Source organism: Saimiri boliviensis, chromosome 9 (assembly GCF_048565385.1).
Source record: "Saimiri boliviensis isolate mSaiBol1 chromosome 9, mSaiBol1.pri, whole genome shotgun sequence".
NCBI classification, from domain to species: Eukaryota; Metazoa; Chordata; class Mammalia; order Primates; family Cebidae; genus Saimiri; species Saimiri boliviensis.
Genome location: NC_133457.1, coordinates 95,518,941 through 95,590,647, shown reverse-complemented (window position 1 = coordinate 95,590,647; position 71,707 = coordinate 95,518,941). Strand labels below are relative to the sequence as shown.

Below are 71,707 nucleotides of genomic sequence, written 5' to 3'. Positions count from 1 at the left end.
CTAGGAATGCATTATGGCAAAAGCCTAAGCCAGAAGAGTAACTATTGGTTTTGGAAAAGAAAGGAGAAGCATTGAGATTTGTTTCAGAATACAGGAATCATCCAGCTATTTGAAATAATGAGCAATGGGTAGGGGCAGGAAAAGTGAAAGAGTCAAAGTTTCTAATGTTTTTGTCTTGGAACCCTAGGTAAAGGGTAGTACTATAAGTAAGTATGGCTGTATCATCTTGGGTAAAGTCACTTAACCACTTTGAACTTCAATTTCCACATGAGTATAATGGGGTTAATCAATGCAGCTGCTTCCCATATAATAATTTTTCTGTTTTGTATTTGATGAGAAAACAATGTGGAAATGTATGCAAACATGCTTCAAAAATTAGCAGATGCTACATAAATCTCTTGTAATTTATGGAAAAATCATTAAGTTATTAAGAGGAACAAGGGAGAAAGGTTTCTTGATTCAGAAAAAAAAAAAATGAGATGTTGGGATGGAAAAGTCATTCAGCAGATAAAGAACTAAGCTGAGCAGGGAATTTAGAATTATAGATAACCACACAGAAGTGACCTTGGTAGAGATGAGGTTAAGGCTATGATAACGAACAAGACTTCTGAGGGATAGTGTGTCCAAAAAGGCTAGAAGAGATGGAAGAACACCATGCTTCAGGAATCACAGATCTGGCATTGTTGAGAAGAGAGAAGTCATGGACTACTGGGTTTGGCGAACAGCTAGGACTCCTGAAAATTCTATTGATTCCTGAAAATTCTATTGATTCTCTTTTGAACTTCTTTCTTAGTTTTATGATAGACTTTGCTCTCATTGGTATTTCCCAAGACTATGGAGATGGGATAGTGATGTCCTACAGGTATCTAAGATGCTAAGTTGAAGGTCTAAAATTCTATCCTAAAAGCAAATAATTATTCTATCCGCTATATGTCCTTTGCTTCTTAAAGTTATTCAAGAGAGGCAGACTAAATAGGAAAGTTATTTTGAATTCAAGAGGGGCATAGAGCCTCTCTTGGCCTGCCCATTTGCCTTGAACAACATTCCTAAACACCGGGCTTTCAATTTAGTATAAATAAACTCTTAGTCTGTCCATCTCCCACTAGCAGTTTTAATATCATCTCTAGTTATTAACCTTGACCCAATGTTTTTCTCTTTTTTATGCAGAATTTATTGGCTTGAGAAGGTGTTTAATGGGTTTTGGGAGATGCAGGGATCACTGCAATGTGGATGAAAGAGAGGTACAGAAATGCAAGATGAAAAAATGTTGTATTGGACCAAAAGTGATTACGTTGATTAAAAACTACCTGCTATATGAAACACCCAGTATACTTGGTGAAGACGTCCGAGAAATGCTAAAACATGCCAAGAATTCTAGTGCTGTGATACCAAGAAAACACATTTTATCTGTTCTCCCCCAAATCAAGAGCACTAGCTTTTTTGCTAATACCAACTTTGTCGTCATTCCAAATGCCACCCCTGTGAACTCTGCCACCACCAGCACCATGACCCCAGGACAGATCACGTACACTGCTACTTCTAACAAGAGTGACACCAAAGAAAGCAGAGATTCTGCCACTGCCTCCCCCCAACCAGCACCACCTCCAGCAAACATACTGCCAATACCATCACCGGAGCTGGAGGAAGCAGAAGAGCAGTAATGCGGAACTTTCCCTTAAAACTCCAAGTTCCTCCTACTGTTGCTATCTATAAAATGACATAGAACTGTTTCTTCTGTCATCAGTCATTCAATAAATACTGTTTGAGCACCTATAGTTTATGTAATGTTATCATTCTCACAAGAGCCTCACAGAGGAGGCAGAGATAGGGAAGGATGGAATTTTTTAAGTTTAGATGCCCAGGAAAAAGTGAGCATCAGGAATTGACTACAGCATCGAGTTTGTCCCATGGACGGCCTAGATTAGGCCTCTGTAACAAGCATTTATGGTGTTTTTTTCCTGGAGCAATAGTAAGGAAAGCATCAGGAGATGTATTTTCTTTTCTCATATATTTAGGAGGAAAGGCCCACATGCAAAGTAGAATGTGGAGAAATCAGAAAAAGATTAAATTAATTGTAATAATATATTTTATTGAATGCAATATATCCAAGATATTATGTTGACATGTACTCAATGTAAAAATTATTTATGAGAGAGTTTTTTTTTTGGATTACATCTTTGAAATCTCCTATGTGTAATTACACTTAGAGTACATTTCTATTGATGTTAGCCACATCTCAAGTGCTTATAGTCACATATGGATAGAGGATTCTATAGCATATGGAACAGCACAAGTCTAGAGAGTTTTAGGGCACAAGTAGCTATAGGACTGTTAGGCAAAGGGGATGCCACTAATCCAGAGAAGAGAAGACAGGCATATTTCTGAGGGCTGTGGCATATAATTTAAGAGTAAAAAATTCAGGTCTGATATGACTGGGCTAGCATCCTGATACTAGCACTTTTCAGCTCTGTGGTTTTGAACAAATCATTTATCCACATGTAAGCATCAGTGTATTTATTCATAAAATGGAGAGGTGAACATTATATCCCAGAAGTCAGCAATCTCAGATCACACTTCCTTCTATTGCCCAAATGACAGTGGCACAGACACCTACTCCCGTTTAACAGCTTTACTGAAGCATAATTGATATACAGAGAACTGAACATATGTAATGTGAATAATGGCGTGAGTTTGGGCGTATGCAAATTCCTGTGATACTATCACCACAATCAAGGTGGTAGACATATATATCACCTCCCAAAGTTTACTTGTGTGCATTTGGTTTTGGTTTTGGGAGGAGGTAGGGTATTTGTGTGTTTATTTGTTCGGTAAACATTTAACATGAGATCTTTCTTAACAAACTTTGAAGTATACAATACCATATTGTTAATTACAGGCATTGTGTTGTACAGCAGATTTTTAAAACTTATTTATGTAGTGTAACTGAAATTTAATATCCATTAAACAACTCCCTATTTCCCCCACCCCAAAACCCCTGGCAATTATTATTGAATTCTCTGCTTTTACAAGTTTGGCTTTTTAAGATACCACATATAAGAGAGGTCATGCAGCATTTGTCTTTCTGTGCATGGCTTATTTTGTTTAGCATAAGGTCTTCTGAGTTCATGCATGTTTTTGCAAATGTAGAATTTTCTTCCTAAAACCAAATTATGATTCTGGTGAGTGCGTGTGTGTGTGTGTGTGTGTGTGTGTGTGTGTGTGTGTGTGTTTATTCATCTGTTAATGGATACTTGGATCATTTCCACATTTTGGCTATTGTGAATAATGTGGCAATAAACATGAAAGTGCAGATATCTCTTTGAGAGCCTAATTTGACTTTCTTTGGATGTACACCCAGAGTGGGATTGGTGGGTCATACGGTAGTTCTACTTTTATTTTTTGAGGAACCTCCATACTGTTTTCCATAATGGTTGCATCATTTTACAATCTTATCTACAGTACACAATGGTTTGACTTCTCCACATTCTCTCCAATACTTGTTCTCTTTTGGGCTTTTGAAAGTAGTAGCCATCCTAATACGTTTGAGGTAATATTTCACTGTAGTTTTCATTTGCATTTCTCTGATAATTAATGATGTCGAGCATCTTTTTATATGCTTGTTGGTCATTTGTAGTTCTTCTTTGGGGAAATGTCTGTTTAAGTCCTTCACCCATTTTTAAATCAGGTTATTTGTTTTTCCACTACTGAGTAGAAGTTTTTGGTTGTTTTCTGAGACAGAGTCTTGCTCTGTCACCCAGAGCTGGAGTGCCATGGCATGATCTCGGCTCACCGCAACCTCTGCCTCCTGGGTTCAAGCAATTTTCCTGCCTCAGCCTCCCAAGTAGCTGGGATTACAGGTATGTGCCACTACACCTGGCTAATTTTTTGTATTTTTTGTAGAGATGAGGTTTCTCCATGATGGTCAGGCTGGTCTCGAACTCCTGACCTCGTAATCCACCCACCTCAGCCTCCCAAAGTGCTGGAATTACAGGTGTGAGCCTCCGCACCCAGCCTGAGTAGAAGTTTTTCATGTAAGCTAGGGATTAACCCCATATCAGGCATATGATTTTCAAATATTTTTTCCTATGTTGTTCTCTATGTTGTCTTTTTATTCTGTCAGTTGCTTCCTCTGCTGTGCAGAACAGGAGGAAATACTTCCAAACTCACATTATGAAGCTGACATTACCCATATACCAAAAGCCAGACAAAGACACTGTAAGAAAAGGAAATTACAGGCCTATACACCTGGTGCACATAGGTGTAAAAATTCTCAACAAAATACAAGCAAACCAAATTCAACAGCACATTAAAAGAGAATCTTTCACCATGATCAAATGGAATTTATCCCTGGGTTGCAAGGATGGGTCAACATATGCAAATCAATAAATGTGATATGCCACAGTAACAGAATGAAGGGTGAAAATCACATAATCATCTTGATGGATGCGCAAAAAGTATTTGACAAAATTCAAAACCCTTTCATGATAAAAACGCTCAACAAACTAGGTATAGAATGAATATACCTCAACATAACAAAGGCCATATTGACAAGCTTGCAGCTAACATTATCCTCAATGTTGACAAATTGAAAGATTTTCCCCTAAGATTGGGAAGGAGACAAGAATACCCATTGACTTTCATCTTATCTTTTCTTTATTTACTGGAGCCAGCATCTCACAATGTTGTCCATACCGGTCTTGAACTTCTGGCTTCTAATAATACTCCTGCCTCAGCCTCCCAAAGCTCTGGGTTTACAGGTGTGAGCCACTGCACCCAAACCATGACTATTTAACATAGTACTGCAAGTCCTAGCCAGAGCAATTAGGCAAGAATAAGAAATAAAGGGCATTAAATTTGGAAAGTAAGAAGTAAAAGTATCTCTGTTTGCAGGTAACATGATCATATATGCAGAAAACCTTAAAAAGTCACAAACACACACAAATGTGGAAGAAATAAATTTTTAAAAGTCAACATGCAAAAATCAGTGGCATTTCTATACACTTAAAAATGAACCATTCAGAAAGAAAATCAAGAAAACAATTCTATTTACAAAAGCATCGAAAAGAATAAAATAAGAATAAACTTAACCAAAAAAGTGAAAGATGTACATTGAAAACTTAAAAACACCAATTTTAAAAAAAATCAAAGGAAACACAAATAAATGAAAAGATATTCCATGTTTTGGTATTGAAAGACTTAATATTGTTAAACTGTTCATTCTATTTAAAGTGATCTACAGATATAATACATCTCCCTCTTCCACATCACAATGGCATTTTTTAATGAAATGGAAAAAAAAAATCTAAAATTCACAGGGTACCACAAAAGACCCAGAACAGCAAAATCAATCATGAGGAAAAAGAACAAAGCTGAAGGCATCACACTTTCTGATTTCAAAATATATTACGAAGGTATAGAATTAAAGTAGCATAGTACTCACTTAAAAACAGACACATTGACCAATAGAATAGGACAGAGAGCCCAGAAATAAACCCACATATTTATGGTCAATCGACTTTCCACAGAGGTTCTAAGAACATGCAGTGGGGAGAGGATGGTCTCTTCAATAAACGATGTTGGGAAAACTGGCCACCTACATGCAGAAGAATAAAATTGGATCCTTATCTCACCTCATATACAAGAAATTAACTCAAAATGGATTAATCACTTAAACATATGACCTAAAACTGTAAAACTACTGGAAGAAAACATGGTCGTTTTCTATGTTTAATTAAGCTCCATGACATTGCTCTGGGCAATGACTTCTTACATATGACCCCAAAGCACAGGCAACAAACGCAAGAACAGATAACTGCATCCAGATTTTTTAACATATTCTTCTCTGCTACATATCACCTACCTCCATTTAGAGACCACCTTCCCTCAACTATTTATTTTTTAATACAGTGTTACTCTAAGAAAGAAAGATTTTTTGTGATGCCCCACAGTGATTCTAGAATATAACCTTAAAAAATATTTTCCTGGAAGTTTTCGCATAACAGAAAAGAGTTGCAAAACAAAGCATAAATTTAACTCCTGCTAGATATGTGCTCTCAGAGGAGCCCCAAGCCTACCTGATGGGTATTACATTTTCTCTCTGCCACTGCTATTTGTCAAACTCTTGCAAGTCTGTCTTTCCTCCCCACAGAAGGAAAATTCCCATGGAATGCTCTCTTCCATGTTTACCCACAGAAAGGAGAGAAAGGTTTTTTCTTACACAAATTTAAGGACTTCCTCTAAGTCCTCTTCCCTATCACAAAACTCACCCATCTCTTCTCGGGATAAATTACATTGGAGAATATCAGTTTGCTTTAGGGAAATCCCGTACCCACTGTGAAAAGTGTGGTAACTCTCCCATATCAGGTCTCCCCTTTTGCTATGTAATAGAATCCTCCAAATATTAGATTAGCACAAAGCCAATCAGTGTAAAGGCTGCATTTCCCAGCTAGAACTGGTTATTTTTCAATTCAGAACAGCCATAACTGGCCACTTGTGCAATTATTCATGAATATTCTTGGCAAAAACCTGAGTTTCCATTTTGCCAAAGTTTTCAAAGGAAAAGAGGGCCTTTTTCTAAGCCCTGAGAGCCCCACAGTGATAGTAATTTAGCTGGGCATGATGGTGGGCACCTGTAATCCTAGCTACTCAGGAAACTGAGGCAGGAGAATTGCTTGAACCCAGGAGGTGGAGGTTGCAGTGAGCCAAGATTGTGCCACTGCACTCCAGCCTGGGTGACAAGAGCAAAACTCCATCTCAGAAAAATAAAATGAAATGAAATGAAAAAATAAAAATTAAAAAAGTGAGACGAGGACTCAACCTGGCCATCGCAGGTCCTGCCACTCCAGGTCCTTTCACTCAGGGACTGTGTGACTCTAAAGTTTTTTTAACTTCTCAGAGCCAATATTAGAACCGAACCTGATCAAATTAGAAAGCTACGAACATTCCACTTTTAGCAGTGCATTTATGGAGCACTTCACAGGGAGTCACCAACGTATCAATCAATAAATAAACTACTACCCTACCTTGAACTATTAGGTTGGTGCAAACATAATTGCAGTTTTTGCAGTGTTGGGATTTTCTGTGTGATATTGGAATACATTCTTAAATAAATATGGTTATCTTATATATCATTTTAATAGACATTTCTCACTATTTTTTGCTAATGACTTACTACTTGCTATTTATTTTATGTTGATTTTAGACTACGGAAGTGATGTTAGACAAAAAGAACATTCAAGTGATTTTCTTATTCAAGTTCAAAATGGGTCGCAAAGCAGCAGGGACAACTCACAACATCGACTACCCAGCTGGTCCAGGAACTGCTAACAAACGTACAGTGCAGTCGTGGCTCAAAAAGTTTTGCAAAGGAGACGAAAACCTTGAAGATGAGGAATGTAGTGACCGGCCATCGGAAGTTGACAACAACCAATTGAGAGCAATCATCGAAGCTGATCCTCTTACAGCTACATGAGAAGTTGCCAAAGAATTCAAGGCTGATCGTTCTGTGGTCGTTTGGCATTTGAAGCAAATTGGAAAGGTGAAAAAGCTTGATAAGTGGGTGCCTCATGAGCTGAACAAAAATCAAACCATCGTTTTCAAGTGTCCTCACCTCTTATTCCTTATTCTACGTAACATTTACGAAGCATTTCCAGATTGGATTGTGACATGCGATGAAAAGCAGATTTTATGTGACAACCAGCGACAACCAGCTCAGTGGATGGATGGAGAAGCTGCTGCAAAGCACTTCCCAAAGCCAGCTTTGCACCGAAAAGAAGGTCATGGTCGCTGCTTGGCGGTCGGATCCACTCTGGCTTTCTGAATCCCAGGGAAACCATTACCTCTCACAAGTATGCTCAGAAAATTGATGAGATGCACCGAAAACTGCAATGCCTGCAGCCGGCACTGGTCGGCAGAAAGGGCCCAATTCTTCACGACAAGCCTGACCTCATGTCGCACAACCAGCACTTCAAAAGTTGAATGAATTGGGCTACGAAGTTTTGCCTCATCTGCCTAATTCACCTGACTTCCCTCCAACCGACTGCCACTTCTTCCAACTTTTTGCAGGGAAAAAACTTCCCCAAGCAGCAGGATGCTGAAAATACTTCCAAGGGTTTGTCGAACTCCAAAGCACGGATTTATACACTACAGGAATAAACAAATTTATTCCTCGTTGGCAAAAATGTGTTGATCATAATGGTTTCTATTTTGATTAATCAAGATGTATTTGAGCCTAGTTATACTGATTTAAAATTCACGTTCTGAAACTGTCATTACTTTTGCACCAACAGAATATCGATGCAGGTGAAAGGTGAATTCTCTCTGCTTTTGTCACCAGTGAGGTCCTTGATGTTGCTGCTGCAAGCGTGCCAGCAGATAGGAGGGGGAAGGGCCAGTGATGAAGAGAACTATTAGAGGGGGGTCCTAATTGATTAGAAGACCCTCCCTCTACAACTCACATCACTTCTAAAGGCCCGATTTCCAGTGCAGAACTACTTTGAAAATGTTGTTTATGAACGCAAATTGTTACTTAGAAAAATCATAAAATGAGAGACTGTTAAGAGCATATATAAAATAAGTTGGCCTGTAAATGACCTAAGGTGGTGAAGAGAAGAGCACTAAATAAAACCATAAATTAAAAGTTGGAAGCTTGGTAATGTCCAGGAAAAAGTATTTATTTTAACAAAGCAAAAGCCTTCTGTTATACACGAGACTCAGAATGCAGTAAGGAATACGCTGGGCTCTAGAGAGGGTAGGGCAGGCACACAGCAGCTGACATTGCTTGTCTAGGAATTAGAAAAATCCAAGCAAGAAGCAGCATTGTTACTGGCTTCCCTGCTCTCTCCTTGTCTCTCGGAGAGCTGGTACTAGCCTGGCCTGGCCCGCACCCATAGAAGACAATGGGTTATCCACTTCCTTTACCACTCAGTGAGGCAAGAAGCTGAACTGTGTTCCCCTCAAAATTCATATGCTAAAGTCTTAACCCACAATGTCACTATATTTGAAGGTAAAGCCTTTAAAGAGGTACTTAAGGTTAAATGAAGTCGTATGAGTAGGATCCCATCCAACATAACTGGCGTTCTTAAGAGAAGAAGAGGAGATACCAAGGATATACATACACAAAGAAAAGGCCATGTTAGGGCACAGCAAGAAGTCAGCCATTTGCAAGCCAAGGAGGGAGGCCTCAGGAGAAACCAAACCTGCCAGCACCTTGATCTTGGACTTCCAGTCTTCAGAACTGAGAGAAAATGAATGTCTGCTGTTCTGGGCTAGCAGCCCTAGACTAATACAGGCCATAAAAGAGATAATGTCCTTTTCTTCCTTCTTTCTGAGCTCTGGGTAAAGAGGTTGGATAAAGCAGGGTGTGGTGGCTCATGCCTGTAATTTCAGCACCTTTGGGAGGCTGAGGTGGGTGGATCACCTGAGGTCAGGAGTTCAAGACCAGCCTGGCCAACATGGTGAAACCCTGTCTCTAAAAAATACAAAAATTAGCTGGACATGGTGGTGGGTGCTTGTAATCCCAGCTACTCGAGAGGCTGAGGCAGGAGAATCACTTGAACCTGGGAGGTAGAGGTTGCAGTGAGTTGAGATCATGCCATTACACTCCAGTCTGGGCGAAAAGAGTGAAACTCCTTCTCAATAAAAATTAAAAAAAAAAAAAAAAAAAAAGGCATCTGTTGTCCCTACCTCATTCCTCCCCCTCCTCTTTTTTTTTTTTTTTTTTTTTTTAAATTTAGACAGGGTCTCACTATGTTGTCCAGGCTGGAGAGCAATGGCTATTCACAGGTATGACTATAGTGTACTACAACTTAGAACTACTGGGCTCAAGCAATCCTCCTGTCCCAGCCTCCTGATTAGCAAAGAATATAGGCATGTGTTAACTGGAAATGAAAGCAAATGTTTCTGTGTGAATATACTCATCTCAAAACATTTTCAAGATAAAATGTTTTACAAACTATGCTTCTGAGTCAATAGCGCTGAGCTGTTTACTTTTAATTTCAGCAACTTAGAGGAAGTTTCTCTTCAGAAAAACTTGCTATAAGACACTTCCTAACAGCCAGCCCTGTGCCAAATTATGTGCATGGGTCGCCTTCTCTAGTCTTTAAACAGCCCTCTTATGAATGGACAATTAATTATCTCAATTTGACAGATGATGAAACTGAGGCTTGAAGAGATTAAGTTACCTAAGATCATGCAATACGCCTCCAAAATTCAAAGAGGGCTGAAGAGTTGTGCCCTCTTTGGGCACAATAATTGTGCAAGAAGAAGCAAATTATCTATCTCTTTGGACCATATCTATCTCTGTGGATCCACAGTCTGAAGTAGAAGCTGAAACAGAAGCCTTTGTCGTTACAAGCTGCATCTTCTGGCTTGTAGCAAAAAACTACTTTCTCTTCACCAGATCTTATCAGCACATTGTGGACGTGTGTGATATTCTATGCACTGATAAGATTATCGAGCTTCCTGTGGGTTCACATTATGGCAAAAATGTAAAACAGAATGATAAAAGAGTACTGAAGTCTCTACTAGATGTGAAAAAACTGCTTAAAAACCACACGACTAGTTATTAAGGATACCGTTGGCTACTGTTTTCTTTCTCTTGAGTGGGTCTGAGCAAAGAGAGAATAGGATGCACTGTGCTTTCTTTTCTTTTCTTTTCTTTTTTTTTTTTTTTTTGAGATGGAGTCTCTCTCTGTCACCCAGGCTGGTGTGCAATGGCATGATCTCAGCTCACTGCAATCTCCACCTCCCGGGTTCAAGCAATTCTCTTGCCTCAGCCTCCTGAGTAGGTGGGATTACAGGAGCACATCACCATGCCCAGCTAATTTTTGTATTTTTAGTACAGACAGGGTTTCACCATGTGTTGGTCAGGCTGGTCTCGAACTCCTGACTTTGTGATCTGCCTGCCTCGGGCTCCCAAAGTGCTTGGATCACAGGCGTGAGCCACCATGCCTGGCTGTGCTTTCAGCTCTCTATAGTCTGTTCTGGATTTCAGTGTTTCAGCACAGTCCTAAACACTAACACAGGATCTTGTCCAATGTAGTAGTCAGATCTCACCTTGTCTCTAGAGACACCATGCATTCATAACAAAGAACCTCATAACTGTGGGCTCCACATCTTCACGGGTTAATTACTGATGCTCTCAGGGAACCTGAGAACTGAAAATTGATCCTGCTGAACAAGATCAATAAACAGTTTTGATTCAAAGGCAACCCAATGAGTTAATAAGTGCCCCATGACAATGCCAAAGAGGATTAAAGAAATAATAGCAGCCTGGAGGAAGATGTCTAGAAAAACAATACTAATAATGCAAATATTTAAGAGTTACAGGGCATTTTTAAGAGCCACAGACAGTACTGAGAATCTTGAATATGTTATCTCATGTAGTCCTTAAAACCCTATACACATTATATAAATAATACAACTGAAGTTTAACTTAAGTTGCTGAATCTCACAAACAGTAGAACCAGGACTGGAACCCATGTCTCATCATATCAGAGCTCCTATGCTGAAGTGCTATTCTTCCTTGACTGCCACTGGCAACAGCTTTGGTGCCTGCACCTAATGCCAGTTATATCATAAGGGATCTACATGGATAAGCTCATTTTATACTCTTAGAAATGGTTTGGAAGAAGCTATAGAAGTCTTGATATTACATTTGCTGCTCACCCAGTATAAGGAGGAGTGGTGAACATCCCTATCCTAAAGGATTACCTAATTCTGAAGGACTTGGACAGCTCCTGCAATTGCCAAATTTAAGTGGCCCGAAAAGCTCACACTTAGATTATTGCCTTTATTTTTGGTTCCTACACTATAAAAGAAATTTGGAGGAAATGGAATTAGAGCACAGAACAAAAGCTACAATAATGAAAGTCCTAAAAAATTCCAGTAAGAAACACACACATATAAGTCAGAAATTCAGAGGCAATACCTCTGGACCTTGCATTTTAAGAGATGGGAAGGAAACAGTTAACAGTAGTTCTGAAATCAATTATCTCTCTTTAACAGGAGATAATTCTGGAAGGAAAGAAAAAAAAGTTGACTCTGTCAGATCTCCTTATAACATGCTAATAAGAGACCTTCTGGCAAACACATTAATGATATTCACTAGCAGAGGGGTCTTTATCCAGCAGATTTGCATCTGCTCAGTCCTCAATTGCCTCTGGCAAACGAACTTAGAGTCTAAGAATTTACAGGGCATGGCTCCTTGAAAAATGTCACATATTTGTAATGCTAAGCAATTACCAGTTTTCTAACTGAAATAGCCCCTTTGAGTAGGTGTTGGGAAACCCATGCATCCACAGACATCACTTAAGAGATCTCTTATGTTAAACCGATCCCATGGCTTATTCTCATAAGGCAAGAAACGACCTGGGAAGTGGTCTGGACGTCCCAGACGTCTGCATTCTTAGCTGTGCTTCATAATTACCTGCATCCTTGAAATCATTACTAAAGCTTAATGCTGGCAAAGATCTCTCATTCCCTGAATCTGATTTGACAAGCTAATTAATCTTTGTATTAACCAGGAAAGAAACCAAATATTTATATATGAATATACTCATCTCAAAACTTTTCAAAAAGAAGTTCTCCATACATGGAAATGGCTTAATTGAGGTTTTCTGATTATGAAGTTATATATAGTCATTTTGTAACACTCAGACAAAACAAAAAACTTCATGGAAGATAAAATAAGAATCACAAAATCCTTCCCAAGGAGAAAGATCATTAAATTTATGTATATATCTTTCCAGAGAGTACACAATTCATACATATATATGTTATACATGTATACATATATCACAAAGACTACCTTATACCACCCATACTTTCCTACAATTTTTATTTTCTACCTAAGATATCATTGCCACCCTTTATATCATAAGGATAGTCCTCAATTATCATCATTGTTTAGGTGGAATTCTAATGTGTTAGGTACCATAAATTAGCAAATTCTTTATTGATAGACATTTAGCCTTTCATGTTCTCATTATGAGTAATGCTAAGAAGGCTACATAGTTCTTGCACCTTCATGAACATATTCTTTTATTCTATGTGCATTATTCCTGGGTCAAAGGGCAAGCATAGTTTTGTTTAATTTTGTTTTAGACGTGGACTATATATTGACAAATTGCCCTCCCTGAAACAGTACACAGTTGTCCCTATGTTGTCTCACCCATGACAGTATTAGCTAGAAAACGCATTTCCAAAGACTCATGCTAGTTTTTTATGTATTCCATGAGTGCTCAGTCAATTTAAGCAATAGCCACTTAGTCTGACAAAATCTATTCACCCTAATAGCAGAGATTTCTACTTCATCCCTGACTCACTGCCCAACTTTTGATCTCATCCAAGTCCAATAAATGTTGGAGCTCCAGGCAAATGACACAGGTAGCTAGCTCTGTCCCCATCCACTCTACCTGGCTACATTCTCTTAAGGCATGTTCTCATCCCTCAAGCATGAAGTTCTTGCCTCTGGCTTTTGTTACTCTCTTGTTCCTGGCTTCAGTGACCTTGAGTACCCTGGAATCTTCCATATTGAGAAAGAAATGATGGAGGGGAAGGGAGATGGAAAAAAGAATTAAATATACCTATTTTTAAAAAGAAAGACAATTTTAGAATGGACATTCTAGAAGGAGGAGGAAACAGAGGAGGCGGACAGGTATAAAGGCTGGACTTCTTTGAATTTGAACGTATGATTTTGGAGCCATCTAAATATTTTATCTAATACGAAAATATTGAAACTTAAATGGCAATCCCAAAAATCTAAAAGGAATAGAAATCAAATTAGCCCGTGTAATGAATGGGCTGTACAACCACACAAAAAACGACTATTTGAAATGACTTTCAGAGAGTAATTTGAGAATACTTCTTAATTGGAATATAGCCTAAAATCAGAGGAATTGCAAAATGTTTTCAGTAATCATATTGAGACTTTAATACATATGTTCTAGGATAAAGGAAATGAATGTTGGTGTCACTGATAGAGATACGAAATAAAAGTTTATTTAAAAATCCCGTAATCCTAAATTTGAATTGGAATTTTTAGTATAATCTCATGTTATATTTTATTTTCAAAATATCTTTTTCTACCTCTGCCCACTGAAAAGCCCTGGAAATATTGACCAACCAAGCAGAAATGATTTTCCTCTCACCCTGGATATTATCTCGAAATATAATTTCCCGAAGTCTTATTGAAGAAATTGCCGTTTCTGAGTTTGAAACAACTATACAAATGTACCTGGAATATTTTATCATATTGGAAAAAAGCAACCTGTTAAAGACTACTGAAGTCATGTCAAAAAAACAAAGAAGTCAACTTGAAGAGGCTTTCTCGTGGCAAAGATGGGAAACATGAGCCTTGATAAAAAAAAAAAAACAAAAAACACTGCATGGATTATCCACAGTATCCAAAATATGTAATCAACCTAGGTGCTATGGATGGATAAACGTATAAAGAAAATGTGATCAACATAATGACATATTATTCAGCCTTTAAAAAGAAGGAAATCCCGCCATTTGTGACAACATGGATGAACCTGGAGGACGTTATGCTAACTGAAATATGCCAGACACAGGCAGGCAAATACATGATCTCACTTATATGAGGAATCTTAAAATATCAAACTCATGGACACACAGAGTAGAACGGTGGTTGCCAAGGGAGTTGGAGGACGTAAAGAAGTACTAGTCAAAGGGTGCAGAGTTTCAGTTATGCAGGGTGCATGAGTTCAGGAGTCTGATGCATAGCATGGTGACTACAGTTAATAATACTGTGTTGTAGGGAGGTGCAGTGGCTCACGCCTGTAATCCCAGCACTTCGTGCACCAAGGTGGGTGGGTCACCCGAGGTCAGGCATTCGAGACCAGCCTGGCCAACATGGCAAAACTCCATCTCTCCTTAAAAAAAAGAAAAAATTAGCCAGGCATGGTGGTGCATGCCTGTAATCCCAGCTATAGACCGGCTGAGGCAGGAGGATCACTTGAACCCAGGAGGCAGAGGTTGCAGTAAGCCAAGATTGTGCCACTGCACTCCAGCCTGGGCAACAGAGCAAGACTCCATCTCAAAAAAATAAATAGATACTGTGTTGTATACTTGAAATTTGCTAAGAGTAGGTCTTAAATGTTCTCACCACACACACACACACACAAATTGGTGATTATGAGAGGTGATGAATATGTTAATTAGCTTGATAGTGGTCATAATGTCACAATGTATATGTCCATCAAAACATCACATTGTACATCTTAAATATGTACAATTATTATTTGTCAATTATACCTCAATAAAGCTGTAAATACTAAAATAACTACAACTAATTGAAACATATCAAACATATTCAAAACTGATAAAGGTAAAGAATTTGGCCTGGCATGGTGGCTCACACCTGCAGTCTCAGCACTTTGGGATGCCAAGGTGGGTAGATCACCTGAGGTCAGGAGTTTGAGACCAGCCTGGCCAATACAGCAAAACCCCATCTCTACTAAAAATACAAAAATCAGCCAGGAGTGGTGGCAAATACCTGTAGTCCCAGTTACCACTACTCAGGAGGCTAGACAGAGAATCACTTGAACCAGGATGTGGAATTTGCAATGAGCCAAGGTCATGCCACTGCACTCCAGCCAGGGTGACAAAGTAAGACTCTGATGGAGAGAAAAAAAAAAAAAAAAGAGAGAGAGAGAAAGAAAGAAAAAAAAAAAAGAGAGAGAGAGAAAGAAAGAAAAGTGAAGAATTTATTCTGGCTTTTCTGTAAAAACTGCACCTTAGAAGAACCAAATTGTTAATGAGGAATCTTACCCTTTAGAAATATTTCCAGCGAATAAATGAAGGAATAATAGCATTGAAACAAATCGCCATTTTGTAATCTCAGGTGAATTTATGGATCTAGGCAATGATCATTAATGGCTGAGAATATTACAACAAAAGGAACAATTAGACATTGTGCCTCCTGATAGAAGTACACAATATCACCTTCAAAGCTATTTTGCCAAAAAAGAAAAAGAAATCAAACCCAAATGTAATCAAGGTTCTCACTCTAACTTCCAAGCTCTAGGATATACTGGGGGGCAAGGAAGATTATGAAATACCACAATGGGAGCTGGGCACGGTGGCTCACACCTGTAATCCCAGCACTTTGGGAGGCTGTGGATGGGTTACCTGAGGTCGGGAGTTCAAGACCAGCCTGACCAACATGGAGAAAGCCCATCTCTACTAAAAATACAAAATTAGCTGGGTGTGGTGGTGTATGCCTCTAATCCCAGCTTCTCGGGAGGCTGAGGCAGAAGAATCGCTTGAACCCAGGAGGCTGAGGTTGTGGTGATCTGAAATCATGCCACTGTGTTCCAGCCTGGGTGACACAGCGAGACTCCATCTCAAAAAAAAAAAAAAAAAAAAAAAAAGGGGGGGGGGAAGAAATATCATCATAGAGATTCAATCAGCAAATTTTGAAGTGCAACATTATCCTCCACTCCACTTGGCCTAAAAGTACAAAATAACATGAGGGAAAATTAGTTTCAAGAGCCAGTAATATTTTGAAAAGTCTTCAGAAAAGTGAGAACCAGGAACAGAATTTCTAGAAAGTTCCTTTTTTCTAAAGCCTTCACACTTGCCTCAGTGAATAAATGTGGCTCTGCTCCCAGCTTGTTCCACTGACAGGTGCCAGTCATTAAATTCAAGCACCAAGAAACAAACTCTTGAAAAGAGGCAGCCTAGGAGAAAGCAGTATGATTTTTTCTTGTATTTTAAATTGGTTTTTCTCATAAAATGGTTTCTTAGTTATCAATGGGCAATAAATAACTTTTAGGGAAATAGATGTGAGCCAAGTGTCTGAGATAAAGAGAAAGCTTTGCTGTTTTGAGGAGTACATTAGAATAGAATCACTCCAGGAAAATGTCATCTGTGTTGACTGCCTTTATGAGGTGACATTTAAATAAAAATATTCAGTTTTCATTGAAAAACATTAAAAGACATCTCAAAAAAATTTGAGGGGAATGTGAGAAACTCTACTACCCAAATGATCAGGCTTTGTCAAATAAGATGAAAAGAAAAAACAAAACACACAAAAAATGAAAAAACAGATGGAGGGGTGACATACATTAAGAAATTAAAAAGACACATCCCCCAATTACAATTTATGGATCACATTTGAATGCTGATTCTAAAAGTTTGAAAAAATATACACTTGGGAAAATGAATGCTGACTTGATATTTTGTAATTTTCTTCATATATTTTATAATATAAAGGAATTATTATCAGGTATGATAATGGTTTTAAGGATGTATTTTTTGTTTGTTTGTTTTTTGAGACAGAGTCTTCCTCTGTTGCCCAGGCTAGACTGCAGTGGTGTGATCTCGGCTCACTGCAACCTCTGCCTCCCAGGTTAAAGCAATTCTCGTGCTTCAACCTCCCGAGTAGCTGGGATTACAGGCATGCACCACCATGCCTGGCTAATTTTTGTGTTTTTTTGTTAGCAGAAATGTACTTTTGTCATGTTGGTCAGACTGGTCTGAAACTTCTGACCTCAAGTGATCCACCTGCCTCGGCCTCCCAAAGTGCTAGGATTATAGGCGTGAGCCACCACATCCAGCCTAAGAATGTATTTTTTAGCTGTATATATTTAAGATGTATAACATGATGTTTTGATATAGATAGTGAATAATTTCTATAGTCATGCAAATGAACATATCTATCATCTCAGTTACAATTTTTGTATATGTGTAGCAAGAGCACCTAAATTCTAGTCTTACAATATTTATTTACTATTGTACATTAGACCTCTAGACTTGTTCATCTTACGTATCTGCAACTTTACGTCCTCTGACCTACATTTCCCACCCCTTCACCACACCCGAGTAACAACCACTTTATTCTCTATCACTGCATTCACCTGTTTCTTTATTTTTAAAATTCTGCATATAAGTGAAATCATGCAGAATTTCTCTGAGTCTGGTTTATTTCACTTAGTACAATGTCCTCTGGTTCATTCACGTTGTCCCAAATGGCAGAATCTCTTTCTTTTTTGTTGTTTTTTTCTCATTCTTTCTCCAGGCTGAAATGCAGTGGTGCGATCTCAGCTCGCTGCAACCTCCGCCTCCCAGGTTCATCAATTTTCCTGCCTCAGTCTCCTGAGTAGTTGGGATTACAGGCACCTGCCAACACGCCTGGCTAATTTTTTTGTATTTTTAGTAGAGATAGGGTTTCACTTTGTTGGCCAGGCTGGTCTCAAACTCCTGACCTGGTAATCTGGCTGCTTCAGCCTCCCAAAGTGCTGGGATTGCAGGCGTGAGCCACCATACCCAGCTTCCTTCTTTTTTAAGGCTGAAAAGTGTTCCATTGTATATATACCATAGTCTCTTTGCTCATTTGCTCATTTATCCTTCAGTAAATACTTTAGTTGTTTCCATACCTTGGCTATTATGAATAATGCTACAATGAACATAGGAGTACAGATATTTTATGACGTGAGGATTTCATTTCCTCTAGGTATATACCCAGAGAGGAATTGCTGGATCATATGGTAGTTCTATGTTTTATTTACTTAGGAGCCTTCATACTGTTTTCCATAAGGCTGCACCAATCTACCTTCCCACCAAGAGAGTTCCTTAAGGGTATATTTTTCAAAAGGGTCCTATCACCTAGAGATACCCATTACAATAAATACGAAAGAAATATTATAATATCAGGGATTTGCTTCAAAGAAGGGGAAATCCAAGAAAGGGAAAGTAAATCGGGTTCTGTAAGAAAGAAGGCTGGCCATGAGTTAATCAGTGTTGAATTTGGACGATGAGTACATGGGGGGGGGTGTCATTATGTCATTGCTTGACTTGTACACACATTTAAGTTGTCCAATAGTATGTATTAGTCCATTCTCACACTACAAGGACATACCTGAGACTAGGTAATTTATAAAGGAAAGAAGTTTCATTGACTCACGGTTTTGCAGGACTGGTGAGGCCTCAGGAAACTTAAATCATGGTGGAAGGGGAAGCAAACACATCCTTCTTCACATGGTGGCAACAAGGAAAAATGCAGCACAAAAGGGGAAAAAGCACCTTATAAAACCGTCAGCTCTTGTGAGAATGCAGCACGCACTATCTTGAGAACAGGGTGGGGAAACCACCTCATGATTCAATTATCTCCACCTGGTCCCTCCTACAACACGTGGGGATTATGGGAACTACAATTCAAGATGAGTGATTCAATCATCTCCACCTGGTCCCTCCCACAACACGTGGGAATTATGGGAACTACAATTCAAGATGAGTGATTCAATTATCTCCACCTGGTCCCTCCTACAACACGTGGGGATTATGGGAACTACAATTCAAGATGAGTGATTCAATCATCTCCACCTGGTCCCTCCAACAACACGTGGGGATTATGGGAACTACAATTCAAGATGAGGTTTGGGTGGGGACACAGCCAAACCATATCAAGTAATAAGCGGAAAATACCCTTGATATAAATAATGATAACACTGCAGAGGAAATAAGATCTCTAGAATGCAGCCTAACTGGTACTTATGATTTTTCAAACCCTAGATTAAAAGCATCTTTTTACAAATGGAAATAATTAATGAAGAACTGGGATGAAATCAAAACAGCAAACCATGCACATACACACACAAATTAAATTTAGAGTAATAAAACAATATATCAAAAAATTGGAGAGTTCCTGTGCATCAGTTAGTTTGTGCCATGTAACAAAGCATACCAAAATTTAGTAGCTTAAAGCAAAATCATTTACGTATGTCATAATTCTATGAGTCATAAATTGGGGCTGGGCTCAGCTGAGAGGTTCTTCTCTTCACTTTTGGTCTCATGCATGTGTGGATTAATGGGAGCTGGCAGGTCTAAGGTGGACTTGACTGGAATAGTCTGTCTTTGTTCCAAAAGGTTAGCTGGAGCTTGTTTTCCTGGCAACAGAGCAGAGTTCCAAGAAAGAGCATCAGTATGCAAGGCCTCTTGAGGTCCAAGGTTCAGAACAGGAATCACTTTTGATATACTCTATTGGCCAAAGTTAGTCCCAAGTCCAAATCCCAGCTTGCTCAAAACAGTGACCCATGTCTTTGGCCTCAATCTCCATAGTTCTGGTAAAAGAAAAAAAAATAAAGAAAAATTGAGTTAACATTGGGTTTTTCCAAATGATAAAACCTAGAATTAAGAAAGAACTAAATAAATTTTCAAAAATACATAAAATGTAAAACTGCTGAAAAGATAAGAAGAAATGGATAAATCTATAATTAAGATGGAAATATTTAATGGGTCATAGGCCTCAGGAATCCTCTAAGTAAACAAAAAATGCACAAGCATAATGAATTTAAAGGATTAAAAAGGCATTTTAAATCTTGATTTAATACACATGTAGAACTATTAATTAACGAATTAAAGTAGATTCATACCATTTTAAAGCACAGCTGAAAAATGGCTAAAAATTATCATCATAAGACATGTATATTTCAAATATTCCAAAAGAAATCAATCCACTCCTATAAATTCACCACAGTATTACAACATTAGAACTTCCAAAAAAAGACATGTGTATATGAGGTGGGGATTTTTTAACCTTCTAAAAGATTTATGGGTTAAAAAAAAAAACTACAAAATTTTTAAATGAATCAAAATGAGAGTTCTACATACAAAATCTTCATTAAAATTGTTAAAGTAGAAATTAAATGAAAGATGTAAAGGCATTTATTAGAAAATTAGAAATTTTACATTTTTAAATTAAAAGCTAATTAAACTCAAAAGTTAATTAAACTCAAAAAGCTAACAGACCTGAATTTGCTCAGCAGTCTTATCTAAGATTCATCTATTTTACTAATCTTTTCAAAGAAACAAACTTTGTTTACATTGATCAAGGCTACTATATTTTTTGAAATTTTTATAATTTTCATTTATTACATTGACAAAATTTTTATAATTTTTAATGTGGTGCTGGCAATACAATTATGAATAGTTATGAAAACCAGATTTTTTATTAAAAAAGTAAGTTATACCAAAAATTTTAAATATATGTATGATTTCCAAAACAACAGAGAAGCATTTAGTTATTTATCCTTAAAATATATTAGTCCTGGGCCAGGCTCGGTGGCTCACACCTGTAATCCCAGCACTTTTGGGAGGTCGAGGCAAGCAGATCACTTGAGATCAGGAGTTCAAGACCAGCCTGACCAACATGACACGGTGAAACCCGGTCTTTACTAAAAATGCAAAAATTAGCCAGATGTGGTGGTGGACGGCTGTCCCAATTACTTGGGAGGCTGAGGCAGGAGAATCACTTGAACCCGGGAGGCAGAGGTTGCAGTAAGCTGACATCATGCCACTGCACTCCAGCCTGGGCTCCATCTCTAGAAAACAACAACAACGCTGGGTGATTAGCCCTTATATGCGTTTCCTGGATGAGCCATTTTTTAAATTACTTTTTGTTGGGGATTTCCCTGCAGAGCTGTTGCACCTTGTGGGGTGAACACCCAGACACTCCCATGAGGCCCTGATCACCCAGGACTGCCTTTTGGCTGGGAGGAGCAAGTGCCCTTTCTCTTCGGAGCTGAAAAACTCAGTCTCTTATTTATCTGTGAAAACAACAGTTCAGTTCCTCACGCAAAAGCACACAGACAAACTGAATTAAGACAGATTTTAGGAGAACAAGCAATAGAGAATTCCTTTTAGAATGCATCTCAGAACTAGAACTAGGATCTGTAACGAACAACTTCCTAGGAAAAAAATATCTCATAATAAATCAAGGACTGTCAACCAAAGGGAATTGTGGGGCGCAAGGAGGACTTACCAGTTCCACCAGAGGAAAAGCTCAAAGCTTCAATAGGCCTCGCTGGTACCTTAGCTCTGGTTTTGGGCAACTACTTCAGGGTTCTGAGTCTTCTCTAAGGCCTCACGTGTTTGGACGCCAAACTATTGTTGACAAAAAGAGTCAAACTCTGTAAAATATTTTAAGTGGTTTATTCTGAGCCAAATATGAGTGATCATGGCCCATGATGCAGCCCTCAGGAGATCCTGAGAACATGTGCCCAAGGTGGTCAGGGTACAGCTTGGTTTTACATATTTTAGGAAGGCATGAGACATCAATCATATACATTTAAGAAACACATTGGTTGGGCGCAGTGGCTCATGTCTGTAATCCTAGCACTTTGGGAGGCCGAGGCTAGCAGATCACGAGGTCAGGAGTTCAAGACCAGCCTGATCAACATGGTGAAATCCTGTCTCTACTAAAAATACAAAAATTAGCAGGGCATAGTAGTGCACGCCTGTAATCCCAGCTACTCAGGAGGCTGGGACAGGAGAATTGCTTGAACCTGGGAGGCAGAGGTTGTAGTGAGCCAAGATTGCACCACTGCACTCCAGCCAGGGTGACAGAGCAAGACTTCATCTGAAAAAAAAAAAAAAAAAAAAAAAGTCAAGCTTACGGAGGTAGAGAGTAAAATAATGTAGCAGGCAGAAGGGGATATGGAGAAGCTGGTGAACAAGTACAAAATCACAGCTAGCTAGATAGGAGGAATAAGTTTCAGTGTTCCATAGCTCTGCAGGGTGACTGTAGCTAACAATCATTTATTGCATATTTTCAAGTAGCTAGAAGGGACGATTTTGAATGTTCTCACACAAAGAAATGAAAAATATTTGAGGTACCCTGATTTGATCATTACACATTGTGTACATGTATTGAAATATTACTCTGCATCACATAAATATGTATCATTATGTCAATTAAAAATAAAATTTTAATTACAAATATATTTTAAAAACAAATACTATATCTGACCTGACACTGGAATCTCAACTGAAGGAGGAAATGAATGCTATAAAGGCATTATTAGGTCAACTGGAATATTAGAACACAGATATATATATACGATTTAAATTTATGGAGTTAGTAACTATACTGTCATATAGGAGAATATCCCTATTCTGAGGACATACACACTGAATTATTTGGGAGTAAAAGGCCACAATAATATAAAGCCATGAGCATATAACTTATTCCCAATAGGTTCAAAGAAAAATGTATACAAAGACACACAGAGAAACTAATCGAGATATGCATCTATCTATAGATAGAGCGGGGTAAATGCTAAAGCAAGGAAGGTCAAACGTCAATGGCAGGCAACCCTCAGGGAGCTGGGAAAAGGGTGTTGGACAATTTGTATGTTGCAGCTTGTATGTTTTAAATTATTTTTAAAAGAAAACATTTTTTAATGGGTTGAGGAAATTGAGATGACTCAAATTTATGACATCCAGTGGACTGTGCATGCTGTATGGAAACAAGGAAAAAAGAAAAGTCATCGTTGCTTAACAAGCGAAGGATAAAAAGACAATTAACTCACTGAAGACTATGCACAGAAACACAAAAGCCTTTGCTTCTGTGGTTATACGTTTACCAAAGGCACAAAGGGGATCGTATATATTTTAGGATTATAATTTATATCACTTAATTGAAAAAATTACAGATTCTAAGATATTTTTACAAATCTGAGCAACTGCTAAAGTCTTGGAACATATTCTTACCAAGTCCTAGATCTTTTGTTTTGTTTTGTGTCTGAAATCAAACACGGTTTTTTAGAGCAGGAAAATGTGAGAAGCTAGAGCTGCTTTACTCAGTTGGCCCAAACCAGGACTCCTGAGACATTCCCTTATACCACAGGCACCAGATTAGAGAAAGGAGACTAGAAAAGTAGAGCTGGAACACAAAAGAAGAGTCTCGATGGGAAACAGACTCCAAAGGACGCTATGCTGGGGAGGGGACACAAAATATTTCTTGAGAAGAATGTGGAGATGGCAAAGTCTCTAATCTCCAGAAACCTTAAACTCTAAAGGAAGGAAGCAAACATTTAGATATGAGAGTGTTTGTATCAAAATTCAAACAATAAGTAATTTTTCTATAAATTATCTTGTTTTTCCAATCATGAAAGTACACATAATTGTTCTCTCCAAACTCAGGCATATTAGACAAATAGATGATAGATGATAGATAGATAGACAGAGATGATAGATAAATATAGATAGAGATACATACCTACATAATACATACATATTTATGTACATATGTTGGCACATAGATGTTTACCAAAGATTATTCTAGATGCATATCTTGTAACCTATATTTTATACTTTATCATCATTTTTAATAACTGCATACTGCTCTATTATATTTTATATTTTCTATATTAGATTAGACCCATGTTTTATCACCATTAGGTGGCTTTTGGTTTTTTGTTACTATAACGTTGAGATAAGCCTCTTTAGGTACTTGTTCAACTATACCCTTTAAACAAAAGCCCAAGGTACAAAGTTCCTGAGTAAAAAAAAAGGCACATTTGAAGGCTTCTGATGTATAGTGCCAAACTGAGCTACAAAAGAAAAACTGCATCAATTAACACTCCCAGCAACAACTAAAAGAATGCCCGTTTCCCTGCCTCTCACCAATACTGGCTGGCACGCACAGTTTCAGAGATGAGTGCTGGGAACCGATGCACTCTTTGCTCTACCTCTCCCACTCCTAACAGTCTAGAACACAGGCACTCAATAAATTCATCCAGGCTCCAGCCCAGTAGACATTCTGATCTAATCTGACTGCTCTCGGTAACAGAAAACTCTCCCTTGGTTCACTGCCCCACATCCTGGCATCATGTGGATCCTATAAAGGCAGTAGCTCCAGGCACATTACAATGGGACCCAACTCCATTAAACCACCAGCCGCTCCCCAAACCACTCCTTCAGCCATGAAGTTCCTGCTCCTGCTTTTGGTAGCCCCTGGCTTCCTGACCCAGGTGATCTCAGGTAAACTGGATAAATAAGGGAAAGAAGAATTGGGAAGAAGGAACACTAACTGATCTGTTTGTTCTGGTGATAGATGAGCTGGGTGGGGGCAGGGTTCACCCCAGAGTTCTAGTCTAAGGTAGGGATCTTCTAATAACCACCACTAACCCTTGATATCCCACACCCACACACCCAGCCACCACCCTATATAACCTTTACAAAAATTTGTTTTCTATTCTAAAATGATTGTCTCCCTCAACCTGAACCCAAGTATTTTCTTTCACTTTATGTGAGCTCCCTATATCTAACCTCCTAAGACGCTGAAGCCTGTTATCACCGTGTGCATCCATTGAGATCAGCCCTGGGTTTGGGCTCAAAGGAGATATTAAGCCTAGAAGGAAGAGATTGAGGTTCCCATCCCTATGTTCAAAAGAGAATTGGCAGGTGGGGCAATGGAAGGAGACCTCTTAGAGGCTAGTTCCCATAGGATGGTAAGCAAAGAGTTCGGCTCAAACCTGGGGCTAAGGGAGAATGCAGGGTCAGAAAGAGAGAGACACACAGACAGAGAGGTGGGGGAGACAGAGATCAGAGGAGAGCTAGGCAATGGATGCGAAGGCCTGAGGGTGCTCCAAAGAGGCCCCTGCTGTGAGCCAACGGCAGACACAAAGCACTGAAGCAAACACATTTCACCAGATGGTGAAACGGTGCCCAGTACTGTGTGAATACAAGATGCCCTGTCACGAGCAACCATTATTTTATTTTTAATGGTTTTGGAGAATGATTTGACTCTCCCCCTTTGCCCCAGGTTGATAATATTTTTTAGAGTCTATGAAAACAAATAAGGCAGAAACACCTTAAAAGGGAGCCTGTGGGGTGAGTGAGAATAGTCCCATTTCTCCGTTTGGAGTATCCAAGCTCCTCCCTGACCATGAAGACCTGGCTCCCCACCCCTGTTTTTTACCCATACATCCTATTCTGCAGTATCAAATGTAGCAAAATTATGGTCTTCCCTAGCTTCAAAGATGCAGATACTGACAAAGAGGAAGAGCTCCTCAGACAGAGTTCCCCAAGGCCATCAGTCCAGGAAGATTCTGTCTCCTCATCACTCGCTTTCCCAAGTCTCATTTGCACGACATCCTAAGGACACATCTCAGAACAACAACAAAAAAAACAAACACTCCCATCTGGCCCTGACCCCTTAGCAGTCCTGTGCTGCTTCCAACCATGACTTCTCTGTCCTGTCTTCTCCCATGCAGCCAGTAGGGGTGCATCAAAATGTGTGAGTGACATCCCAGGATACTGCAGGACACATTGCCACCAGGGGGAGACAGCATTGTTCATGTGCAACGCGGTCAGAGAATGCTGCGTCAGCTACTTGTTTTTGCCGAAGCCTCACCTACCACACCCCCTCAGTAGGCACTGGGAATCAAGGAGAAGAAGCGTGCAAAGGAAAGACAGGAAGCAACAAGTGACCACAACATCATAATGACCACTGCTATTGTCTTTACCAACTCAAAGAAATATCATTTCCACTGTTCCAATTCCTCCTACATTGCTGAGAACTAGCCAAGACTCCTCCTTATGGGGTAGATATCTATAGCCAACCCCAAAACGTCTATCTTCTCCATCATTCTGTCATTCATCTAATAACTAATTTGGAATCTGTATCTATCTTATGAGAACAATCATTATGCAGACTCATCCACGGGGGATCTGCCGGTTTGGGTCCTCCAAATGAAAAATGCCAAGACAGAATTGGTCATGCAAAAGACGGACTGGGAGAACACACCTCTGATGGACGAAGGTGAGAAGAGCAGCCACAGGCAGGGAGAACCTTCAGACTGCAATGCTGGCCTGATACGTATCAAAGAAGAGAGGGATGGAGGAGGTTTGAATAGGAGAAGACTGAGACTGCGCTTCTAAGAAACTCTGAGCCAAACTGATGGGGAGGCCCAAAGCAAGGCTTGCCTCTCAGAGGAGTTCACACAGGGCAGTATCAGCCAGGCTCTCATATCCAATGGGTTCAGTCTTTGGCTGAGAACAGCCCCTGGAGAACATGGGGTGAATGCGATCATAGGTCTAGAAGTGTGACAGCTTGAGACTGTCCACCAACTATCCCCTTGAAGCAAGCTCTCTTGAAAGGAAATCCGAACGGTGCACCCCCATGGCTGCCACGGAGTGTAAGGAGGGAGAGAAGGGAGCTGAAAGTGTAGGTTTGGCCAGCCAGGTAGACTGACTTGTGATGTATTTATTTATTCATTTGGGTAATAAAGCAGAGAAAATTCATAGCCACCACTGATAGTACACCCTGAGAGCAAGGATGGCATGATGCTGGCGACTCAACTGTACCTGCCCATGGTATAAAATTGGCATAACCCTCTAGGAAGCTGTGTGGAAATAAGCACAGAGAAGCAGAACTCTACTTGTTTAATCCACTAAACATTACTTCTGGGAATTTGTTCACTGCAAATTAGCCAAGAGAAGCGCAAAGTTATGGGCAAAAAGGTGTTCCATATACTATTATTTAAAACGATGAGAAAATGAGAAAATCTAAATGGTGAAATACTAAATACTGATGCCATCTATAAGTACAGATAGAATGCTTATAGAATAATGGAACAAAATGTTATTCAAAATTGCATCACACTTATGCTGTGGCTGTCGAAATCGTCTCCTTATATGACACAAAACTCAGGAAAATTATGGCAACTTTTTTGTTTGTTTAGAAAGCAGAATTGCTCGTAAATTTCCTCTTACAGTTTGATGCCCACTAATTTTATATAATGTTTATGTGACAGGTACTAACTTCTATCTGAGATGAACAAACTAAAACACTCAGTCCTAAATAATTAAAAGCAGTCCTAAAAACCAGCAAACCAGATAAGAAAAAATGTTAATGCCCCTTCCCTAACTTATATCTTAGACCGAAATTAATTATAGATGACTTTAAAATAACAGCGTAAAAGTAAAGTGTTAAAAGATTGTGTGGCCAAATGTTTAAGAGCAAGGAAATTCTTTTAACAATAGAGGCAGAACTCATGTAAGAATAAATTGATTATGTGGCATAAAATATTAAATTCTTCTGTATGTCAAAAGATAGCATTTCGAAATTCATCCATCTTATTGGGTATTGCAGGAGTTCATTTTCTTTTGTTAATGAATATCTTCCATCATATGAATAGTATTTATTCATACACTGATTTGTTCATGGACATTTGGGTTGTTCCCAGTTTGTGGTTATTACAAATAAAGTTTCTATGACCATTTATGTACAAATCTCTGTATGGATGTATGCTTTTTATTTCTCTAAGGTAAATATCTAGGAATGGAATGTCTGAATCATATGGTAGGTAAATGTTTAGCTTTTTAAGGAAATACAAAATTGTTTTCCAAAATGGTCGTGCCAGTGGATGTGCCCATCAGCAGTACGTGGAAGATCCAGCTGTTCCTCATCCTCACCAGCATGTGATATGGTCAGTCTTCTGCATTTTCATCATTCTAATAGGTGTGTAGCGGTATTTCATTATGATTTCAATTTGCATCTTTAATAACTAATTACCAAAAAAGTATATTCTGTATGATTCTATTTACATAACATTATTTACAATTCTTTTTAAATTACATAATTTTTTTTTGAGACAGAGTCTCTTCTGTCCCCCAGGCTGGTATGAAGTGGTGGGGTATCAGCTCCCTACAACCTCCACCTCTCGGGTTCAAGCGATTCTCCTGCCTCAGCCTCTTGAGTAGCTAGGATTACAGGCATGTGCCACTATGCCCAACTAATTTTTGTATTTTTAGTAGAAACAGAGTTTCACATGTTGGCCAGGCTGGTCTCGAACTCCTGATCTCATCATCTGCCCACCTCAGCCTCCCAAAGTGCTGGAATTACAGCCGTGAGCCAATAGAAAGTAGACTCTAATGACAAAAAGCAGATCACTAGTTGTCAGGGGATGTGAGAGGTGTATGGAGAGGATTGAAAGAACGTTGCAAAGGGACCTGAGGACACTTTGAGGGGTGATTGATCAAGACACATTCATAATCTTAACTGTGGTAATGGCTTAACAGGGGTGTACCTAAGTCAAAAAATTATCAAATGGTACACTTTAAATGTGTTTAGTTTATTGTACATCAAACTTCCAAAAAAGCTATTACTTGAATAAAATAAATCTCCCAGTGAAACAGAAAAATTAAAGTATCATAAATAGTTTAAAGATGTTGACAAACTAAGACATGTGATGAAGTACTGATACTGATAAAATGTAACAGGTTAATATGAAGCAACAAGGAAAACATCAAACCCCTAGTAGAAAATGAAAAAGTGACATGAACTAGCTTTTTAACTCCAAAAATGGCCCAAAAAAATGGGAAAAAATCAGTCTGACTTGTGATCAAATAAATGCAAATTAAAACTAGAATGAGATCTTGTTTTTCACCTACCAGATTGTCAGAGAATTAACAAACCCAAGTTTGACAAGGCATAAATAGAAAGAAGTCTTATCATCAGATGCTCTTGTTTAGAACTAAATATGTCAATATTTATTTCAAAACCCTTAAAAATGTTCATATTCTGTGGCTCAGAGACTCTACTTTTAGGAATATATTCTGAAGAAATAATTAGAGTTCATATCAAAAAGATTAATGTATATACAGCACAATCATAGCAGCACAGTTTACAAGAGTGAAGAGGAGGTGATGCAAGATGACTGAATAGAAGCCCCCACTCATCATCCTCCCCACGAGAACACCAGATTTGACAATCATCTACACAAAAAAGTGCCTTCATAAGAATAAAAAATGAGGTGAATGATTACAGTACCTGGTTTTAACTTCATATCACTTAAGAGGCACTGAAGATGGTAGGAAAGATAGTCCTGAATTGACACACCTCTCCCAGTCCTCAGGTAGCAGCTGCTGCGGTGTGGAGAGAGCATACGTGCACTTGCAGAAGGGACAGCACAGTGATTGTGGGATTCTTCATTGGAACTCAGTGCTGTTAACACCAGGCAGAACTCAGCAGACGCCTAGAAAGGGATCATTCAGACCATCCTAGCCAGAAGGAACTCACCCATCCCAGAGGTTCGAACTTCAGTTTCAGCAAGCCTCACCACCACGGGCTAAAGAGCTCGGGGTTCCTAAATAAACTTTAAAAGCTGTATAGGCCACAAGAACTGCAATTCCTGGGCAACTCCTAATGCTATGCTGGGCTCAGAGGCAGCAGACTTAGGGAGCACTCAACCTAGTGAGACACCGGCTGGGGTGTGTGTGTGTGTGTGTGTGTGTGTGTGTGTGTGTCTGTGTGTCTGTGTGTATGTGCGTTTCTCGTGTCTCAGTCTCCCAAGTAGCTGGTGATGGCAGTGGCGGCCCATCTGGAGTGGACGCTGCCATCACACCATCTGGAGCAGGGAGGCGAAGCTCAGGCTGCACATTCCACAGAGCTGCAGAGCTGGGGACAATGGGAGCCCCATACCTTCCAATTCGGTGAGGCAGGAGCTCCCCAGGTGCAACTGCAGCCACCCGTCGTGGCTGTGAACCCAGGCCTCCTTGTGCCCTTGGGGGTGCTGGAGCAGGCAGGAGCCCTGATCTTTGGGATGCAGCTGCAGCCGCCCAACCACAGGAGCAGAGCCAGGCATCTCGACACTCATGGGGGTCAGGGAAGGGTCCACTGAAGTTGTGTGGTGGCATGTACCTGTAGCCCCAGCTACCTTGAGCTGAGGTGAGAGGATCATTTGAACCTGGGAGTTCAAGGCTACAGTGAGCATGATCACACCACTGCACTCCAGCCTGGGTGACAGAGCAAGACCCTGTCTCAAAAAAAAAAAAAAAAAAAAAAAAAAAAAAAAAAAAAAAGGCCAGGCATAGTGGTTCATACCTGTAATCCCAGCACTTTGGGAGGGCCAGGTGAGTGGTTCACAAGGTCAGGAGTTGCAAGGGCCACTCTCCCTTGCAAGAAGCTGCAGAATTAATACAGAAAGTCTCATGTACCCATAACCCAGTGCCTCTCGGAGGTAACACCTTATATAATTACACTACATTATCAAAACTGGGAAGTTGACTTTGACACAATACAGCTAATTAGACTACAGCCTTTACTCAAATGTCACCAGTTTTTGCACGCACTCAGTTTTGGTGCATCTTTGTTTACAACTTTATGCATTTTTAAATTTTACTTTAAGTGCTGGGATACATGTGCAGAACATGCATGTTTGTTACATAGGTACACACGTGCCATAGCGGTTTGCGGCACCTATCAACCCATCATCCAGGTTTTAAGCCCCACATGCATTAGGTATTTGTCCCAATGCTTTCCCTCCTCTTGCCTCCACACTTGAACTTTATGCATTTTAACATGTTTAGAGTCAGAGAGTGGCTTAGCCTTTTGGAACTCCCTCGAGTTACACTTTTAAAGTCACACTTTCCCCTTTCTCAAGCCCCTAGCAATCATTATCTGTTCTTTTTTTTTCCTCTTTCTTTCTTTCTTCTTTCTTTCTTTCTTCTTTCTTTTGACAGGGACTTGCTTTTTCACTTAGGCTAAGTGCAGTGGAGTGAACACAGCTTACAGCCTCGAACTCCTGGGATCAAACAATCCTCCCATCTCAGCAGTCACTCCAGTGGCTGGGACTACAGGCACTTGCCACCACACCCCACTAATTTTTTTTTTTTTTTTTAGAAAAAGGTTCACACAATGTTGCCCAAGCTGGTCTCCAACTCTCCAACTGCTGGGATCAAGCAATCCTCCCATGTCAGCCTCCGAAAGCACTGGGATTACAGGCATGATCACACCTACAGTTTTAATCTACTTTCAATGTCTCTCTACTTAAAAAAAAAAAAAAAAAATCTATCCTAGCCCCCAGGTGTTGATTAATAATAACCAAGCTGCCATCTTCAGCATTACCCGCTCCCTGGGAGAGGAAGGAGAATACGAGTTGTTGGTGTATTCTCAGGAGACAATTTTCAGGCTCAATCCAACCAGGAAAAGCTGCGCAAAAAGATTCTGTTACCGACACAGCAGATGGGTTCAGTCAAGCAAGAGGATTTTATGACTTGCAACAAGTAAGGAGAAAGAACACTGGGATAGCTCCCAAAGTAGCGTCTCTTGGGGTTGGGGGCTGGGTCAAGGGTTTATACATAGGATCATGAGGCTGATCTGATTGGATCTTGCAGTGAGGTGACCCCAGAAGGCATGATCTGACTGGATCCTGCAATGAGGTGACCCCAGGGCTCAGGCTGATTAGTTCTGGATCCTGCCTCCTGGCCTCCTCCGGGCCAGAGCACTTAGGTTCCCCTGCCGATGTGGGCTTAGTTCATCTGGGCATGCTCAGTTTCCATGACCTTCAACCTGGGGGTCCAGGGCAACTGAAAAACAACTCACCACTTTGTTACATAAAAGTTGAACTCCATTGGTCTGATGCTGTTACAATTATACAATGTTTAACACTAACACAGGGACATAGCTCTGTAAAGGTGACAGACAACTCAGGGTCACAAATGTTCTATTTTCTGATTCACCACAATAGAGGGGGTGGCCAAGATTCCATGGCTGGTCATTGCAAGCTCACAGACCAGGGATGGTTCTTATCATGCAGTGAGTATGTTAGCTGTATACTTCATTTTTCCTCACTATTGGTTCATTTTCCTTACATGGGGCCCTCCTTTTCCTCCTTTGCCACAGATACAGCCAGTACATTCATGCAATAATTTAAAAAATATTTATTGGGAACCAACTATGTGCGCAGAACTGTTCCCTGCACTAGAGATAGCAGTAGGGAGACAGATTGCCTACTCTCATGCAACTTACAGTTGGTGGAATCAGACAAAGAACATTTTTAAAAACGAATGTGTAGGCCAGGTGCGGTGGCTCAAGCCTGTAATCCTAGCACTTTGGGAGGCTGAGGTGGGTGGCTCACCTGAGGTCAGGAGTTCAAGACCAGCCTGGCCATCATGGTGAAACCCCATCTTTAAAAAAATAATAATAAATAAATAAAAATAAAAAATAAATAGAAATTAATGTGTAATAACACTAAGAAAAATGAATGTGTAAAATCAGATAGCAGTCGCAGTTAAAAAGAAAATAAAGCAGTGTGAGAGATGGAAAGTGATGGGGAGAAAGAACCTGGTTAGAAATGGTGGTTAGGCAAGACCTCTCTAAGAAAGGAAACGAGCTGACTGCATGATGAGCCAGCCACGTGAAGACCTTGAGAACAGCTTTCAAAGCGGGTGACCGACCGGGTCTGCAGAGGCTGAGCAGGAAATAAGCTTGGTTTGCGTGAAGAAGGAAGGCTGGAGGGAGTAGAAATGGGGACAGGAGCTGAACCCTGGAAGAAGGGACTCAAAGGCAGCTCGTGTAGTCCTGGACCGGGCACTAGCAATGCGGGCAGAACAAAATCCTCTCGCGCGCGCCACAATAAAGGCCAAAATGGTCATCTGCAATCGCGAATTCTGCAATAAAATGCGCCCTAGGCGAGTTACAACCAGGATGCTTTCCACACCGCACACACCCCTCACCCCCGAGCCGGGCCTTGAAGCCGTCGGCTGATTTTGTGTCAGTCTTTACCGCCATCTGCCGGCAGTACTCGGTATACCCGTGCCTTGGCGGTCGCACACGTTGGCTAAACGCGGGTACACCAGACATAAGGGATCGGACCCCACTGCTCAGGGCCTTGCCAAAGCCCTCCCAATGTCTGCTGGTGTCCCAGGCACAAGAGATTCAGGTCAAGACTCACACTTCACAAGATACACAGACAAGGGCCTTAGGGAACAGGGAGTTCCATAGAACTTCCATTTACCCAATTAGCCAGACTCACTGAGCCCCAGAATAGGGTTTTCAACCAACTCTTAATAAAGTTAAAAAGTAATGTGTGGCATAGAGTGGAATAATAGACATTGGAGGCTACAAAGCATGGGAAAGTGAGGGGGTGGGGGCTGAAAAACTACCTACTGGATGCAACATTCTCTGTTCGAGCGGTGGGCACTAGAAGCCCACTCCACCACTATGAAACATATGCACTTGAACCCCATAAATCTATAAAAATAAAAAAGATTAAAAATAGTAATAATGTCTGGTCATCTAAATAGTACCTCTACAGCTTGTTAAGTGCTCTGGAGACATCCCAGTTGCCTCACCTCTGCGTTCCCATAAACCTTTTCTTTCTCACTCCTGCTGCCCTCCAGTACTCCAATAAAGAATGGTAGATGGGCCGGGCATGGTGGCCCACTCCTGTAATCCCAAAACTTTGGGAGGCCGAGGCAGATGGATCACCTGAGGTCAGGAGTTCAAGACCAGCCTGGCCAACATGGTAAAACCCTGTCTCTACTAAAAATACAAAAATTAGCCAGGTGTGGTGGCAGGTGCCTGTAATCCCAGCTACTCGAGATGCTGAGGCAGAAGAATCGCTTGAACATGAGAGACGGAGGTTGCAGTGAGCCAAGATCGCGCCCTTACACTCCAGCCTGGGCCACAAGAGCAAAGCTCTGGAGAAAAAAGAAAGAGAAAGAAAGAGAGAGGAAGGAAGGAAGGAAGCAAGAAAGGAAGGAAGGAAGGAAAGAAGGAAGATGAACAAAGGACAGACACTAGAGCGCCACCAATCCCCGCCCCTCAACACATACACATTTCTATGGCCCCAAGCATGATGATTTAGAATCCCAGTGATCCTAATTTGCCTAAGCCAAAATCTTTGCCTGAATTTCATGAGTACAAGGGGCAACTCATAGTTAGTAATAATGATGAAATTTTACAAGAGGTCGAGGTCATTGTACCTCTGCCCAGCAAACAATAGAATGTAGATAGTAACAGTAATCAAGGGGCAGAGTAACTTAAGACTGAAACACATGGGCAGGCACAGTGGCTCACATCTGTAATCCCAGCACTTTGGGAGGCAGAGGTGGATGGATCACCTGAGGCAGGAGTTCAAGACCAGCCTGGCCAACATGGTGAAACCCCGTCTCTACTAGAAATATAAAAATTAGCTGAGCATGGTGGAGGGCACCTGTAATCCCAGCTACTCGGGAGGCTGAGGCAAGGAGAATCATTTGAACCTGAGAGAGGTAGAGGTTGAGCTGAGATTGCCCCATCGCACTCCACCCTGGGTGACAGAGTGAGACTCTGTCTCAAAAAAACAAAAACAAACAAACAAAATAAAACCTGACACATATGAGAACTATCCTTAAATATAACGTTGGACCCTCTCCACAAAGCGGTGTCACCCTGGTCTACACTCCTGCTAACCCACGGGCAACTTCTTGTGTCCCTTGCTCCTGTCCCCTGCACCTGATGATGGTGAGGAAAGCAGGGATTCTGCTATAAGGGCCAAGATGGTGAAATGTCGTTGCATGGCTTTTTTTTTTTTTTTTTTTTTTTTGAGATGGAGTTTCTCTCGTCTCCTAGGCTGGAGTGCAGTGGCGCCTCTCCATAGGATTTCACCTGAGATGACATGACCCCTCCAGAAGATTCCACATAAGACAGCATTGCTTGGGACCCCCATTATTATCTGGAATCCCAATTTGGTCTTTAGCTCAAAGAGACCCTGCCTCACAAGCTGCCTGTGCAAGCCGCCTTACCTCACAGGTTCTTCTGCCTGTTGGACTTTCCCTCTCCTTGACCCTCAGGGACAGCTTCAGCTGTTAGAGTGCACGGGGGCTTCTCACAACCAATCTAGGTTTGTTCCACATTGCTTGCAAGGGAGAATGGCACTCACCACACGCCAGCGCGAATGCATTCAATTGCAACAAGTAGTGTCCAGGCACAACTGTCTTCCAACCCTGCTGCCTAATATAGTGACACAGGTGAGTTGGATCATTATAAATTTAAGCTTTAGCTTCTGCCCTTAGCCTTTGACTCTATGCCTGCCTGCCCACCCAAGGTAGCTCCTTTCTTTTTAGCGCCTCTTCTGCGCAGCTGAAAAGCAGAATTCCCACTGGATGCAACACCCCTCGGCAGAGAGAGGAAGAGAAAACAAGCAGACCAATCTGGGATAATGACTCCCTGCTGAAGAGCTTTACGCAAGACCAGAGGGCTTTTAAATGTCTGGGGACAGCTGTGGCTCATGCCTGTAATCTCAGCACTTTGGGAGCCTGAGGTGGTCGGATCACTTGAGGTCAAGAGTTCAAGACCAGCCTGGTCAACATGGTGAAACCCCATCTCTACTAAAAATACATTTAAAAAATCAGCTGGGCGTGGTGGTGCATGCCTATAGTCCCAAGTACTTGGGATCCTAAGGCATGTGCATCGCCTGAATGCAGGAGGAGGAGGTTGCAGTGAGCTGAGATCATACCACTGCCCTCCAGCCTGGGTGACAGAGCGAGACTCTGTTTCAAAAAAAAAAGTTTGGGGCAGATCTAGACCCTCTGAGTCAGGGGTCCCCAACCCCTGGGCCATGGAGGACTGATACCTGTCTGTGGCCTGTTGGGAACTGGGCTTCACAGCAGGAGGTGAGTGGCGGGGGGAAACATTACTGCCTGAGCTCTGCCTCCTATCTAATGCCAATTGCAGCATTAGATTCTCTTACTAGCAGGAACCCTATTGTGAACCGTGCATGCAAAGCATCTAGGTTTTGCCTTCCTCATGAGAATCTAACTAATAATGCCTGGGGATCTGAGGTGGAAAAGTTTCATCCTGAAACGATCCCCGCCCCGCGCCCCACAGAAAAATCATCTTCCCTGAAACAGGTCCCTGGTGCCAAAAAAGTTGGGGATGGCTGCTCCAGGCTATCCAGATTGGTATGACATTTCTTTTAAAGAGCAAGTCAGGCCAGGCGCTGTGGCTCACGCCTGTAATCCCAAAACTTTGGGAGGCCGAGGTGGGCAGATCACAAGGTCAGGAGATCGAGACCAGCCTGGCCAACATGGTGAAATTCCATCTCTATTAAAAATACAAAGCTTAGCTGGGTGTGGTGGCGCACACCTGTAGTACCAGCTACTCAGGAGGCTGAGGCAGAAGAATGGCTTGAACCCGGGAGGCAGAGGTTGCGGTGAGCTGAGATCACGCCACTGTACTCCTGTACTCCAGCCTGGGAAACAGAGTGAGACTCTGTCTCAAAAAAAAAAAAAAAAAAAAAAAAAAGCAAGCCTTCCAAAGCTGCACCCTGCTGGCCCTGGTGGATGATTACTTAAAATTAGGAAATTCTACCACGTTTATCCCTACTTCTCATTCTTTGAAGACTACCAGGGACCTTTTGACTGCCAGTCACCCCACACTGATTCTCCTCCGTCCACCATTCATCCCACTACCAATCCAGCCTCAGCCCTCACACCCACCCCACACTTCTGTTCTCCTGACTCTGCCTTTTCCCCGCACTGATCTTCAAAACCTTTGTGTACAACTCACCCAAATCACTGCGCATGCGTTCCATCTCACCAGACATCAGGCCCGCCGTCATCTTCCCATGTCACATGTACACTTATATAGGATGCAACCCCTCCCTTGCCCACCAGTCACCTCCCAGCTCAATGTACTAGAAGCTGCAGCCAAGGAAAACAGAAAATGACATAAAAGGCATCCAGAGGTGACAGCAAAGAACATCTCCAGGCAGAGTTCTCAAGACTTAATTACTTCCCCAAATGCCCCACCTCTTAATATACTGCATTGCAGGTTCAGTTTCAACATGAATATTGGAAAGATACAAACATTCAGTGATATCATTATCCAAATGGTAAAGAATGCTAACATTAAGAGATTCACTGAGGCCAGGCAAAGTGGCTCATGCCTATAATCCCAGAACTTTGGGAAGCTGAGGCAGGTGACTCTCTTGACCTCAGAATTTTGAGATTAGCCTGGGCAACATGGTGAAAACCTCACCTCTACAAAAAACACAGAAATTAGCCAGGCATGGTGGCATATGCCTGTGGTCCCAGCTACTCAGGAGGCTGAAGCAGGAGGATTTCCTGAACCTGGGAGGCAGAGGTTGCCATGAGCCAAGATCGCACCCCTGCACTCCAGCCTGGGCAACAGAGTGAGACCCTGTCTCAAAAAATAAAAGAGAGAGAGAGAGAGAGAGAGAGAGAGAGAGAGAGAAAGAGAGAGAGAGAAAGAAAGCCAGGCGCAGTGGCTCACATCTGTAATCCCAGCACTTTGAGAGGCTGAGGTGGGAAGATCGCTTGAACATGGAAGGCAGAAGTTGCAGGGAGCTGAGATCATGGGTGCATTGCAGACTGAGTGACAGAACAAGACTCTGTCACACACACACAAAATAAAAGAAAATACTTTAGAGAGAGAGACAGATTCACTGTCAGAGAAACATACTCAAAATAAAATGCTGAGATTGTGGCTGTCAAACTTTTACAACAAATACCTCATAAAGATCAAAGGGTCAGGGTATTCAGCCTCACAAAAGGCTCTTTGAAATAAGCCCATGCAAAGATGCTCCACATCATTAGTCATTAAGGAGACGTAAGTCAAAACCACGGTGAGCTACCACTTCACATCCATTAGGATGACCACTTTAAAAACACACACATGGCCGGGTAACATGACACACACCTGCGATCCCAGCACTTTGGGAGGCCAAGGTGGGTGGATCACCTGAGGTCAGGAGTTTGAGGTCAGGTGGATCACTTGAGCCCAAGAGTTCAAGACCAGACTGGGGAACACAGCAAAATCCCATCTCTACTAAAACTATAAAAAACTCAGCAGGGCATGGTGGCACATGCCTGTAATCCCAACTACTCATGAGACTGAGGTGGGAGGATCACCTGAGCCTGGGAAGTTGAGGCTGCAGTGAGCCATGATCATGACACTGCATTTTAGCCTGGGTGATAGGAATAAGGCCCTGTCTCAAAGTAAACAAATAAATAAGTTACCAAGGGGCTGGGAGCAGGAGGAAATGGGAAGTGATTATTTAATGAGCACAGAATCTCTGTTTGGGATGATGAAAACAGTCTGGAAACAGATTGTGGTACTGGTTATGCTGCACTGTGTATGTACTTAATGTGACTGAATTGTACATTTGTAATGATACGTTTTATTTTACATTTATTTTACTACAATTTTTTTAAAAGCTCTTCCAAGAAACTAAGCATGTGACTGACTCATAGATTCTCTTAATGATCTGAGCAGAAGCCAAAATTAGAGGCGAGATTCTCTAAAGAAAATACCTGGAAGAGCCTCTTGTCTAATGCAGAGAAATTCCCAAGACATACACAGAGTACTCACAAGTTGTTGAGCATGTTATATCAGCAGAAATACTGCCATTTTAGCCTAAAAGGAACAGAAAAAGGACAAAAATGAAGGCTGTCAATCTCCTAAAATTCTGAAGAGAGGAGACAGGCTGATGAAGCCAGTGAGCTGCAAAAGGCATTGTCTTTATCAAAAAGGAAAACCGGCTTCGAAGACAGAGCCTTGACTCAGAGGGCAGAGCCACAAATGCAGAGGGTTATTCCCAAGCTTTGAAAGCAGTTGGATTTTTTTTTTTTTTTTTTTTTTCAGAAACAGAGTCTTGCTCTGTTGCCCAGGCTAGCTGGAGTACAGCGGCACAGTCTCAGCTCACTGCAATTTTGGCTGCTGGGGTTCAAGTGATTCTCCTGCCTCAGCCTCCTGAGTAGCTGGGATTACAGGCACCCGCCACCACGCCCAGCTAATTTTTGTATTCTTAGTAGAAACGGGGTTTCACCATGTTGACCAGGCTGGTCTCAAACTCCTGACCTCAGGTGATCCGCCCACCTCAGCCTCCCAAAGTGCTGGAATTACAGGCGTAAGCCACCGTGCCTGGCCCATTTTCTCATTTTTTAAAATGGGAAAGTTTATAACTGTTATTTTATGCCCACCCACCATTGTATTTTGGGAGCAGGTAACTTGTTTCTTGAGTTTCACACATTCACAGATAAAAAATAATTGTACCCAAGGATGAATTATTCTCAGAGTCTCTGCGATGCCTGATTTAAATCATCGGATTTGGGACTTTTGATCTGATGGAACTGAAGTGAGGTTTTTTTGCTTTGAGCTGGTGCTGTAATGAGATGAGCTTTTTGGATGAGGTAAATGTGTTTTGCATGTGGGATGGACATAAATCTTTGGAGTTCAGAGGGCAGACCACAGTAGGCAGAATAAGATGTTCACATCCTATCCCTGGAATATCTGGGAATGTGTTGTTACATGGCAAAGAGGAACTGTGATTGTAGATAAAATTAAAGTTGCTAAAAGCTGACCTGGATCTTATATTTTTTGAGACGAGGTCTCACTATGTTGCCAGGTCTGGTCTCAAACTCCTAGCTCAACCAGTCCTCCTGCTTTGGCCTCACGAAGTGCCAGGATTACAGGTATGAGCACCACACCCAGGTGAGCAACCTTCCAAAGGCGAGATTGCCTTGGATTATCCCAGTGGGCCCAATGCAATCACAAGAATCCTTGAAAGTGAAAAAGGGGGGCAGGCGCAGTGGCTCAGTGGATCCAAGGATGGATCATCTGAGGTCAGGAGTTCGAAACCAGCCTGACCAACATGGTGAAACCCCATCTCTACTAAAAATACAAAATTAGCCAGATATGGTGGTGTGTGCCTATACTCCCAGCTACTTGGGAGGCCGAGGCAGGAGAATCATTTAATGCCAGGGGGTAGAGTTTGCAGTGAGCTGAGATCATGCCATTGTACTCCAGCCTCGGTAACAAGAGTGAAACTTCATCAATAAAGGGGGTGGGGGAGGGGGAGAGAGAGAGTGAGAGAGAGAGAGAGAGAGAGAGAAGAAAGGAAGAAAGAAGGAAGGAAGGAAGGAAGGGAGGAGGGAGGAGGGAAGGGAGAAAAGGAGGGAGGGAGGGAAGAAGAGAGGGAGGGAGGGAGGAACAGAGAGAGAGAGAGAGAAAGAGAGAGAGAGAGAGAGAGAGAGAGAGAGAGAGAGAAGAGGAGACCATAGTGATGTGATATGAGAACTCAACCAACAGTTACTGGTTTTGAAGATGGAGCGACTTTCTTTGATGGATGAAATGCTAGCACATGTGCATTTAACATGTGTGGTTTAACATAACTCATGCTCCAGTGGTCCTTCTTGAAAAAAGTGCATCTCTCTGAGGGCCCCAGAACATAGGAAGCACCCCTGAGCCTAACCCACAGTCTGAAACCAGGACCAGCTGACCTGCAACATGAAGCAGAACCACCCAACCAAACCCAGTCTAGTTTAGTCAAAATACAATTCTGCAGACCCTGAGTGTAACAACAAATCCCTGGCTGGGCACGGTGGCTCAAGCCTGTAATACCAGCACTTTGGGAGGCTGAGGTGGGCGGATCGCCTGAGGTCAGGAGTTTGAGAGCAGCCTGACCAACATGGAGAAACCCCATCTCTACTAAAAATACAAAATTAGCCGGGTGTGGTGGTGAATATCTGTAATCCCAGCTACTTGGGAGGCTGAGGCAGGAGAATCTGGGCAACAAGAGCAGAACTTCATCTCAAAAAAAAAAAAAAAAAAAAAAAAAGAAGAAGAAGAAATTCCTTTTGAAAGGCCATTGAGTTTTTAGTTTTGTAGTTGTTTATTATGCAGCACTGTTACTGAGGATGAAAGAGAGAATTCCTGACAAGGCATGCTGTCGTGAGTACCTCTTTCACTGAAACAGTCCCGGCCAGGCGCGGTGGCTCACACCTGTAATCCTAGCACTTTGGGAGGCCGAGGCAGGTGGCTCACCTGAGGTCAGGAGTTTAAGACTAGCCTGACCAACATACTGAAACCCTGTCTCTGGTAAAAATACAAAAATTAGCTAGGCATGGTGGTTGGTGCCTGTAATCCCAGCTACTCGGGAGACCGAGGCAGGAGAATCACCTGAACCTGGGGCACAGAGGTTGCAGGGAACTGAGATCTCACCACTATCCTCCAGCTACCATACCAAGTTAGTTTTTTGTATTTTTAGTTGAGACCGAGCTGCTTTTCTTCATGTTGGCCAGGCTGGTCTCGAACTCCCAACCTCACATGATCTGCCTGCCTCAGCCTCCCAAAGTGTCGGGATTATAGGCATGAGCCACTGCGCCCAGCCATCTTTTCTTTGTTACATTTTTGAGATGGAGTCTCACTCTGTCACCCGGGGTGGAATGCAGTGGCATGATCTCAGCTCCCTGCAACCTCTGCTTCCCAGGTTCACGCGACTATCCTGCTTCAGCCTCCTGAGTAGCTGGGATTCCAGGCGCCTGCTGCCATGCCCAGCTAATTTTTATATTTTTAGTGGAGACATTTTTATATTTTTATATTTTCCGTGTTGGCCAGGATGGTCTTGAACTCCTGACCTCAAGTGACCCACCCCCTTGGCCTCCCAAAGTGCTGGGATTACAGGTGTGAGCCACTGTGCCCAGCCCAATCTTAAGACACTGGCTGAAAATTCTGGGACACAGGCAGTCTGTCTCCAGCAGGACATGTACGAGGACTTGGACAGCCCTGGGAGATGCTGGCATATTGGGGCCACAAGCAGTGCTGACCTTAAGAAAAGGGCAACGTCTTGGAAAACAAAGGAGATAAATAGAAACCAAGTCCTTGGTGCCATCACGTGATTTCCGGATAAAGCCCTCACCTAAGCTATTTACTTACCTGAGCCCTTCATTGTTTAGGACGATTTGAGTTGGTGGTTTTGTTACCTGTAATCAAAAGTCTCCTAACTCAAAGTGGATCTGTGAGTGACCAGAGTCTCTTGGGAGTTGCAGCAAGCTAGGTCCCCGGAGAAGCCACCTCTGAGATGGAGCGTAGGGTATAGAGCATTTATGAATGAGTGCTCTTGAAATCGACAACTGAGGAAGATAGAGGTATGCAGGACTGGGCACAGACAGAAGTCCAGCTGCAATGCAGGCCCAAGGATAGTGGCAGCTGAGCCTACGGGAAGTTCCAGAGCCAGAATAGCCCTTCGGAGTTGTTTCAAGCACCAAGACCCAGCAAGTTCCCAGGCGTATTAAACTCAAGGAGTCTGTCGGCCCTGACAATGCCTTCAACAGGTCTGGGCACAGACTGGAGAGAAGCTGGGCTCCCACTGCACCAGGACGGAGTGGCCCAGAGCCACAGAGCCACGGAGACTCGGGCAGGGGTTGCTCCAGCACTTCTTCTGGAGAACTTTCCAGTCCCAGATGCAGTCAACACAGTTGTCCACCCCTCATCTTAAGACAAGGTCTGTTCCCAGCACATCTTCTGCAAGGCCCAGCGGGGGACTCCAAGATACTCACGAAAAAAGCAAACGTAAATCCAGCTTTATTGGTAAAAAAGGAATAGCAGATTTAATTGGAAATTCCCAACTGGTCCAGCAGCACCAACCAGAAGGAAGGGAGGAAGAGAGGAAAAACTATAGGAAGGAAAGAAAGAAAGGGAGAGAGGGGGAGGAGGAGGGAATGAGGAAGGAAGGAGAGGAAGGAGGAAGGGAGGGAGGGAAGGAGGGAGGGAGGGAGGGAAGGAGGGAGGGAGGGAGGGAAGGAGGGAGGGAGGGACGGAAGGAGGGAGGGAGGGAGGGAAGGAGGGAGGGAGGGACGGAAGGAGGAACGGAGGGAGGGAGGGAGAGACTGTAGATCAGGGTCTGAAGGGAGACCTGGTTCTGTAAGTAAATGATCCAAGGCACCAGGTGCTGGGAAGAGAGCAGGAGGGGAGGGGAAGGGAGGCCCATGGCACTGCCATCTAGAAGGGTAGTGGCTCTTCCGCAGGAATGTTGAGGATGACGTCCATGTCTGGGGTGCACCTGATGGGAGGCAGCACAGTGGGGCGTGAGAGGCCAGCAGGGGTGTCAGAGCTGGGGGTGTGGAAGCACCCACTCAGGGAAGTCTTGCTCTTTAGAACTCTGGTACTTAGTTGGGTCGGGGCAATCTCAAAATACAATCTGTATTTTTGGATTGCCCCACTCAAAGCCCAGCTGTGCATACACAAGCATGCACACACACACACACACACACACACACACACATCAGAAATGGAAAAGAAATTAGTTTGGCAGGATGGATGTTCCCCTGACAAGTCTGAGGTCAAGAGGGAGCAGGAACTCGGCTCTGAAATGCCGAGGCCCCTCAGGACGATCACTGTTTGGAGTGAGGATGGCTGGTTTGGTAACTTGATGCTATGTCACCTTGAACAAGCTATTTCTATCTCCCAGCCTCATTCCTTCAGTGGGCACTTAAGTGAAAAGCACTCATTAAGTGCCAGACCCCAGGTAAGCCTCAGTTTCTTTATCTGTCAAATGGGTTTAATATTCTAACCTCACTCATTGGTGAGAAGATTCAATGAGACCATGCTAGCATGTAGTAAGTGCTCAGTAAATGGCAAGCATTATTATTTCCATGAAACTAGCGAAACAGATGGATTCCCCAGCACACATTGAAGAGCCTGAAGGATGATATTCTCTTTTCACTCTCTTCCAAGGAGACCATCCTCTCTCATGGTTTCAATAATCTACTGATACACATGAAGTATTTAGGCATGAAATGTCAGGATACTTGCAATTTACAATACTATTGGCCAAAAAAATAAAAAATAAATGAACATGAAACCAATATGGAAAAAAAAACAATTTCTAAATATAGATGGGCAACTAGCTATTCACTATACCATTCTACTTTTCTTTATATTTGAAATTTTTCACAATAATAGTTAAAAAAAAATTCATCTCTATGCTGGCAACACCCAAATTTCTTCTTCCAGCCAGTATCTGTCCCCTGAGGCCTACACTCACCTTGTCAACTGCCCACCCAATGACTCCACCTTAGTTCCTCACATAAACCAAACTTACTGTCCAAATCAACTGTATTTTTTTTTTTTTTTTTTTTTTTGAGACATGGTCTCACTCTGTCACCCAGGCTGGAATGCAGTGATACGATCACAGCTCAATAATTCTGGGATTTCCTGTTCACTTTTTTTTTTTTTTGAAAAATGGCATTGCAAATTGCAAGTATCCTGACACAAACATGTGCCACCACACTTGGCTAATTTTTTAATTTTTTTGTAGAGATGGCGGTCTCACTATGTTGTCTCCCTGGTCTCAAACTCCCAACCCCAAGCAATCCTTCTTCCTCAGCCTCCTAAAGCACTAGGATTACAGGTGTGAACCACCATGCCTGCCTCCAAGTGAACTTTTGACGATGCCTACATACACATCCTTCACCCCATCCCAGCCTTCCCAATCTCTGCATTTGGCACACCACCACCCCTCTGCAAAAGTCAGGAACCCAGGGGTTATTCTTGACCCCTCCCTTTCCTGTACTTCCCAAGTCGTACAAGTCCTTCTTACCTTCCTAAATATTTCTCTAACCCATCTACTTTTCCCATCTCTTATGCCACATACTTGGCCAGGCCACTCCCCACGTTCCCCTGGACAACTGCCCTCACACCCACTGGACCTCCAGCTGCCACTCAGACTCCTCGCCAATCTCATGCCCATGCTCTTTTCTTTTAGAAAGAGTCTTGCTTTATTAAGCAGGCTGGAGTGCAGTGGCACGATCTTGGCTCACTGCAACCTCTGCCTCTTGGGCTCAAACAATCCTCCTGCCTCTGCCTTCCGAGTAGCTGGGACTACAGGCACACGCCAACATGCCTGGCTAATTTTTGTGTATTTTGTAGAGATGCGGTTTCACCATATTGCCCAAGCTGGTTTCGAACTCCTGGGCTCAAGCATTCCTCCTGCCTTGGGATCCCAAAATGCTGGGATTACAGGCATGAGCCATCACACCCAGCCCACCATGCTCTTTTCAAACTGGCTTTTTTAAAATACAAATATGATCATGTCACCATGTGGCTTAAGATCCTTTGCTTCTGGGATCAGACAGAAAATCCTGGCCTATAGGGCACTACATGGAGTTCCCTAGGAGCTGATTTGCCCTGCTCCCTGACTGCCACTCTCCCTGTCACTCTGCATTCTAACCACACTGGCCTCACTCAACTTCATGTCAATTAGAAATGCAGAATCAGAGCCGAGCACAGTGGCTTACACCTGTTATCCCAGCACTTTGAGAGGCTGAAGTTGGGGAATCACCTGGGGTCAGGAGTTCAAGACCAGCCTGATCAACATGGAGAAACCTCGTCTTTACTAAAAATACAGTATAAGCCAAGCGTGGTAGCGCATGCCTGTAATCACATGACTCAGGAGGCCGAGGCAGGAGAATCACTTGAACCTGGGAGGTGGAGATTTCCGTGAGTCAAGATTGCACCATTGCACTCCAGCCTGGGCAACAAGAGCGAAACTCCTGGGCAACAAGAGCGAAAGAAAGAAATGCAGAATCACACTGGGCATGGTAGCTCACACCTGCAATCCCAGCATTTTGGGAGGCCGAGGCAGGTGGCTCACTTGAGGTCAGGAGTTCAAGACCAGCTTGGCCAACTTGACAAAACCCTGTCTTTACTAAAAAATATAAAAATTAGCCAGGTGTGGTGGCATGCACCTGTAGTCCCAGCTACTCAGGAGGCTGAGACAGGAGACTCACTTCAACCTAGGAGGCAGAGGTTGCAGTGAGCTGAGATGGTGCCACTGCACTCCAGCCTGGGTGACAGAGCAAGACTCTGTCTCAACAACAACAACAAAAATGCAGAATCATGAGCCCCACTCAGACCTATGACTTGGAATCTGCTTTTTAACGAGATCTCCCTGTTTCCTAGGCATGTTCCAGTTGGAGAAGCTCTGCTGAACATTGTGCCATTTCCACTTTTTAGGAGGGAAAAACTGCTCCCTTGCTCCTGGTGTTCCCTTCTACGTGGAAGGGCATCCATGAGGGTATTGCTTCTGGCCTCTCTCTGCCCCTTTATATTCTGCTCTTGGAAAGGGGGTATGACCACTGGAATGTGAGTGTGAGGAGAGGAAGGGGACGTAAGGAGCACAGTCCCTTCCTCTCTTAGCAACAAGCAACCTGAAAGGACTCCGCTTTTCTCTGCCCCAAGGCCTGGCTCCCCATGAGTCCAGTTCCACCACAACTGGGTGGCTCAATCCGCCTAATTCTGGGTTCACTATTCAGAGGCCAACGTGCCTAGAAATATGAGCCACAGTCCGTAAGATCAGCTTTACCAGAATAAAGGTGATAACCCAGCCCACATGTGCCTTACCCCTTTCAGTCTCATTCACTGTGTTCAGAGCTCAGGTAAAGACCACAGGTGACTAATTATTACATCCCACAGAGAACCTCACACCACCCCCTAGAATTGCTCTTCCTTCAGCTCCCCCATCAGTTCCCTTCACCTAGTGAATTTCTATGCATCCTTCAGGGCTCAGTTCAAATGTCACATCCTCAGGAAAACCTTCTTTGACTGCCCAGCCTCGCTGTCCTAAGAGTCACTTTCGCAGTGGCATGTATTCTACTCCGTAGCTCCAGGCTCCGCTGCAACTCCACATTTATTTGTGGTTCATTATCAACTGACGTCCAGTTCCCTCTTTGATTCCATGAGGGCAGGGTCAGGACTGTTTTCATTCACATGGTGCCTGGCATTCAGAGGCACTTCATAAATCCAATGGCATTTTGCTGTTGTTGTTGCTGTTTGTTTTCATATTTGTTTTGAGACAGTCTTGCTCTGTCACCAGGCTGGAGTGCGGTGGCGTGATCTCAGCTCACTGCAACCTCCGCCTCCCGGGTTCAAGCAATTCTCCTGCCTCAGCCTCCTGAGTAGCTGGGACTACAGGCGTGTGTCACCATGCCCGGCTAATTTTTTGTATTTTAGTAGAGACGGGGTTTCATCATGTTGGCCAGGATGGTCTCAATCTCCTGACCTCATGATCCGCCCTCCTCGGCCTCCCAAAGTACTGGAATTACAGGTGTGAGCCACCGTGCCCAGCTGTTGTTGTTTTTAGAAACAGAAGAAAAGGAAGAGACAGCTATAGGACAGGAGAGGAGAAGGAAGGAGAAGGATAGGAGGGAGAGACAGACAGAGATGAAGACGAAAAATTAAAGAATTCGCAAATGCTAGGCTCTGCCATGCATGGTTCTGTGGTGTTATCATGGAGACGCAAGCCTGGGTGACCCCAACCCAATCGCAGACGGCTTGCTCCAAGGGAGGGCAGGCAAAGAATTGGTTTGGGGAGGAAATCCTTCCCCTGGGGCCCAGAAACCTGCCAAGTGTAGAGGACATCCTTCTGTCCTTGTGGGGTGTCTTCCAGGCTATTGTTCCCTGAAGCCAACCGCCCCACTCCACTCTGCCTTCCTCAGAAAGGCAGAAGTGGAAGACTCTACCCACTTGGCTGACACGTGGAATCTGTGAACTGGAAGGGTCCGCAGGGATTACATACCCCAGCCTGCCATGTACAGTTGGGAATCAGAGGCCTCTGCAGAGATGGGAAAGGTCACATCTGCCCCTGGTCAGTGGCAGATCCAAGGTGGAAACCCAGGGTTTCCCATCCAGGGTTCTGCCATCCACATCAGGCTGCCTTCCCCAAGAACAGAGAGCCTCTGTGGGCCCAGAGTGTGGCTGGTCTATGAGGCAGTGGCAAAATGATCACATACTTGGGTCTCCGAAGCAGAACATCCTCAAATACGACCTCCCGGGGTTCCCGGATCTGGGCCTGGAGCTCTTCTACCTCAGCTCTTAATACAGGCACATTCTCCTCAAACTGGCCAAGAAACTGAGAGGAAAGGCATAGCAGGGGAGAAGTGAGATGCCAAATGGCCCCCAACCAAAGAGAGAGAGAGAGGCCAAAAGGAACAAGGAGCAAAGCTATCTGGGGAGCTGGTATGGGCTCTGTCACCGGCCTTGCTGGACTCCAGAGAGGGCACCTCCTCCTGCAGGGTGGGGCTGACTCCCAAGTTAGTGACACCATTCAGCGGTGCTGCAACAAGTAAGGGGTCACGGAGAATGGAGACGGGTTACAAAGGGGTTGGGGAGCGAGCGCTCCATCATGGGAATCAGTGGGGCTAGCAGAGACGGCGAAGGGCGTGCACATTAAAAACTGATGAAGGGGCAAGATAATGAAAATTAATTCAAGAAGGCAGTGATGGTGAAGTTCATTAACATGATACTGGGTGGTGGGCAGTGACAAGAATCAAGGGGTAAAGATGCGTGGTGGTTAATGGCTGAATGCTCGATGCTTGATGACAGTGACGTGGGTCAGAGCCAGCAATGCTGGCCCTCCCAGATGAATGACAAGTGACAGTAATGGCACTGGCAAGGGGACAGGCCCACACCGGAGCCAGAGACCTCCTAAGCACCAGATCAAGAGAGGCTTGGCTCACTCCCACAGGCCGTGGGGACCGCCCACCCACTGCTCCCCTGCAGGGACCACCACCTTCCTTGCCCACGCACTTTTCTCAACCTGTGAATGCATTTCAGCGAGGCCTGGCTTTCCCAAACCATCTGTAGAAGAGCCTTCTCATGGGGATGCTGGGTTTTCTGTGAAGGAAGAAGAGGTCTGGACCCCAGGTGCCTCTTCCTGGGCAGCAGAACATGGTAGAGACTGATGGGGCTCCAGTGGGCCTGGAGGCAGAGGGCGGGGAAGAGGGCGGGGCGGGGGTGGGACCTGGATCCCCCATCCCCCACAGCAACTAGTTACTCACTGTCACCAGAGAACTCAGAATTTTTTTCTCCTCCTTCTGAATCTTGTCGGACAAGGACTTCAGGACCTTTCTGCGCATCTCACTGAGGTCATCCAGCTCATCCTGGGAGCCAGCAGAAGGGTGTTGGCCACCAGCCCTGCCACCCACATGGTCCTGTGAGGCAGGGGCAGGGGCTCCCCTACCTGCTGGCTGTCCTTAACCTCCTGCAGCTGCCGCACTAAGGTGGCGATCTGGACAGACTTGATGGAATACTCATGGTCCATGTAAGTGCTCAGGAATTTCACGTCCTCCTGGGTCTTGTCGATCTTGGCATTCAGCTGCTCCACCTGCTGCTCCAGATCTGGGGAGGGGTTGGGGAGGTCAGCAGGGACAGGAAGCAAGACCTTCCCTCAAGGACCCTTCCCAGGAGGCAAGTTCTCCTTGGCCAATAAATTGGAGTCTGGGCTGAGGTGAGCTCACACAGGGCTGGGAGGTGGTTAAAAATTAAGGCTCTAGAGCGTTTTGCACCCCTGCAGAAGAGGCAATGCTGGGTAGGAAAAAGAAAGAAAGCTGGTACATGACCTCTAGACTAGTCTCCATTATGCTACCGACTTGTTGGACTTCAGTCTTGGTGAGGGGAAGAGGGCGGGGCGGGGGTGGGACCTGGATCCCCATCCCCCACAGCAACTAGCTACTGACTGCCACCAGAGAACTCAGAACTTTTTTCTCCTCCTTCTGAGGAGAAGAAAAGTATCCCCAGAGACACACTTAAGGAAGTGAGACCAGGGAGATGGGGCGACAGGGGTTCCCAAGACACAACCCACGGCAGGATTAAGACAACGTCTATCCTCTCTTCCTGCAGAGAGAGATCCCCGGTGCCTGGGGTTGCCTAATCCACCGCCCCTCCACTCAGCAGGTGTGTAGTCTGCTCAGGGAGAAGGAACCACAGGCTGGACGGGATGGAAGCCAGGAGTCCTGAATTCTAGCCCAGCCATTGCCTCCCAGAAGAACCCTGGCAGGAAATGGAGACGGGCTAGGATTGGATTATGGCTCCTCGCTACATGACCTGCCACAAGCCACTTCACCTCTCTTGGCCTCGGTTTCCTCACCTGTAAAATGGGAGGACAGTTTCCCTGCTTCCAGGTAGTTCTGACTGAGTGTGTGCCTGTAACAGTGCAGACACATGGGGCCTGGAAACAGCTAAGTGCTAAGTAGGCTATTCGCTCTGTATCTTAGCCTTCTCATCTGCCTAGAAGGGAGATGCCGGGCCTGAGGGTTTCCGAATGGCAAGCACAAGGTGAATGCCTGCTGCTGACCTCCCCCGGGAGCCAGGGGGGAGGGTCAAGGACTTCACCCAGGGATTCTTTCTTTTCTTTCTTTCTTTCCTTCTCTCTCTCTCTCTCTCTCTGTCTCTGTCTCTGTCTCTGTCTCTGTCTTTCTCTGTTTCTCTCTGTTTTTGAGATAGAGTTTTGCTCTTGTTGCCCAGACTGGAGTGCAATGGCGAGATCTTGGCTCACTGCAACCTCCACCTCTAGGGTTCAAGCAATTCTCCTGGCTCAGTTTCCAGAGTAGCTGGGATTACAGGTGTGCACCACCATGCCTGGCTAATTTTGTATTTTTAGTAGAGACGAGGTTTATCCCCGTTGGTCAGGCTGGTTTCAAACTCCTGACCTCAGGTGATCCACCCGCCTCAGCCTCCCAAAATGCTGGGATTACAGCCATGAGCCACCTCACCCCACCGACCAGGGATTCTTACAGCTCGTCTTGCATTTCTTCTTTTCTTCCCACTCCTGGAGCTCAGACTTCAATTGCTGCAGCCTCTTCTTGTTTAAGTACTCCAAGATGTCAATGACGGTCTGTGGGAGGAGCGGGGTCAACTCACCCACAGGCTCTGCTGGCTCTCAGAAGCAGCTACCCTGCACTTCCTCAGAGGAGTCCCCAATCCCAACCCCACTCCCAGAATTCCGACCAGAGGCTACTGGGGATAATAACAGTGTCCACCCATAGGGTTGTTGTAAGGACCATATAAATACATACAGATCGCCTGCAATTACACGTGCGGGTGTTTGTAAACGCTGGTGGTGGTAGCAGCTACCTCTGGTGCACAGGTACAATACGTGCCAGGTAAACCCCCTCTGGAACGGGTGCTACATTTCACAGAGCTCAGGGAGGCAAAGTTAACTCAGAGTCTCCTGGCCAGTGAGTGCTGGCGCGTTGGGACAAAACTCCCACCTCCGTCTGCTTGCAAAGCCCAGGCGATGGGAGTGAGGGGTAAAGAGCTGCGTCTTCCAGTTGCTGGAAGCATGTGCAATTGGCGGGGAAAGGCAGGAGGGGGCGCCCGCGTGAGCGGAGGGAGGGCAGACGCGGGGCTCACCGTCAGGATGTCCTGCTGCTGCAGCGTGGCCCGCACGTTCAGGGCCGTGCTGTTCTCCATGTCCTGGATGCTCTCGATCAGCTCCTCGTTGAACTTGGCGAGGAAGTGCTCATGGCTTTGGAGCTCTCGCAGAGAGGTCTGCCGGTTCCTGAGCATCGTCTGCGGGCGGAGGGAAGCGGAGAGATGCGGCGCCGCGCCCTGCTAGGCCGGAGCCCGCGAGAGCCCGCGGACCCCCGCCCCAACCCTGCCACTGCCGCCCCCTCGCGGCCTCCGCTGGTAAATGCGGCCCGAGCTGGGCGGCGGTTCCCCATTGTCTGCGCTGCCGGGGAGCTCCGGGACGCTGCTCCGTTCGGAAACGCACGTGTACCCATCATTTCACATCCCTGAGATGCAGATGCATCTTATAATTCGTGGCGTGTAATCATCTAATCAACAAATAGATTATCAGTGGGTAAATAAAGATGTGTCTTAATATCAACGGCTTCTCAGAATCAATGAAATATAGAAATAATAATAAGGGCAGGGCGCGGCGGCTCAAGCATGTAATCCCAGTACTTTGAGAGGCCTAGGTGGGTGGCTCACGAGGTCAGGAGTTCGAGACCAGCCTGGCTAACATGGCGAAAGCCTGTCTCTACTAAAAATACAAAAAATAGCCGGGCATGGTGGCGCATCCTTGTAATCTCAGCTACTGGGGAGGCTGAGGCAGGAGAATCACTTGAACCCGGGAGGTGGAGGTTGCAGTGAGCTGAGATCGCACCACTACACTCCAGCCTAGGTGACAGAGCAAGATTCTGTCCCAATAATAATAATAATAATAATAATAATAATAAATGACCCAGGAAGGTAAGAAGGTGGCAGAGCTACCACCATGTCTGGAAGAGAAGCAGGGGCGGCAAAGTGGATGGTAAACGTCAGCATTTCCTGACAGGCCGTGGAGCTAATGAGTACTCTCATTTCATACAACAGCCCCAGTGGAACAAGGAGGGTCTAAGGGTTAAGTGACTCCCCTAAGGTTACACCCAGCAGGTGCAGAAAACCTACAGTAATAATAACAACAACAATTGTTGAGGCCCCTCTACATGCCAGGCCAGGTGCCGTGCCTCGCTCTGCAGGTGGCACATGGTATTGGTTCACCCTCCAGCAGCCCTATGTTTACTAACTTTATTTTGCTGATAAGTGGAGGCTCAGAGTGTTTACTTGCCCAGTGTCACACAGTCAAGAAGTGGCAGGGCTGGAACTGGAAAGCCAGACTTCTGAGTCCCAATGCCTTTCCACTATACTAAAACAAGAACTGAGTAGGCTTAAAACTGCAAGGCATGGCTGAACCACGTAGTGACTAAGAGTTGGATGTTGAGCCTAGACGCACCTTGGTTCAAATCCCAGTTTAGACACTTACCATCTAAGAGAGTCTAAGAGAACCGGAGCAAGTTAGTTAACGTCTCAGAGCCTCCTCGTACTCATTCTAAAGGTGAGGGAACTAATACCTGTTTTAAAGAGCTGCCATAAAATATACATGAGATTGGACAGGTGCGGTGGCTCATGCCCATAATCCAAACACTTTAGGAGGCCCAGGTGGAAGGATCACTCAAGGCCAGGAGTTGAAGACCAGCCTGGGCAACATAGAGACACCTCATCTCTGCAAAAAGTGGACAAAATTAGCTGGGGATGGTGGTGTATGCCTACAGTCCTAGCTACTCAGGAGGCTGAGGTGGGAGGATTGCTTGAGCCCAGAAGATGGAGGCTGCAGTGAGTCGAGATTGTGCCACCACACTCCAGCCTGGGTAACAGGGCAAGATCTTGCCTCGAAAAGTAAGTAAATAAATAAAATTTAAAAAAATTAACAGGTTAGCTGGGCATGGTGATGTGCACCTACAGTCCCAGCTACTTGGCAGGCTGAGGCAGGAGGATCTCTTGAGCCCAGGAGTTTACAGCTGCAGTGAGCTCTGATTGTATCATTACACTTCAGCCTGGGTGACAGAGCAAGACCCTGTCTCTAAAAAACAAAGACTCAGTAAATACATAAATGAGATACAATTCACAATCAAGCCTCTTAGTGAGAGTGCACTCATGTGCACTTGGTGAACAACAGCTGATACTACTGTTTCTGGCTCTAACCTTCTAACCCTGCCATAAATATTTGCTCTTTTATTTGTTCCTGTTCTTCCCTGTTTCTCCCTCCTTTACTAAAACTACCCCTTCCTAGCCCTCAGGTCCTTTATTTCTCATATAACAGTAATCACACTGATGTGTTGAGTGCTTCCTATGTGGCTGATACTGTGCGAAGCCCTTCACAGGCACTGCAGCACATCAGCACATCACCCTCACAGCAACCCCAAGAGAGGGGCACTCTTATTAGGCCAACTTTATAAAAGTGGGCACCAGTCAGCCACGGTGGTTCTCACCTATAATCCCAACACTTTGGAAGGGCAAGGTGGAAGGACTGCTTGAGCCCAGGAGTTTGAGACCAGCCTAGGTAACATAGGGAGATCTCATCACTACGAAAATTGGCTGGGCATGGTAGTGCATGCCTATAGTCCCAGCTACTCAGAGAGGCTGAGGCGGAAGGATCACCTGGGCTCGGGAGGTCCAGGCTCCAGTGAGCCATGATCATGCCACTGCCCTCCAGCCTGAACGAAACAGCGAGACCCTAGCTCAGTCAACCAATGTGTACGCCAAGGATTAAATTCAGTAACGTATCCAAGGTCACACATAGCAGAGCTGTCACCCTTAAAGTCGGGGCTCCAAGCCATTCCACTATCTTGTCTCCACATCTCCAGAAGAGATATCCAGAAGTATCTTGTGAAATATGCTATTCTCCAAGTCCTGGGACCACTCAACCACCTGGGTTTCAGCTCAAATGTCACCCACTTTAGCAGCCTTTCCTTAGCACCCTAACTAAAACAATTACTGCCACACTCCCTCCTCCATGCCTCTAGCTCCCTAACCTTATTCTTAGGCTTTTTTTTTTTTCTTTTTTTTTCTTTAAAGACAGAGTTTTGATCTTGTTGCCTAGGCTGGAGTACAATGGCACCATCTCGGCTCACCGCAACATCTACCTCCTGGGTTCAAGTGATTCTCCTGTCTCAGCCTTCCGAGTAGCTGGGATTACAGGTGTGTGCTGCCACGTCCACCTAATTTTGTATTTTTAGTAGAGACGGGGTTTCTCCATGTTGGTCAGGCTGGTCTCAAACTCCTGACCTCAGGTGATCTGCACGCCTCGGCCTCCCAACGTGCTGGGATTACAGGCGTGAGCCACCGCGCCCAGCCCATCATTTTAAAACTCTTTCTCTTATGGATTGTCAGTCTCCCCCATCCAATAGAATGTGAGGACCCTACGGTCAGAGGCCACATCACTGGTGAAGCCTCACACTCGCAACAGAACCTGGCACATGGTAGGTGCTCCATCAATATTTGTTGACTCACTAAATGAATGAAAGATCATAAGAGACAGTATTAAGAACCGGACTGGTGGCCGGGCGCGGTGGCTCACGCCTGTAATCCCAGCACTTTGGGAGGCCGAGGCGGGTGGATCACGAGGTCAAGAGATCGAGACCATCCCGGTCAACATGGTGAAACCCCGTCTCTACTAAAAATACAAAAAACTAGCTGGGCATGGTGGCGCGTGCCTGTAATCCCAGCTTCTCAGGAGGCTGAGGCAGGAGAATTGCCTGAACCCAGGAGGCGGAGGTTGCGGTGAGCCGAGATCGCGCCATTGCACTCCAGCCTGGGTAACAAGAGCGAAACTCCGTCTCAAAAAAAAAAAAAAAAAAAAAAAAAGAACTGGTTAGGAGCACACATTTTAGAGCCACATTATTACATTATTCAGGTTCAGCTTCTATATCAATCAAAAACACATAAGCCCCTCTAAAGTTAGGATAAAAATAACAGAAGTACGAGTTCCTCCTTTAAGAATACTGGGCCACCTCTAAACCATTTCACAATAGAGAAGGTTAAAGGAGGAAAAAAGGTTTCCAAGCAAATTCTATTTTCCCTTGATCTTTATATGGTAGTCATTGTTCATTGAGCTATTAAAAACTTTGTTGAAGAATTATTCTATAGTATTTTGTAGTCTTTATAATACTTAGTATTTTACTTTCTGCTATGTATGCTAAAGACTCGTCTTCCTTTAGGCATTTCAAATACTTTGAAACATTGTTCAGATAATTACAGAAGCCACAAAACAATGTATGGTGAGGAAATTAATTACCTATCATTGTTATCAATGGATGTGAAAATTTTAATTGTCAGTTTCAGAGCCTTGCTTCAAAGTACACTGTATGAAAGTTTAATTTACTGGGAAAAACCCAGGCTGGAGTGCAGTGGCACCATCTCAGCTCACTGTAACCTCTGCCTCCCAGGTTCAAGAAAGTCTCCTGCCTCACCCTCCCAAGCAGCTGGGACTACAGGTGTGCACCACCACACCCAGCTGATTTTTGTGTTTTGAGTAGAAACGAGGTTTCACCATGTTGGCCAGGCTAGTCTTGAACCCCTGACCTAAAGTGATCCACCCACCTCAGCTACCCAAAGTGCTGGGATTAGAGATGTGAGCCACCACACCCGGCCAAGTTATTGGAAATTTTAAGATAAATAAGATGGTGTTCCTAATGCAATGAAATAAGCAATTCTGATTATTTCTTGAGTCTTAAACAGAACAGCAAATGCTTTGTTTAACTGGCTTTGACCCTTGATCCTGCCATTTCCTGGCTGTGTGACCTGATGCATGTCATTTATCTCCCTGCACCTCAGTTTCCTGGTTTCTAAAACAGTAAAGGGGATAAGTGTGCTCACAGGGTTCCTGGGAGGAAGGAATGAATCAAGTCTGGCACCCAGGACGTGCTCAGCAGATGTTTGCTAGAAACATCATCCCTGTCTCCCCACCCTGGGCCCGGTGTCCAGGGAAGATGCATCTCATACCTTCATTAACCGGATTTTGGCCTGCGTCTTCCCAGGGTCCAACTTCTGCCTTCTATGCAGTTCTCGTGGCTGGTGGCTTGTCACCACCATAGTGGGCATGGAGTGCAACACTAGGGGTAGACAGAAAAGGACAGGGAGAGAGTGAGGGTCTCGGCAGGCCTGAGGCCAGGTTCCTGGAGTGCACCAGTAATGAGAGGGGGCCCAGGCCCCAGCCCCACCTCTGGCTGCCTTATAATGTGACACTAGACTCAAGGTGAAACTCACAGCCTTCGCTAAGCTCCCAGGAACTATTTTGGGCCTCGATATAAGGGAGGGACAGGCCCAGGTGAAAGCAGTGACTATGGGCATGGACAGAGGGGAGGTGGGGCAGCCAGGAACCCTCTCTCAACTGTCCAGCCAGAAAGAGAGGCAGGAACTCCCACTCTGTGTGTCTTTTCAGTAGCTGCTGCAGCACAGCCCAGCAGGAAGACCAGAGCCTGGCAGGCCTGAGTCCAAACCCCTGCTCTGCCACCAACCTGGTTTACAGAAGGCCAGATGGGTAGGGGTTAGGAACAAGAACTAATAACCCAGACCGTCCAGGTTTAAATCCAGGCTCTTGGCCAGGCGCAGTGGCTCACACCTGTAATCCCAGCACTTTGGGAGGCAGAGAAGGGCGGATCACCTGCAGTCAGGAGTTCAAGATCAGCCTGGCCAACATGGTGAAACCCCGTCTCTACTAAAAATACAAAAATTAGCCAGGCATGGTGGTGGGTGCCTGTAATCCCAGCTACTTGGGAGGCTGAGGCAGGGAGAATCACTTGAACCCAGGAGGCGGAGGTTGCAGTGAGCTGAGATCATACCACTGCACTCCAACCCTGGGCAATAGAGCGAGACTATATATATATGTATATATATATACACACATACATACACACACACACACACACACACACACACACACACACACACACACACACACAATTTAAAAATTGAAAAAGTAAATCCAGGCTCTGCCTTCTGTTAGCTGTGTGACCTCGAGCAGGTCAAATGGCCTCTGTGTCTCTCCATTTGCCCACCTATAAAATAGGAATAATCATCATGCCTACCTCATAGAGTCTTCGTGAAGATGAAGTAAGAAGTTAATAGACCTTAAAGGTGTTTGGGATAGTGCCTGGTGCATACTCAGCGCTGAATACACATTACCAGTTGTTACTCTTACTTCTAGTGGCCTGAGAACTGGGACCACAACACCAGACGAAGGCACAGCAACTGGGCAACACTCCAAATGGCCGTCTCTGAAACACTCTTAGAGCTGTGGTTCTGCCAGACAGGGTGTGGAGGCATTTGGGGGACATATTCTTAGAATCCCTGTTTCCTCTCCACCTGTCCGGCAATTACATGAGACTAACCACCCTGATGGGTCCAGCTCTACTCAGTCCCCACCAAAATCCCGGCTTCAGGTACAACCCAGTTTATCTCAGAAATATATTAATCTCGCCGGGCGCGGTGGCTCAAGCCTGTAATCCCAGCACTTTGGGAGGCTGAGGCGGGTGGATCATGAGGTCAAGAGATCGAGACCATCCTGGTCAACATGGTGAAACCCCGTCTCTACTAAAAATACAAAAAAATTAGCTGGGCATGGTGGCACGTGCCTGTAATCCCAGCTACTCAGGAGGCTGAGGCAGGAGAATTGCCTGAACCCGGGAGGCGGAGGTTGCGGTGAGCCGAGATCGCGCCATTGCACTCCAGCCTGGGTGACAAGAGCGAAACTCCGTCTCAAAAAAAAAAAAAAAAAAAAAAAAAAAAAAAAAGAAATATATTAATCTCTTTAATAGATCAATGTCCTTCATTCTGAGAAATGTTGGCATTAACTATGGAGATGATGAAGTCAATTAATTTTGTGTTTACTTTATAAATTACCTGTATATATCCGGTTTTTAATTATATTGTGTAAGAGATAGAATGAATAATAGATTAATCTTGTGATTCTAATTTTAAAGTGTAAGTGGGATTTTGATTTAGATTTAAGTTGAAGGTTTAAGACATTTATTAAATATGTATAAATTAATTTTATTACTTAAGAGAACATAAGATTACCTATATTAATTTCTATTTTTTGAGGCAGAGTCTTTCTCTGTCACCCAGGCTGGAGTGCAGTGGTGTGATCTTGGCTCACTGCAACCTACGTCTCCCGGGTTCAAGCGATTCTCCTGCCTCAGCCTCCCCAGTAGCTGGAACTACAGGCATGCACCACCACACCTGGCTAATTTTTATATTCTTAGTAGAGACAGGGCTTCCCCATGTTGGCCAGGCTGGTCTCAAACTCGTTACCTCATGATCCATCCACCTCAGCCTCCCAAAGTGCTGGATTACAGGCGTGAGCCACTGCTCTCAGCAATTTTTTTCTTTTTTGAAACAGAGTCCGGCTCTGTCGCCCAGGCTGAAGTTCAATAACGGCGAGATCTTGGCTCACTGCAACCTCTGTCTCCCAGCTTAAAGCGATACTCCTGCCTCAACCTCCCAAATAGCTGAGATAGCAGGTGCCTGCTGCCACACCCAGCTATTTTATTATTATTATTATTTTTAGTAGAGACAGGGTTTTACCATGCTGGCCAGGCTGGTCTCCTGATCTCAGGTGATCCCACTCGTCTCAGCCTCCCAAAGTGCTAGGATTACAGGTGTGAGCCACCACGTCCAACCAGATTACCCATATTTAGAATTTTATGTATTAGATATATAAGAATTATGTAAATATCCAATGGTTTTGTTAATCAGACAAGTGAACTATTTGAAAATGAAAATGGATAGGTTAAATTTCAAGATGCGGCTTAAAAAGTTTAGGAGAATTTAATTAACCAAGTTCCAAAACCCCCTTATACGTGTTTATAAAAACTGAAAGATTCTTGACTTGAACTTAAATGCTTAAGGAAGATTGTAGTTTTAATAATTAAACTTTTTATTTCAAAATAGCTCAGATTCACAAGCAGTTTTAAGAAATGATACAGAGAAGCAGGCTGCAGTGGCTCATGCCTGTAATCCCAGAACTTTGGGAGGCCGAGGCAGGTGGATCATCTGAGGTTAGGCGTTCAAGACCAGCGTGGTCAACATGGTGAAACCCCGTCTCTACTAAAAGTACAAAAATTAGCTAGGCATGGTGGCACATGTCTGTAATCCCAGCTACTTGTGAGGCTGAGGCAGGAACCCAGGAGCTGGAGGTTGCAGTGAGTCAAGATCACACCACTGCACTCCAGCCTGGGTGACAGAGAAAGACTCTGCCTCAAAAAACAACAAAGAAAGGAAAGGAAAGGAGGAAGGAAGGAGAGAAAAGAAAAGAGAAAGAAAGAAAGGAAGGAAGGAAAGGAGGGAGGGAGAAAGGGAGGAAGGGAGGAGAGAGAGAGAAAGAAAAAGAAAGAAAAGAAAAAGAAAAAAGGACAGAAGGAAGGAAGGAAGGAAGGAAAGAAAAGAAGGGCCGGGCATGGTGGCTCACGCCTGTAATCCCAGCACTTTGGGAGGCCAAGGTGGATGGATCACAAGGTCAGGAGATCGAGACCAGCCTGGCCAACATGATGAAATACCATCTCTACTGAAAACACAAAAATCAGCCAGGCGTGGTGGTGGGTGCCTGTAGTCCCAGCTACTTGGGAGGCTGAGGCAGAAGAATCACTTGAACCCAGGAGGCGGAGGTTGCAATGAGCTGAGATCACACCACTGCACTCCAGCCTGGGTGACAGAGTGTCAAAAAAAAAAAAAAAAAAAAAAAAAAAAAGAAAAGAAAAAAGAAAAAGAAAGAAGAAAAGAAAGGAAGGAAGGGAGAGAGGGAGGGAGGAAAGAAAGAAAGAAAACAAAACGAAGGGAGTCTATGTACCCTTTACCCAGTTTCTCCCAGGGGCAACATCCCGCAAAAGTACAGTACAACATCACAACAAGGATATTGACATTACAATGGGCAAGATACAGAACTTCCACAACCACAAGGATCCTGCCTGTTGCCTTTTACAACCACGCCCACTTCCTTCCCCTTACCACCCTCCTTACAACTCTGTCCCTAACCCCTGCAATCTCTAATCTGTTCAGCATTTCGGTAATTTTGTGATTCCCACAATGTTATATAAATGGAATAATGCAGTATGTAACTGTTGAGATTGGCTTTTTTTTTTTTTAACTTGGCATAATTCTCTGCAGATTCATCCAAGTTGTTGAACATATCAATAGTTCTTTCCGGTTTATTGCTGAATAGTTTTCCATGGTATGGATGCAACATAGCTTGTTGAAACACTCACCCATGAGGGACTTAAGGTTGTTTCAAGTTTTGAGGTATTATGAACGAGGCTGCCATGAACATTCACACACTAGCTTTTGTGTAAATAAAGTTTTCATTTCTCTGGAATAAACGCCCAAGAGTAAAATTGCTGGGTCAGATTGCTAGGCGGTGCATGTTTAATGTCTTTAGAAACTGCCATACTGGTTTCCAGAGTGGCTGTCTCATTTCACCTTCGCACAAGCAATTGTGCACAATCTGATTTCTCCTTTTTGCTAGCATTTGGTGTTATCACTATTTTTTTTATTTTAGCCATCTTGATAGGTGTGCAGTGACTTAATTTGCATTTCCTTAATGGCTAATAATGTTGAACATCTTTTTTATGTGCTTATTTGACACCTGTATATCTCCTTTGGTCAAATGTCTCTTCCTGTCTTTTTCCCATTGCCTAACTGAATTGTCCGTTTCATTGTTGAGTTTTTAGAGTGCTTGATATATTTTACATAGCAGTCCTTCATCGGATACATGGTTTGCAAATACTTTCTCCAAGTCTATAGCTTGTCTTTTCATCCTCTTAAAAAGGCCTTTTACGGCTGGGTGCGGTGGCTCACGCCTGTAATCCCAGCACTTTGGGAGGCCAAGGCGGATGGATCACGAGGTCAAGAGATCGAGACCATCCTGGTCAACATGGTGAAACCCCATCTCTACTAAAAATACAAAACATTAGCTGGGCATGGTGGTGCGTGCCTGTAATCCCAGCTGCTCAGGAGGTTGAGGCAGGAGAATTGCCTGAACCCAGGAGGCGGAGGTTGTGGTGAGCCGAGATCGTGCCATTGCACTCCAGCCTGGGTAACAAGAGTGAAACTCCATCTCAAAAAAAAAAAAAAAAATGCCTTTTACAAGGCTGGGTGCAGTGGCTTACACCTATAGACCCAGAACTTTGGGAAGCTGAGGCGGGCGGATTACTTCAGATCACAAGTTTGAGACCAGCCTGGCCAACATAGTGAAACCCTATTAAAAACACAAAAATTAGCCAGGTGTGGTGGCACACGCCTGTTGTCTCAGCTACTCAGGAGGCTGAGGCAGGAGAATCACTTAAACCCAGGAGGAAGAGTTTGCAGAAAACCGAGATCACGCCACTGAACTCCAGCCTGGGCAACAGAGCAAGACTCTGTCTCAAAAAAAAAAAAGAAAGAAAAAGAAAAGAGAAAAGTCACAGAACAAAAGTTTTAATTTTGCCGGGTGCGGTGGCTCAAGCCTGTAATCCCAGCACTTTGGGAGGCCGAGGCGGGTGGATCACGAGGTCAAGAGATCGAGACCATCCTGGTCAACATGGTGAAACCCCGTCTCTACTAAAGGTGCAAAAAATTAGCTGGGCATGGTGGTGTGTGCCTGTAATCCCAGCTACTCCGGAGGCTGAGGCAGGAGAATTGCCTGAACCCAGGAGGCGGAGGTTGCGGTGAGCCGAGATCGCGCCATTGCACTCCAGCCTGGGTAACGAAACTCTGTCTCAAAAAAAAAAAAAAAAAAAGTTTTAATTTTGATGCTGTCCAGTTCATCCATTTTTCTTTTGTGGGTCAAGCTCTTGGTGTGATACCTAAGAACTCTTCACTTGGCCTTATGCCCCAAAGACTTTTCTCTCCTGTTTTCTTCTAAAAGTTTTTCACATTTTACATTTAGTTTCTATTTTATTTTATCTTTGAGATATTTTTTATATTTGCTGTTAAACTTGAGTCAAGTTTCATTTTTATTTTTTGCCTATAGATGTCCAATTGCTCCAGTGCCACCCGTGGAAAACGCTTTCTTCCTCCATTGAAATTTTTTTCCCCTTTCTGAAAAACCCATTGAGAATATCTGTATGGATTTGTTCCCTTTCCATCACTGGGAAGTGTTGGCAGTGTCCAGCAGGGAGCTGATCTTTCATTCCCTGCTTGGTGATGCTGATTCCCCAATTAGGATAGGGCTGGCAGGGATCAGCGGGGAGGTCGTCTTCTCTTCTCCCTTCCCCCCACCCCCGGCAGAAGAAGGCAGTGCTCTGACTCTCTCTCTAGGGTAGTGTCAACAGGGTCCGGCAGCGACAAGATTTCAGGAAGTGTCATGAGGTGGGACTCTCACCTCTGGGCTTTGCTGCTCCCCTCCCCCAGCCTACCTATGTCAGTGGAGCCTGGTGGGAACCTGAACCTCTATCCCCAGCCAGCATCAGTGAGGTTAAACAAGGTGGTGATAGGCAGGGCAACCTGGCAATTCTACTCTCCCATATCCCTTTTGGATGTGAGTGTTGCCTACAGGGGAGCTGAAACATTACTGACTCGGAGGCAATTAGGTGGTATGAGTGATGTTATACATAGGTATATACGTAAGTATGCTATATTGTCTGTGAAGTTCATGTCAGGATACCAAAGAAATATTAAATATTTGTTATTAATTCTCACAACAATTCTATGCGGTATTAGTGTCCCCATTTCACAAATGAGAAAACCAAGGCTTGGAGAGATGAATGATTTTTCCAAGTGAGTAAATGGCAGAGCCAAAATCTGACCCCATGTCTGCCTGAGCCTCAGTTCTGACCCAATGCCTCAAAACTCCCCAGGAAAGCATGATAATGATGCGGCAGAGATTATTCTATGAGTTCGCCAAACCCTGCTTTCTTTTTCTCCTGGAAACACAGATGCACTACATTTTCCACCTTCCCTTGTGGTTAGCAGAGGTCATGTGGCTAAATTGTGGCCCCTGAAACATGAGTAGGAGTAACATTTGCCACTTCAAATCTGGACCCTCCCCAAAAATGCCCACATAATTTTCCATGTTCTTTTTCTCTCTCTTCCCTCTCTGCCAGCTGGATGCAAAAGTATCCAGCAAGACCGTACAAAATATCAGAGCCACAAGGTCAAAGGAACCTGGATCCCGGAATGACCGCATGGAACAGAACGTCACCTTCCTCAGATCCACAAATGCACTGTGACATAAATGAGATATAAACTTCTATATTAACACTTGCAATTTGGGCATTGTTTATTACATCAGTTAGCCTACTCTAATATGGATGGTGTCCCCAAGAGCCAAGAGCAGCCACTCTATCCTGTCTCCAAACCCCACACCAGCTCCCAAGTGCCACTGCCCACCTGGTTGGACCCTAGTCAAAGTCTTCATTTTGCTTGTATTAAGGCTGTTGGCTTGTCGGACTGGAGGCAGAGTAGATGGCTTGGTTTTCTGTTTGGACTGCCGCCATAGAACATAATCCTACAAAATATATAATCAGTGACATAGCACCATGAGTTCATATCCCAGCTCCACCCTTTTCAGAACTCTGTGACCTCAAACGAGTGACTTTACCTCTCTGAGCCTCAATTTTCTCATCTGTAAAGTGGATCTAATAATAAAACCTACTTCTGTGGGTTGGAGCAAGAATTCTCATAGATGATATTCATGAAGCATGTGGTGAGTGCTCCATAAATGTTAGCTATCACTTTTTTTTTTTTTTTTTTTTTTTTTTTTTTATCAGCCAGCCAGAATTTACTAAGCACATCCAGGCTGTGAGGTGCTAAGAACCGTAAGAAACAGAAGGCATGGAAAAGACCCAACATCCACCCTCAGGAAACCAGAGTAGCAATCAGATGAATAAGAGAACAATGTAATGTACCTTTACATTCTGATAAGACAGTGAGAGGAGAAAAGTTAGGTTCTGAGGCATGCTCTGGGTCCCACAGCAAAGTGTCACGCGGCTGAGACTGGAATTCTGGTCTCCAGCCTATATCCGCGGAGCAGTCACGACAGTGAGAGTGGAGGGCAGGTGGACTGCAGGGCCAGTGAGCCTCCCACCCCAGTCTTAGACCCCCAAGACTCACCGTAGCCTGGAACTCGTGGACTGTGGAGTAAGTCCCAGAGTGCTTGGGTCTGGAAAGAGTTGGGGAGGGTAAGAAGTTTCATTATTTCCAGTCCAAGGGGCTGCAAGCTGCAAACTTGAAACAGGACTGGAGTCTCGAACACGAAACTGCACGATAGTTCAACCGGGCACAATAACGCCCCGGGAGTGGGGCGGGGCCAAGGACATGAGGGCGGGGAGAGGGCGAGGTCAAAAGACCTCACGGCGAGGGCGGGGCAGCGGCGGGGTGGGAAATACTCATGCGCACTCCGCCCCGCCGCCAATGCTCTTTTTCACCTACTTTTGTAAGACATGAGCCATTGGGGAAAATTGGAAAGAAGCTGCGAGTCTGTGAGGCCCTGATCTTCCAGAATGCCTACGCGGCTTTTCCAACTTCCTTGTCTCAGTGCAAATCGCGCGGTAACCCAGGCCACTCAAACTTCCCGAGACCCGATGCTTACACGAGTGTCTCGGTCTCCAAGGAAACGCGACGCCAGCTACCGAGCGCCTAGAGGGACTAACCTCTCAAGGCAAAACCTAGCTCGGCCTGCTTTTCAATTTGGTATAGAATTCCCTTCAGTTTGTCCGGCCTATAATCCTAAGATATTATATTTCTCCATTCTCATCAAACCTCCATCACTTCCTTCACCATCCTCACTCTTGGCTAACGACTCTGCTTCCAATTTTACCAAGAAAATCGTGGGAATCAGTAAACCCGCAAGTTCACCGCACCATTTACTTGCCTCCCTCCTGCACCTACGTATAAACTGCCTGGTAAGACCAATTCCTACATGTATGCACCGAATCCTATGCTCTCATTTTCTCAAAGATACTGGCCGAGCAGTTTCCCCCGTTTTCTCCTACATCATCCTCTTTCATCCGTTTGTATCATCCGTATACCAACATATGTTTAAGTTTCTTCTGTTTAGAAAGATTGACCACAGCCCGGCACGGAGGCTCATGCCTATAATTGCAGCACTTTGGGAGGCCAGAAGGGGAAGATCACTTGAGCCAGGAAGGTCGAGGCTGCAGCAGGCATGACCAGCCACAGCATGCCAGCCTAGGTGACAGAGCAAGACTCTGTCTCTAAATAAATAAACAAGCCACTTCCCCTCCAGCCAGCTCCCATTTCTGCTTCATTTTAAAGCAAAACTCCTAGAGAGGTTTCCCTACTGTTTCCCAGTTTTTGCCCTCCACTCAATCAAGCTTTCACTCTCCACTGAAACTGCCCTTGTCAACATCATTGGTGACCTCCACTTTGCTAAACCCCATGGTCCCTTCTAGGGCCTCCCCTTATTTGGCCTGTCTGCAGCATGTGGCAACAGATCACTCCCTCCCCTGAAACACTTTCTTAACTTAGTATCCAGGAAACCACTCTTGAGTTACTTCCTGCCTCCTTTTCAGTCTCCTTTGCTGGTTCCTCCTCTTCTCCCTTTATCATTGTAGTGTCCCAGGGCTCAGTCCCAGCCTTCTCCCTTCCAGTCTCACGGTTTTGAATAACATCTGTACCCAGATGCCTCTCAGACTCACGTCTCCAGCTTGCCCCTGAATTCCAGCCATATACATCCAACTGCCTACTTGGGCCCCTTATAAGCTACTCTAATGTGCAGTATTTTTCCAGAAACCTTTTTCCTGAACTCAAAATGGGGAGATTCTCTTCTTGGAATCATCCTTAATTCATCTCTTATCCCACATCCATCAGCAGATCCTGTTGCAATAACTTCAACTTATATCTGGAATAGGAACACACACACACACACACACACACACACACACACACAAACACACACACACACTCATACACACATATAAACACACAACCCTCTTTCCTTTTGTGTCCCAGCTAAAGTAGTAACTCCCACTCTTGACCTACACCAATTCTTTCTACACACCAAATTTGCTAGATAGAGCATAGATTTAAAAGTGGGGGCCGGGCGCGGTGGCTCAAGCCTGTAATCCCAGCACTTTGGGAGGCCAAGGCGGGTGGATCACGAGGTCGAGAGATTGAGACCATCCTGGTCAACACGGTGAAACCCCGTCTCTACTAAAAATACAAAAAATTAGCTGGGCGTGGTGGCGCGTGCCTGTAATCCCAGCTACTCAGGAGGCTGAGGCAGGAGAATTGCCTGAACCCAGGAGGCGGAGGTTGCGGTGAGCCGAGATCGCGCCACCGCACTCCAGCCTGGGTAACAAGAGCGAAACTCCGTCTCAAAAAAAAAAAAAAAAAAAGTGAATTCCAGTTTGAAAGATAATTGGGAGGGAGCAAATAATTGGAAATCACTTAAACTTCAATAGGGGAAAATTACTATAGAATACCACACCAGAGCTCCCAACATTTTCTGCCTCTTAAAAATCACAGCAGAATGTTTTTAAAAGCACTGTAGTAAATAGAAGCAGCTGCTAGGATAAAAGCAATTAGACTGGGTGCTCTGGCTATCCGGGTTCCTCCTGGCTGCCCCTAGAGCTGAGGGAATCACTATGTTGGGTACCCTCATTTGCAGAGCACACTGTATGACAACACTCTTTCTGGGAAACTCTGTACCAGGAAACCATTAAAGTGAAAGATAGCTGGGCACAGTGGCTTGCACCTGTAATCCCAGCACTTTGGGAGGCCAAGGCAGGCAGATCATGAGGTAAAGAGATTGAGACCATCCTGGCCAACCTGGTGAAACCCCGTCTTTACTAAAAATACAAAAATCCTGAGTAATTGGGACTACAGGCATGCTGGTGTGTGCCTGTAGTCCCAACTACTCAGGAGGCTGAGGCAGGAGAGTCACTTGAACCTGGGAGGCAAAGGTTTCAGTGAGCCAAGATTGCACCATTGCACTCTAGCCTGGCAACAGAGCAAGACTCCGTCTCAAGAAAAAAAAGTACAAGATACAGGCATGGTGGCTCATGCCTATAGTCCCAGCACTTTGGGAGGCTGAGGCGGGTAGATCATTTGAGGTCAGGTGTTCAAGACCAGCCTGGCCAACATGGTGAAACCCTATCTCTACTAAAAATACAAAAAGTTAGCCGAGCATGGTAGCAGATGCCTATAATCGCAGCTACTGCAGAGGCTGAGGCAGGAGAATCACTTGAACCGGGGAAGCAGACGTTCCAGTGAGCCAAGATTGCGCCATTGCACTCCAGCCTGGGCAACAATAGGGAAACTCTGTCTCCAAAAAAACCCCACAAAACAAAACAAAGTAAAAGATAGCAATACATGACAGACCCAGGTAGTGACTTACTCAACAGCCTTTCCTCCCTGTCATCCCAGCTACTGGATGCTGATCTTGTCCATGTAGGCACTTGCGTTAAGGGAGGCAGGCCCCAAACCCAGCCCTAGTCCTGGTCCCAGCTCCAGTAGTCATGACTGGTCTGAGGCTGGGCTTTGGTGGGCCAATTTCCATTCCCAGTCAGAGGTCTAGTCATAGACACATGATGAAAAAGTCTGGCCAGGGAGACGAATGAGAAATCTACTCAGAGGCTTTTGGGAAAGGTTTTCATCACACTTTTAAAAAAAGACATTGCAGAAAAACATTCCTTCATCTGCTTGTAGACATTGTCATATCTGTGTGGGATTCCTGGAATCGAGGAACTGTGAAGGGAGCTGGCCAAAGAGGATATATTGTGAATGGTAGAGAGGAAAATGGAAGAGAAAAAAACGCTCTTCCTTGATAGCACTGTTGAACCATTAAATTATCTAACCCTAGCCTGGCACAATAGTATGTGCCTATAATACCAGCTACTTGGGAGGCTAAGGCAGGAGGATTGCTTGAGGCCAGGGGTTTGAAATTAGTCTTGGCATCATAGCGAGACTGCATCTCAGGGGAAAAAAATTTTTTTTGGTTTTAATTAGCCAGATACAGTGATGTATACCTGCAGTCCCAGCTGCTTGGGAGGCTGTAGTGGGAGGACTGCCTGAGTCCATATGTTTGAGGCTACAGTGAGCTATGATTGTGCCACTGCACACCAGCCTGAGCAACAGGGTGAGATTCTGTCTCTAAAAAAAATTAATTGATTAAATTAATCTGTCACCTATCTAGAAATTACCTGAGATTAAATAAGAAATCACATTACTACATGAGCAAATTTGAGTCCAGTTTTCTGGGACTTGCGGACCGAAAGCATTTTACTGAAATCTACATGTGGAGGAACAACAAGATAGAAGGAATCCAGGTCCCAACAACCTTGCAGGACAGTGTCACCTACCTGTCCTTACTGCCTGCCAAATTCCGAGCTGCTTAATCAAAGAGAAATAGACCTCCAGCTTCTCTGAGACCCTGTATTTGAGAGTCCCTTTGGTAGAGTAGCTTAACCTGTACCTTGACTAATACAAAGAAGAGGTTGGCCCCTGTCACACAGCCTTCCTCATCAGACATGCTGACCCAGCATGGACATCCACTGAGAGCTGCCCGCGCCCCACATCTCAGTGCTCAGTCAGTAATATTACTGCCTCCCACTTCAAATTTAAAAATAAATACACAAAAACATTTGCCAGTTTAATCAAAGCCAAAACACACTTAAGGGACCACTGAAAATCACTTGTAACAAAGCTGTTGGAACTGGGATTGAATAAGATGGGGTCCACTTGCACTTACACCTGTCCAGGTAGCATTTCTTTGTTCACCAACACCTAATGGAACCTCCTGCTCCCAGGATAGGTGGGCAAGATGAGCTGGCCTTTCCTGCCTGCGCATGTGAGGTGATGAATGTGACCAAGGGCGTCTCAGGCCTGCTTGGCTCCAGGCTCAGCAATAGCAACCTGGGCTCTGATTGCATCAACATCTTGCTGAGAGATGGACTCGGTTGAGCAGGCAATCTCGGGCTTCCATCCGTGTCATCTCATGTGCTGGCTTTGTGGCAAATGTGCACACCATCCTAAACCCACAATCCCTACTGCTGTCACTGGGTAAGATGCCATGGTTCTTGTGAAGACACCTGACACACTCAACATAACAAGATCTTGGCCAGGTGTGGGGGCTCACACCTGTAATCCCAGCACTTTGGGAGGCCAAGGCAGACGGATCACGAGGTCAGGAGTTCAAAACCAGCCTGGCCAACATGGTGAAACCCCATCTCTACTAAAAATACAAAAATTAGCCAGGCGTGGTGGTGTGTACCTGTAGTCCCAGTTACTCAGGATGCTGAGTTGGAAGAATCGCTTGAACCTGGGAGGTGGAAGTTGCAGTGAGCCAAGATCACACCATTGTACTCCAGCCTGGGCAATGAAGCGAGACTCCATCTCAAAAAAAAAAAAAAAAAAAATCAGAACAAGATCCTAGGCATTCCTTCTTACAATCTGCACAGAGCACTCCAGAGCTGCTCTTCCATCCCAAGAGTCCCCACTGAATTCACTACTAGGCCCCAGCACCCTGTTGTCTTCCTGTTGTGCATGATTGCTGACCTTCAGTTGTCCTTGTGCCCTCTTCCTATCCTATTCAGTCCTGATTGTGGGCACAACTTCATCCCGTAACTTGGAGGTTGCCAGGCCAACCTTGACTTTGCTGTTAAATGTGACTTTGTGGGGGCTGTGGCAGATAACCTTGTGGTAGGTCGAATTTTTCATCATCTGAATGAACCACAGATCACGAGGCCAATAATGTGTGTCATTGGTCTGCATCCAGGTAGTCAGCATGTAGTCTGTGTACTGGGTTGAATAGTATTTCCAAAGAAATGCATGTCATTCCCAGAACCTTATTTGGAAATAGAGTTCTTGCAGATGTAATTAGTTAAGATGAGGTATACCAAAGTAGGGTGAGCCTTTACAAGACTGGTGACATTAGCAATAGCAGGGGGTGGGGAGGTTGGGGAGGGATAACATTAGGAGAAATAGCTAATGTAGGTGACAGGGGGAATGGAGGCAGCAAGCCACCATGGCATGTGTATACCTAGGTAATAATCCCACAAGATCTGCACATGTACCCCAGAACTTAAAGTATTAAAAAAAAAAAAAAGACTGGTGTCATTATGAGACGACACACAGAGGCAGACACAGTGAGAATGCCTTGTGACAACACAGGCAGAGATTAGAGTGAAGCATCTACACGTCAAGGAACGCTGGCAACACCGGAAATTAAGGGAAAGCCATGGAATGGATTTTCCCCTAGAGCCTTCAGAGAGAACATGGCCCTGCTGACACCTAGATTTCAGACTTGCAGCCTCAGGAACTGTGAGATAGTAAGTTTCTGTTATTTTAAACCACTCAGTTTATAGCAGTGGTTCCCAACCTTTTTGGCACCAGGAACCGGTTTCACAGAAGACAATTTTTCCATGGACAGGGCTGGGGGTGGTTTCGGGATGAAACTGTTCCACCTTAGATCAGCAGGTATTAAATTATCATTGGGTGCATGCAACCATATCCCTCGCATGTGCAGTTCACAATAGGGTTCCACTCCTGTGAGAATCTAATGCCACTGTTGATCTGATGGGAAGTGGAGCTCGGGTCATAATTCTCGCTTGCCTGCCGCTCACCTCCTGCTGTGTGGCCCGGTTCTTAACGGGCAGACCTAGGTGTTGGAAACCCCTGGTTTATAGTATGTTGTTGTAGCAGCCCTAGGAAACTAATACAGTCTGCATGATGCCATTGACTCCCACAACAGAGCTCTGTCCCTGTTCATGGACCATCTTCAGCTACGTTAGCTCTTCAACAATCTGGATGAAGAAATACCCCTCAATGGTGTCTGCAAGACACTGCGGGTCCTAAACAGTGAATATGTCCTACAGGATGTCCTCCTGGATGCACCTAGAGGTCAGCGGATATAAAACAAACTTGGTCAAGTGGTCCGAAGAGCCAGAATAAATGTGCACAGCCTGGCAGGATTTGCTTTATGCTGATGAACTAGACTTGGCATCTGCAGCTGAGCACCTTGGAAACCAATCAGCTTGGACACCAAGCCCCAGTCAACAAGGTTCTCCTTTGCCAGCAGGGTCTGCAGAGTCAGGTAGAAGCCACTGCTATCACAGGAGATGTTCTTGTAACTGTGATCCAGCTCCCTCCCCATGCACATGCACCTGCCAAGTCTGGGGCCAAGAAGGGTCCCAGAAAAAAATGTCAAAGAATTTACCCACCTGGATGTAATACTGGACTTCTGATGATGTCTCCTTCACGGACTCCACCAGCTTCTTCTTCCCAGTGGGTTGGGACGATGCTGATCGAGGCCAGACGCTGACAGTCAAGTGCTTCCTTCTTCCCTTGGCCTCA

General features: G+C 44.2%; 3 protein-coding genes across 7 annotated transcripts in view; 2 read left to right on the top strand and 1 right to left on the bottom strand.

Moving 5' to 3' along the window:
- DEFB129 (defensin beta 129) overlaps positions 1-1,773 on the top strand; it is a 2,675-nt gene extending 902 nt beyond the window's left edge. The window contains exon 2 of the mRNA XM_003941005.4: positions 1,168-1,773. Coding sequence (XP_003941054.2) covers positions 1,168-1,661 — 494 coding nt within the window. The 3' untranslated portion in view covers positions 1,662-1,773. The remainder of the gene's footprint in view (positions 1-1,167) is intronic.
- A 22,903-nt stretch (positions 1,774-24,676) lies between these two features.
- DEFB132 (defensin beta 132) lies at positions 24,677-28,041 on the top strand. The gene is made up of 2 exons (XM_003941006.3): positions 24,677-24,786; positions 26,022-28,041. The coding sequence occupies exons 1-2, from the start codon at positions 24,729-24,731 to the stop codon at positions 26,249-26,251; spliced, it is 288 nt and encodes a 95-aa protein (XP_003941055.1). The 5' UTR covers positions 24,677-24,728; the 3' UTR covers positions 26,252-28,041.
- A 15,096-nt stretch (positions 28,042-43,137) lies between these two features.
- On the bottom strand, positions 43,138-64,987 carry C9H20orf96 (chromosome 9 C20orf96 homolog). 5 transcript variants are annotated; one of them, XM_003941007.4, is made up of 11 exons: positions 64,823-64,987; positions 64,505-64,553; positions 63,782-63,899; positions 56,423-56,532; positions 51,509-51,667; positions 50,891-50,990; positions 49,338-49,495; positions 49,156-49,257; positions 48,905-48,991; positions 48,109-48,227; positions 43,138-43,379 (listed from the first exon to the last, which is right to left on the bottom strand). In XM_003941007.4, the coding sequence occupies exons 1-11, from the start codon at positions 64,840-64,842 to the stop codon at positions 43,319-43,321; spliced, it is 1,083 nt and encodes a 360-aa protein (XP_003941056.2). In that variant the 5' UTR covers positions 64,843-64,987; the 3' UTR covers positions 43,138-43,318. The 5 variants fall into 5 exon arrangements, with proteins under 5 accessions (XP_003941056.2, XP_010350041.2, XP_074262475.1 ...); XM_010351739.3 differs by having other exon boundaries at positions 43,138-48,227; XM_010351745.3 differs by lacking the exon at positions 43,138-43,379 and having other exon boundaries at positions 48,134-48,431; positions 64,823-64,986.
- Between the last annotated feature and the right edge of the window lie 6,720 nt (positions 64,988-71,707).

Bases quoted from the DNA above. Each gene is read 5' to 3' on its own strand.
- DEFB132 (XM_003941006.3), top strand. From the start codon at position 24,729: ATGAAGTTCCTGCTCCTGCTTTTGGTAGCCCCTGGCTTCCTGACCCAG. The intron at 24,787-26,021 runs GTAAACTGGATA...TCTCCCATGCAG, and splicing joins CCTGACCCAGGTGATCTCAG to CCAGTAGGGGTGCATCAAAA.
- C9H20orf96 (XM_010351739.3), bottom strand. From the start codon at position 64,842: ATGGCTCATGTCTTACAAAA. The intron at 64,554-64,822 runs GTAGGTGAAAAA...AACTCTTTCCAG, and splicing joins ATGGCTCATGTCTTACAAAA to ACCCAAGCACTCTGGGACTT. The intron at 50,991-51,508 runs GTGAGCCCCGCG...CTCCTCCCACAG, and splicing joins AGCAGCAGGACATCCTGACG to ACCGTCATTGACATCTTGGA.